The 72,089-nt window shown below is 36.4% G+C and overlaps 1 pseudogene; it reads left to right on the forward strand.

The window, feature by feature from the left end:
- The first annotated feature begins 5,059 nt into the window (after window positions 1-5,059).
- LOC112401001 (ubiquitin-conjugating enzyme E2 Q1-like) lies at window positions 5,060-49,350 on the forward strand (annotated as a pseudogene).
- The last annotated feature ends 22,739 nt before the right edge of the window (window positions 49,351-72,089 follow it).

Genomic DNA, 72,089 nt, shown 5'->3' on the forward strand with positions numbered 1-72,089 from the left:
CAGGTGCTCTGTGACCACCTAGAGGGGTGGGATAAGGAGGGTGGGAGGGAGATGCAAGAGGGAGGGGATATGGGGATATATGTATGCATGTAACTGATTCACTTTGTTATACAGCAGAAACTAACACATCACTGTAAAGCAACTATACTCCAATAAAGCTGTTAAAAAATAAAAGCTGGGCATGTTTATCTTCTTTAGACTTGTATTACATTTGAAAATGAAAATATCACAGGACTAGAAAAGGCTTCAGAAGGTACCATGTCCATTCTTACATTCTCAGATCAGACCACAAAGAAACAAGCAAGGGAGTGATTAAGATTTGAATTGCAGTTCTGTATTTTTTTTCCTCCTGCAATCTAAGAAGCCCTAGGTTTAAAGAAATCAAATCCTGGTGTTTTGTGTCACTTACTAACTGAATGTCTTAGAAAATCTGCATTTCTGACATCCTCAGCTTTATATCTAAAATCTGGTCACAAAGAAGATGGATTAAGAATATAAAATTATGAGAGAATTATTTATCCCCCCCTTTTTTTCTTTCCAAGGTAGGGATTCCACTTAATTTCTTTTCTTAGGGATATTAAATGATAGAGAGAGAGAGAGGGAGAGGGAGAGGGATAGATATATATATAGAGAGAGAGGGAGAGGGAGAGGGATACATATATATATATAGAGAGAGAGAGAGAAGAGATAGAAAGGAAGGAAGAAAAAAGCTTCTTTTTAAAATATTGCAATCAATACTTTAGGAAAAAAAAAACACTGTTCTTTCTTTAACCAACTGTAGTTCTTTGGATAGGAAATATATGTTCCAAAAAAGAAACTAACCCGAGAAAAATACATTTCCCAGCTCAAGGTTCTTAAAGATTGTGTGAATTTTTCCAAAGGTATCCATCTTGCTAAGACTTTTTCTGAATGATTTTATCTAGACAAATAAGAGACTGCAATGTTACGATTGTAGGTCCTCTAGAAAGGATGTTTAATGAACTTCTGCCTCATTTTTCAGCATTTAAAGTATCAGTTCTCAGCAGAATTAAATTAAAATTAGAATCCCATAAATTTTGCCAAGTAACAACAAAAGGATGTGTGACCATCCTGTTAATGATAGCATGCTTTGCTGAGTTACCATCGGAATTGAACTGACTCCTGTGGGATGTGCTACATTGAATTATAAAGGGATTCTAAACCATAAACTTTTCCAAAGTTGTAACACACGGGACTATGAAAGTATATCTCCCAAGTTACAATTTGGGGAATTAAATCACATAGTTGCAGAATATCATTACAAATGTAATAGAAAAATAAGATTTTACTTTCATGTCCTTGAATTTGCTGATTACACTTATTCACTTTTTTTTCTGGAATATGTCAGTTGTGTAGTTTTGTTTGTCTGAAAGTGTGTCAAGCTAGTATTTATTAACTTCTTTTCAGTTTTAGATTTCTGTTGAATTTTTAAAGAAAAATTGTGCTTCTGTTTTTGCCTGAGTGTTCAAATTTATTTATAATACTATTCATTATGTACTAGAAGCTATCTAAATCGTGCTTAAGATTTTCAAATGCCTGATTTAAAATGGAAATTGCATTCAGAGACACAAGAGAGAATTACTGTGTTTTTTTAAATAATTTACTAAGCTAAGAAAACCCAACGACCAAAACCCTTGGATACACCCTGTAAACTTGATGTGTCAAATATCAGGGTAGTTTTCTATTTCCATTTGCAAATAAAAGATGTGGATCACAGTTAATCCTTGCTGTAAAGACTGCATCCTTGACTTCATCAGTTATTAAAAAGCTAGGGAGAAAACCAAAGGCAGCAGTGAAAGGGGCTGGAATTATTTGGAAGAGATCTTCCGTGCTATAATTTTCGGATAAGGACTGAATTATAAATGAACCTGTGAAACTTGGCAAGGTACTGCCTTTAACTTCCACGCTGTGCAGTATGCCTGTGCAGAGGAAAATCCCGTTCGAAGAGATTAGCAGAAGTGGTTTGTATGTGATCACAGCAGCTGAGATGATGTGTGACTCTTCCCTAGCTTAAAGTGGATTAGCAAGACTTAAAAGATGGAAAATGGTTTTGTGTGAAGCTCACCATGCTTTTGGAAACATAAATGAAATAGTCTTAGGAACTTAAATCTGATTTCTATTAGTTGGATATGGTGAAAACCCCCCTCTAAAAGTTTAAACAAAACAGGGATTGCGGCTTGCCTATATTCACATTGGCTAATGATTGTTACACGTTTGAAAACAATTTCTTAGGATTTTTTTTTAAGGTTTTGGATTCATTTATGTGAATATCACTTTACATGTTCTGGGATATAGTTCTGTGAAATAGAACATTGGGTAAGAAATAAAATAATCAAATTTTGCTCCCAGCTAGCCATTGTCTATCTGGATGGCCTTGGGTAAAACATTTACCTTTTCTTAGTTTTTGCATTCTTACCTATAATATGGGAAAATGTATACCCCACAACCCTTAAAATTTTGCAGAGTGTATCAATTATACTGTGCATCTGAAACAGTTTTTAAAGCAATGCAATATTCTTTAAGTTTTAGGTATTACTGTTCTTCATATCTTTGCTTGTAACTATTGACAACTTCTATTATGTTCACATAATAAACCTATGAATCAAAGTATTATTTCTCTGAAAACCTCTATTTCATAACAAAGAGAGGAAGACTGAGGATGAGTTATATAGGACAAAGCAGATCACTGGGGTGGTTGAATATTGTTTTACTCCCCTTCTACCATCAAGATATATCATTCCGTCTCACCAGGTAGTTTAGGTTGCCTGTAAGCTATCAGACCTCACTTCATTTTTCACAAATATAAGAAAATAAAAGTTATAGCATATGTTTAATAGTGACCCATGGACTATATATCTTTTCCCAAAAAACAGTGTCTTAAAAAGGCAAGAGGGCCCACAAAGGGCATATGTCTTTATTTTTATTTGGCCTCCAGATGTCCAGCATTTGGTGTTCTCTTTTTTGTCAGTCTTTACCAAGAGCAAGATACTTTTCAGCAAACTATCAAAGTTGTTAAGATAAATATGAGTCAACCATCTGTTTTTATATCCTCTTTTTCTTCATTGACTTTTGACAGGTGCTTAGAGAAAGAAATATTTCAGAGCCCTGACGTTTTTGTAAAAAATAAAGAGGCCTATTGACCAAGTACTACGGCACTCTGGTAAAAGTTTAATCTCAGCTTCTAGAATTTGGAGAATCCAAAAAACAGCACCTGGTCTGTTCAGTGATCACTTTACCAGCCACCGTGTTTCAACATAGAAGGAGAATCCTCAATTAAAAACAAAATCAAATAAAAAAACAAAACAGAATACACTGAAAAGACAGATGATCACAAATCACAGCAAAAGTACACGTTACTCAACCACAACATTCTTCTAAAATTATAAACTTTTTGATCTGATTCAGATTTGTACCTTAGATATCTATACTGGTTATAAAGTGGAAACTATGAAGAATTCATATATTCGAAGTAGAGGAATGGTCCTTGGGAAGCATGGCATAAAATCTAAGCCGGAAAATAATACATACCACATTGATCCTTTTCAGTCACTATCTCAATTAGTGATTTAATCCCAGTAATTTTGTGTCCATTTTTCTGATAACAGACAGATATTTAGGGAGCTTAACAAACAGAAATTTGTTTGACTCTCAAACAAATTTGTTTGACTCTGAAATTTGACTCTCAAAAGTCTGAATCCAAAGACTATTCGGACTCCCATAGAATACATCATGATGAAACTAAGTAGTCGGCCATTTTTACCAATTAAAAAATAGCTTACAATTATCATTAATATTATAAACACATTTATGACATATTAAATGCAAAAATATAAGACCATAACAAAAAAGCAGAATACTATAATGTGCACATGTTATTCCTCAAATATTATAGTACAGTATATTATAGTATATACTATACTATGCGTATAGTATAGTATAATCAAGCCTTTGCTGATGCAGCTTCCATCTAGTTGTGGACTTAAAGAAAGGCTATCTAGAATTGGATAACTGCTGGAAAGCCTACATCTTCAATGAGAAAAGTCATAGCCATCTGAAAGATGAAGCTTTTGTAGTGGATATTTGAGTGAGGTGCAGCAATTCAGATACCTATTGCTAGGCATATCACCCACTAGACCAATGTAACCAGGCCCAATGCCTTTGTTCAAACTGGTGAGAATGAAGCAATCTTTTTTTCAACAGATTTGCACATGAGAGAATGGAAGCCTGTTTTAAATGACCACGTGACCCTGATAATGATTTAGCAGATTTGAAAAATAAGAAAGAAACCAGGTAATCTGTAGAGCACCTGGTTGTAGCCATGCCTAAAGACAGGAAATCTGTTCCTAGGTTTTTGCATTAGATAAGTCAAATAAATTAACTTTTACATTTAAGGTAGTCTGAATTGTGAGAGGATCCTGAAGTCCTTCAAAACATTAAGTTTAAGAATCTCTCATTAATAAGAACTGTTTAACAATGGAATGGATAAATGTAACAAATTGCTATTGGAAGCGAATGCCATAAAATAAATAAATGTGCTCTTGGGAGCAAATCTCAGATGATTTAATGACAAACAATGTAAGACAGCAGGAAGAGATTAGATGCAATATATTGTCATGAAAATAGAAGCAAAAGGAAGTACAAAAATATTTTTGAAAGAAAAGCAATGGGTGGGAGGAAAAAATAGATAAAAAATGATTATTTTCCCCCCACATTTAGTATTAAACACTTCATCTTTGTAGCTGAAAAGAATAGAACTGAAAGGGAAAAATACAAGGAGTAAAAACACGATAGCTGCCAGATTAGTGAAACTTCCCATCAAAACGATGACAATGTGTGCCATTCTAATATTATGTGAAAAGTATTAAAATATAATCAACCTGTAGGCTAGCTCCAGACGGAGAGAACAGAACTGAATACACTGTACGATGTTTTCTCCCTTGCCCCCAAGCCCCTTGCACAGTAGTTGTGGGTTCTCAGAGTAATACCATTGAGGACACACTGTTGACCAGCAAACGTTAGAGTGAAGCTATCCCATGCCATCATGGTCAAGATGCATTGCAGACTAAATCTAAATCTGGCTGCCAACCCCCACTACACAAGCTTTTCGCAAAGGTTAGGAAGCTACAAATTTAGAACTTCCTAAATGTACTCACCTCGAATCATATTTATCTTACATTGGCACATCCATTCACAGATCTGGAACTTCACATTTGTCTTCCAGGTCTTATCATGTCATTTGCTAGTCCATTGATGCCCCATGGTAAACCTGAGAAACCCCAAATTCTTGATAGTTGTACACCAGGAAGGGAAACAGTTATTCTTCACCCTTGCCACTCAGTTAAAACCATTATTTACCAAAGGCTAAAACTGAAACTAAAGATCTGAAGTCATGCTCACTAAATGGAAAAAAATAAGTTAATTAGTTGTGGAAAAAAGAAAAATAAGCAAAAGAAAGGTCTTATCCAGATGGACATTCGAAACCTATCCTGCCTCAAGATAAAAAATGTTTGCACTCTTGAAAATAACTTCTGATGTTATTTATCATTATTACCATATAATGATCACAATAGCTTCATATGAGCTCTGATTACTAGGCACTGCTTTGAGCATTTTACAGGTAGTAACCTGTTAAATCCTCACAACAACCCTATGGGGAAGTACTATGATTATTTCCAGTTTATAAAAGAGGAAACTGAGTTATAAACAGGTTATATGACTTGTTAATGGTCACACAGCTACACTCCCGGTTCTATAGCTGCACAGCTCTACCATTACTTGCAAGTACCAACAAACACTCTTGCAATAGGTCTCTGGGCTCTGTGGATTGAATCCATGTGTTTTATGCAACTAATTCTGTGTTGTATATACCCAGTGACCTTGATGGTACTAACTTGAATATACCCTTTGGGCTTAGAATTGTTTAAAAAAACTAAAAGTTGGAGGCTAGTGGTACCATATATTGAATCCCATCAAGTTAATTTAAATTAACAGCTGAAACATCATTTATATGCAAAGGTTTTTGTTTATGTTTGTTTTTTCCCTCATTAGCACCAGCCCCATTGAGCTTCTGAATACATCTCATTGTTTTTGCAAATTACAGCCCTTGTCTATTTATGAAATCGTTCTCCGTGTTGAAAGAAGATACATTCTCCAAAAAAGTTCATACTCAGACTGAATATGTAGATTATGGGCAACTAACAAATCACATGTCTGATAACTTATCCAGAATACAGACCTTTATGATGTTTTGAGCTGCCTTTACTTCTATTGGTTAAACCAACTTCTATTGGTTAAACCAACTTCTATTGGTTAAATTCCATTGTTTATAGAGACATATAAATATGTGTATTTAATGCAAGCAAAGAAACATTGAGTTCCAAGCAAAAGATGCAGATTTTTTAATGATATTTATCAGTAAGCTGATGAGTCATCACTTAAATTTCAGTGTTTTGTGATTGAAACAACTGTTCTTTCTCTAAAAGCAGGTAGACAAAACTCATGCCTGCAGAAGGTTATTTGTTATAATGCAGGCACTGAATTATCAACTAATCGCATGTATAACTAGTGAGTATGACAAGTTTTATTTAGGAATCAACTGGTGCCTGAAAAATGCTTTCTTGTAATCATTCAATCAGCATTTACTGAGTGCCTACTATATGTCTGGTACGCAATCTAGGAGCAGGTGATACAACTGTGAACATAGCAGACACAGCCAAGAGACAAACAAGAAACAAACAGGAGACTAATCCCCAAAAGTAGAGATTGTGTTAAACGTTAAGAAGATGTACTGGGTTGACTAGTGTCCCCCAAAATTCATGTTTGCTGAGAACCCCTGAATGGGTTCTCATTCTAATCAAGCTGCATCTAATTCAATCATACTGAATCAGGGTGGGCCCCAAATCCAATACTACTGTTGCTTTTATAAAAAGAGGGAAGTTTGGGTAGAGACATGGACACATAGAGATGAGGTCATACGAAGACAGAACAGAGATTGGAATGATGTGCCCACCTGCCAAGGAATGTCAAAGAATGCCAACAACCTCCAGAATCTAGGAAGAGTCAAGGAAGGGTCCTCCCCTGACTGTTCGAAGAGAGCCTGGCCCTGCCATCACTTGATTTGTGACTTCTACGTTCCAGAACTATGAGAATACAAACTTCTGTTGTTTTAAGCCACCAGTTAGTGGTACTTTTTTAAGACAGCTGTGGGAAACTAATAGAAAAGACCTGAAGAAAATAAACAGATGAGTATAACAGAAAACAGTGTGGCAGGAGCTATAGGACAGGGTGGTCAGGAAAAATGCATCTGCCAGAGGGTGACTTTAAGGGGAGACTTGAAGTATGAACCAGCTTGTAAAAAAGGCAGAGGGGAAAAACATGCCAGCCACAAGGAATAGCAAGAACAAAGGTCTAGAATCAGAAAAGAGCTGGAGGAACTAAAAGGAAGGCAGTGGGGGCTGGAGGAGAGACAAAGAGACCAAGAGGTTGAGATGCACTGTTACTGAGTCTAAGCTCATATTGTTCGCCACACAACAGGCCAAACCAAGAGATGGTGAGCTCGTGCCCCCAAAGAACCATCTTGCCTGAGTCAGAATTCAGGCTTCTTGTATACTAAAGGAGGAGGGAGTAAAGTCAAACATATCCTGGTTCCGGTCAGACTCCAGAGGGGATGTGTTAATTTCTTCCTCCCTGCAGTCATTCACAGGTGGGTCTGGTCAGGATGTTCCCTGAGAGCTAAACAAAGGTATTTCAGCTTAATGCTCATTACCTGGAAGGCAGGGTTCCCAGATATGGGCAATTATGGATAATTTAAGCTTATAGGCAACATCCCTTTAGTGATTAACTTGTAATAGAATACAAAAGGTTCTTCCCTATTACAGCATGAAAAAAAGAGGTAGAAGAGGTGAACGTGACACAGCTGTAACCATTTCCTAGTCTCAAGGAGCACCCACTCTAGTGAGGAGCAAACCCACATTACTGATAGCTCTGATTAGTGATAGGAAGTAATAAAAGCTCTAAGCAATGTAGAGCGTTCCCAGAGAGAAAGCAGTTTTTTCCTTCTCTGCGATTAGTGAAAGATTTCCTGACAAAATGCCATTTGTACTAGGTTTAAACATACAAATACAATTTATGTATTATCTTAGGTCAGATTCCCTAAAAAAGAAAGGCTGAGATGAGGATTCTCATTCTAGAAATTCATTAAAGTAGCACTTTCCTTTCCGGAGAAAGGAAGAAGCTAAGTAAGGATGTGGTTTCAGGTGATGTCTAGCCACAGTCTGATTCCACAAGGGAGTGCAAATTGCATAGGAAATCTCTTTTGCCTGGAAGCAAATAGCTGAGCTTTTGTATCTCCTGTGCATGTAGTCATTGGCTCTGGGTCAGCTGGGGGGCTCCATTCCCAAGCCCCTCCAAGGGAAGCAGCTTCTATGCCTAATGGCAATACCGTGAACAAGGATGTGAATGAGAGCCTTTGGGCGCCATTCTTCTAAAAGGGATCCTGGAAATATGAGCAGAGCAAAAGGGCATCAGCTAGAGATAGGCAGATATGAGCTGGTCAAAAGGAGTTAGAGTTATGTGAGCGGGAAGAATAATAAGGGCCAAGACGCTTCTATTCAAGTCGACTCCAGCTCACGGACGTCACACAATAAATAAAGAAGGAACTGGCCAGACCCAGAATGGGAGTCTCTGTAGGCAGTCTCTCCTAACTTTGCTCATCTCTGCATCACTGTAGTTATTACATTCAGCTTCTATTAAAGGATTACAAGAGAAAGAGTTTCGCTTCCTCCTGCTAGGTCTCAGAATGAGGAAGCCAGTGACAAGATTTTTAAGTTCTAATGTTAACAGCAGATGCTGAATCAAATAACAGTGATTATTTCCAGACAAAACACCTACAAGAAGAAGAGAAGGCAGAACACACTGTCTCTTTGTTACGTCTCTATCCCGAGAGACAGATGAATGATAAGTCATCCCATCCTTAGGGATTGCAATACTTGTCCCAATTTCCCTTCAGTGAATCCTTGAAGCATCTACTTTGTGCACTTAACTCATGGTCATTGAAATTTATTTACCATCCAGCAGACATCATCAATCCCAGGGAAGTGAGTTCCAGGAAAGTAAAGATAATTTCATTGAAGTGTTTTGCCACAGTAAGAATCTGAATAACAGTCCTGATATGAAACCAAGCTTATAATATAATGAAAATAATGCCATTTTGTTTGAAGTTTTTAGCTTCCTGATTTATCAGTGTAGTGAAGGAAATATTGAAATAATTTTTCAGTAGAATGTATGATATATGTGTGCATATACACATATATATATATACACACATATATACACACATATATGATATATTCTATTAGCAATGATAGGACGATAGGGCTAGTTCACTTCTTAGAGATAATGATGGAAATATGTTGATTATTAGCATGAATACTGGTTGTTCATTAAATCCAAGGGGACTTATGGATCAATAGCAAATTGAAAGAAAATCAGAATTAGGAGATTTGTTTCTTTTTTTTTTTTTGGCTGCACTGCACAGCTTGGCCTGTGGGATCTCAGTTCCCCAACAAGGGACTGAACCCTCACCTTCAGCAGTGAAAGCGAGGAGTCCTAACCGCTGGACCGCCAGGGAATTCCCAAGATTTATTTCTGAAAGTCACATTAACTGTTATTGTCTTCAGTGCCTGCAAGGCATTATCTGTAACTATTTTAGCTCATGTGATTTTTTTCCCCCTATTTAATCGGAGGAAACTTTCAGTAGAAAGTTACTATTATTTTTGCATTAATATCAACACAGATCACTGTACTATCACTGTTGGCAGTTTTCACCTTCTAATAAATATTTTATAGTTATTTTTATACAAGCAGTTATAAATAACTTCTTACAGTTGAAAACTTAACAAATTATTTTACTTCATTTTGGAATGTTCTCTGGGATAAAAAATATGATTGATTATAAAGTTAGAACTAACAAATCTTTTGCAAATGCATCCAGTTTTATTCTCTCTGTGTCTTTTTATGCTCCTAATCATTTGTAGATTACATGGAGATTTTAAATAGTTTGCTTCATTTGCAAAAATTATTGAAGAGTACTAACTATTTTATATATTTCAGATGTATCATTATAAAAGTTATTTGGTGGGAGTATACCAAAATTTATATAATGAGTACATTTACAGACATAAAATACTTGCTCTGAAAAATAGGTTATTAATTCTATAACAGGCTACTAAGATTTAGCAATTTGATAAATTATATTTACTCATTCAAATATATAATTTATTTTCTTATTCTGTTCATAAAATGTAGTAGCACGAGTCAGATAAATATTATTTCTCATTTTTAGAGAAACATTGGGATTCTTTTATAGCTTTGCCCATATTCTTTTTTAAATTCTTTAAAAAAAATTTTTTTTTATTGAAGTATTGTTGATTTACAGTGTTTCAGGTGTACAGCAAAGTGATTCAGTTACATATAATATTCTTTTACAGGTTCTTTTCCATTGTACGTTATTACAAGATATTGAATATAGTTCCCTGTGCTATACAAAAGGACCTTGTTGCTTATCTGTTTTACATATAGTAGTGTATATCTGTTAATCCCAAATTCCAAATTTATCCCTTCTCCCATCTTTCCCCTTTGGTAACCATAAGTTTATTTTCTATGTCTGTGAGTCTATTTCTGTTGGTAAATAAGTTCATTTGTATCATTTTTTGGATTCCACATATAAGTGATATCATATAATATCTGTCTCTATCTGACTTACTTCATTTAGTATGATAATTTCTAGGTCCACCAGTGTTGCTGCAAATGGCATTATTTCTTTCTGTTTTCTGGCTGAGTAATATTCCATATACATATATACATATATATACATTGCATATATATATATATGCATATATATATATATATATATATATCACATCTTCTTTATCCATTCATCTGTCATTGGACATTTAGGTTGCTTCCATGTCTTGGCTATTGTAAATAGTGCTGCTGTGAACGCCAGGGTACATGTATCTTTCAAGGTAGTGTTTTCTCTGGACTTATGCCCAGGAGTGAGATCTGTGGATCATATGGTAACTCTATTTTTAGTTTTTTAAGGAACCTCCATACCGTTCTCCATAGTGGCTTCACCAACCCATGTGAGGTGATACCTTATTGTGGTTTTGATTTGCATTTCTCTAATAATTAGTGATACTGAGCATCTTTTCATGTGTCTGTTGGCCATCTATATGTCTTCTATGGAGAAATGTCTATTTAAGTCTTCTTCCCACATTTTGATTGGAAGGTTTGTTTTTCTGATATTAAACTGTATGAGCTGTTTGTATACTTTGGAAATTAATCCCTTCTTGGTCACATCATATACAATATTTTCTCCCATCCCATAGGTTGTCTTCGCTTTGCCCATATTCTTAAAGATCTTGTCAGCTCTAGCTATTCTATTCTGGCTGAACTAAAAATTACATTAGTTTAAATCCCTAAAATTCATAAGTGGTCTAGTCATGTAAACACTTAGATTTCAAGGGCCTATCTCTTAGGCAGTGAAAGAAAGTCTTTAACAAATATAACTATGCAAAAAATTTTCAGTTTATTTCTTATATTAAACAAATATTGATGAGTTTATTCAGCATCTGTTGAGAGCCAGAGTAACAGTTAAGATACTGGAACTAGAACCCTCAATTTCAGTTAAATTCAGTGCTCCATCACTTATTCATTCTGTCACCTTCCTCAAGGTATTTAAGTTCTCAACTTCAGCATCCTCATTCATTTTTTTTTAAATTTAATAATTTTTGGCTGCGTTGGGTCTTTGTTGCTGCTCGCAGGTTTTCTCTAGTTGCAGTGAGTGGAAGCTACTCTTCGTTGCGGTGCGTGGGCTTTGCATTGTGGTGGCTTCTCTTATTGCAGAGCACGGGCTCTAGGCACGCAGGCTTCAGGAATTGCAGCACGCAAGCTCAGTAGTTCCGGCACGCGTACCTCAGAGCATGCGGGCTTCGGTAGTTGCAGTGCACAAGCTCAGTATTTGTGGTTTGCGGGGCTCTAGAGCATAGGCTCAGTTGTTGTGACACATGGGCTTAGTTGCTCCGCAGCATGTGGGATCTTCCTGGAGCAGGAATCAAGCCCATGTCCCCTGCACTGGCAGGTGGATTCTTAACCACTGCACCGCCAGGGAAGTCCCTCCTCATTCTTTAAGTTGAAGAAAATGATAGTGCCAAGTGTACATGGTTGTCATGGAGATTAAATAATATATTGTATATAATGTATTTGGCCCAATGTCTGGCATATAATAAGTGCTCACTTAATGTTGGCCATAATTACAGAGTTTAGCCAGTGTCTAAGTGCAGAACAATAAAAATATTTGTCTCAGTTAACAATCAGGAGAATGTACATAAGTTAATATCTTGAAAATATAAATTATCATTTTCTAGTTAATATAGTATAACAACATAGAAATGATTCAAAATTTAAATAGCTTACTCCATCCAGAACAATAACTTGTTTATTTTTAAGTATCTTAATCTGTACATCTCATATAGTCTTTTCTTGAGAAAATTACTTTAACACCTTCATAAATATCCTCACATACCTTAGATAAAACCTGTTTTCTCATATTCACCCATTATATTAGGACTTGGAATTATCTATAATCATGGATTTTTTTACATTAAACTTTTTAGTAAAGTATAACAAACATACAGAAAATGGACACAGTGGTGAATTTTAAACTCATTAATTTTTCTGCAGAATAAAAACCCCCACGTAACTACCATTCAGATCAAGAAACAGAATTTTACCAGCACCTCAGTAGCTCTTACCACACCACCTCCTGGTCAGTATCCCCTTAAATTTAATCATTATTCTAACTCCTATTAGTTTTGCATATTTTTCAAATTTACGTAACTGGAAGTACACAGTATGTACTGTTTTGTTTTTGGCTTCTCTTGCTTATTGTTATGCTCATGAGATGCATCCACTTTTGTTTTCTTCATTTTCATCGTGGGCAATATTTCATTGCATGAATCCATCATGATTTATTTATTCACTTTGTACTTGATGAAAATTTGGGCTGTTTTCTGAACTTAGCTAGTATGATAATGCTGCAATGAACATTTTCTTATACATATTTACTAGGGGACATAGGTATGTACTTCTTTTGGGTTTATATCTAGGAGTGGAATTCATGAGTCAGAGTGTCTTGGGAAATTCCTGAGTCAAACTGCATCTATTTAGCTTAAGCACATACTGTCAAAAGGAAAACATTTTGACAGAAATGGGACTTAGTGCTACTACCCATTTTATTGATTGGAAAACAATGACTCGTGGTTAAGGGACTTGTCAGTGGATCTAAGAAGTACCAGTCATAAATGTGGGAGTAAAAGCAGATCAGATACCCACTGTGTGCAAGACATGTTGCTCGGTGTTATGGATAAAACGGTAAGAGAAAGGAGCCATGACCTCTGCTTTCATGGCACACAAAATATAGTACAGGAGACAAATGTATCAATAAAATGTCAATAAAATGAAAAGTCACATTGACAAGTTTATAATTATAGACAAGTTGAGTGATTTGAATAAAAGAAACATGATCCTAGGACATCATATAACACGTAATATCATTTGTTCTAAACTAGGAGTTCACAGAAGTCTTCCCTCAGGAAGTATGTTGAAGCTAATTTTCAAGGAACGGATAATAGTCAAGCAGGAAAAGAGGAGGCAGAAGGGCCTTCCGAACATAAGAAACAGTATGTGCACAGAACCCATGTGGGGGAAGAGAACGGCTCTTAGGACAAGACTAGGGGAGGGGGTAGTGAGCAGGGAGTCTGCAGAGACAGGCAGTGATAATAACACACTTGGCCTTTAGCCACTGTTAAGGATTTGGATTGTTTCCTGAGAATAAGAAGTCATGGAAATATTTAAATGTGGGAATGGGGAGAGGTATGGAAAAGATCATGCTGGCTGCTATGTCGTGAACAGACCAGACAAGGGCCAGCATGAATGCAGGGTACATAATCACAGAAGACATGATCCTATTTCAGACAAAGGTGAGGCAGTGGAGACGATGAGAAGCTGACTGATTACAGTGGTATATGTAAAACCAACAGCACTTGATAAGGGAATGGATGCGGGCTGTGCAAATAAAAAACACATCCAGAATGAGTCCTGGGTTTCTGGTTTGCTCAGCTGGATACATAGGTAACTGGTTAATCCTGGGAATAAAATCATCCTAGCTGTTGATGTCGCTAAATCTAATGTAGCTTTTTTAAAAAAAAAAAAAAAAATTACATTTAAATCCTGGAATTAAATCCAAGAACAAATTGACTGAACTGTTTTTTGTCACCTTTGGAAATGCTCATTCTCCTCCCAACACGCCCCAGATGCTGCCAGCAGCTTTCCATCCCTGGCATCAAATCTTCAGTATTTTTAAAGCTATTGATTGTGGATTTCAGCAAGAAACATAATTTTGGAGGTGTTTAAAGATAATACCTGTTGTACGTGCATATGAAGTAGATCAATGGTAATCACCCACTTGCTATCTACTGTTCAATTTGAATGCTACTGAGATATTGTTATGAATTTCTTCTCATTTCATCTCCTACCATTAAACACACTCTATGAATTTGTTCTGAGTTTAGTTTATTATTATAAACCTAATGAAAACATTTCATCTACATAGAGCTGTCACAGAGATGTCTATGAGTGTTTTGTTTCAATATAACTGTAGGTAAGAAGTACTTAAATGGATACATCTTCATAAACAAAAATATCTCTAAATTATACATCTGCAATTTGGGATTTGTTTAGTACACACCTTGTCATATTTAAGCTGTGAGTGATTCGTATATTGTTCTAGTCAGAAATTATGTCTTGGATGACTAAAGAGTGTTTTTAAAAAACTAGAACGTATTGAGAAAATAGTTAAGCGTATATTTTTATTTTCCTCTCCCTAACTCCATTTTTGATTTTAAGTTCTGCGTATCACTGCCACATTAATTTTTCTAAAAATACATTTTGCATCCCATCACTGAATTACTTAGGGATAAAAGATGCTTCCCTATTATGTACTACATGAGACCGTTTCACATTTTAGGTCTTCCATAAACTTTTCTTATCCTAAAAACACCCATTCATTTCTCTCTCCTTCTCAGAATGCTGGGTCTACCATATTCAACCAACCCTCTTTGTCTGCGTTAACCTTGGAAGCTTGAACTTTTGTGCATTGCTCCCACCCACCCTTACCAGGTCCTGAAAAAGCCAAAAGGCCAGGACCTCTCCAAATACTTCCCATCCCTCAAAGTTAAGATTAAATCTAACTTCCATTAAATCTTTCATCATTATTCCAGCACACAGTGATCATTCATTTTTTCAGTTACCTTGATTATACACATAATTAGTGCTAGTTGGCTTAAGCAATTAATGAATTGGTTTGTAGGATGATATTTATCGTTAATAGATACTATATTCTCTAAAGGAAAGGACCTTTGTTTATATATTTATGTGTCTGTATCACAGTGCTGCCCATATGGGGTCTCAATAAAGAGATGCTAAATTGATTACTTGATTGATTAGAACACTCTGAGCTGTTTATTAAACATAATCCAGTAATTTTTGTACATTATTATTTTCAAAGTTATAAGTACCCAAGGGATAGAAAACATGCTATTTATGTCCAATCTTTCCTTGTAATTTTGCGGTAATTGGAGAGAAAGCCAAAAATGAAACCTAAAATGAAAGTAACTGAACCATTTGGAAATTCAGAGTTATTGAAAGAAAGAGCTGCAGAGATTAGTCACACTCTTACTGCAATTCTGAAGCAGCATATGGCTGAATATTTCCTCATGAAGTTTGTTCACTGAACTCTGTAAGTGAATATAAGCACCACAAATGCACATCAAGATATCATCCAAAAATTGCCACTAACAAGTGTAGGAACATGTACAACTCTAACTTTTCAAAATTGAGTATCAGTTTGGGAATGCATGTACATAAATATATGTGATGTGCATCTTAGAATGTGTTATACATGATCAGTTTACACACATGAGTTAGCCATCTATATAATATATTCATTTATTGTTCAATAATTATGTATTGAGGACCTGCCATGTGACAGGAAATATACTAGTTGCTAACGATACAAAAATGACCAAGAACAAAAGACATGAACTCTGGTATGATGGAGTTTACAGTACAGATGTACAGAAAGATAAATACTAAGGAAGCACATACAAAAAGGATAAATCTGGGGCTCCCCTGGTGGCACAGTGGTTGAGAATCTGCCCGCTAATGCAGGGGACACAGGTTCGAGCCCTGGTCTGGGAAGACCCCACATGCCACAGAGCAACTAGGCCCATGAATGACAACTACTGAGCCTGCGCATCTGGAGCCTGTGCTCCGCAACAAGAGAGGCCACGACAGTGAGAGGCCCGTGCACCACGATGAAGAGTAGCCCCTGCTTGCCACAACTAGAGAAAGCCCTCGCACAGAAATGAAGACCCAACACAGCCAAAAATAAATAAAATTAATTAATTAATTTTTTTAAAAAGCCAAGCATTTGAAGCCCTTTAAAAAAAAAAAGGATAAATCTGGATTATTTCATTTATAGGAAGTAAACAAATGTCATTGTAGAAAATGACAAGCAGAACCTGCAGAAGGGCCTCTCTGAGGAAATGAAATTTAACTTGGTCCCTGAAGGATGAGAAGCAGCTAGCTGTGCAAAGACACCAATTTATTATTTTCTTTACTAAATATGTTAGTAGTAGCTAGAGTGAGACATGAAGCAAAAATTTTATTTTATGAGATCTTAACTTGTTCTTATGGTCCCATATCAAAGTCTGCTCAACAAGGAGATTCTATGATATAGGCAACTGATTGTATGTTGGTTTCAAAGTAATTGTAGTTATAATTTCAAGAAGAAATATAATAGAAGATTTTAAGAACAAGAGTATAAATCATTATCCTCATAATTCTCTTTTCTACTCAAATGGAAATACTTTTCAATTTGTTCTGACATGCACCTTATTTTTCTAAAAATGACCTAATGATTAAAGAATTACACTAATGTGTAATAAGATTTATCGAAAACAACCAGGCTTGGAATGAAGGTGTTTGTATTCGGGTTCAATCTTTATCATTCAATGGCTGTTGCCTCTCAAAAAACTCAATTCTTCTTGAAAGAACTGAATCACTTCCCTGATACAATGAAGACCTTTATCCTCTGAAGTTTCCTACCCACGTTCTGAAGATCATGGAATTTCATAGAATGCCTCAGTGACTACCCAGCTAGGGAAGGAGAGAGGGAATAAACAGGATATTGGAGCAGGAAGAGCTTTATGTCTCTTTCTCCTACTTCAATACATATAAATAATGCGTAAGTTCTGATGTTATGTATTTTACATTTGGGGATGTCAAATGAGCTTTAACAGAATAATGGGTTCTGTCTCTAAAATGATGTTGTAACCATTGGACTAGTTGATTTGAAGACTTCATCTTCAAACAGCAGTTTAAGAATCCATGTTCTAGGACTTCTCTGGTGGCGCAGTGGTTAAGAATCTGCCTGCCAATGCAGGGGACACAGGTTCGAGCCCTGGTCCGGGAGATCCCACATGCCGTGGAGCAACTAAGCCCATGCGCCACTACTGAGCCTGCGCTCTAGAGCCCGCAAGGCACAACTGCTGAGCCTGAGTGCCACAACTACTGAAGCCCACATGCCTACAGCCTGTGCTCCGCAACAAGAGAAGCCACTGCAACGAGAAGCCCATACACCACAGTGAAGAGTAGCCCCTGCTCGCCACAACTAGAGAAAGCCCACGTGTAGCAACGAAGACCCAATGCAGTCAAAATTAAATAAATTAATTAATTTTTAAAAAATCTATGTTCTTCAAAACTAAGATTAAAAGTATCAAGATGAAATAAAAAACTGGTAATGATAATCTCCAGATGTTCTAGCATGACTAGTTTAAATCACTGGTTAAATTACTTTATTTAAATCATTAGTTTAAATCACTTTTAAATAAATAAATTTATCTGAAAAAAATGGGAACATAAAGGTAGAGGAAGTTCAAGGCACAAACGATTGCATACGTGAACCAAGTTATGCTTCCCCCCAAGGCATTTGTGCACCATGTACCAGCTACTTCCATGCACCTTTGCCATCCTAGGTATTCTTCAAGTCACCACTACCTTCAGCCACCTCCTCAGAACACAATATTGACCTTAAATAGAAATGAAACTTAAGAGGTTCACCTTGCCATTTCTATTCTTACATTTTAAAGGCTCACTCAGATGAACTGTATGGTTATTTTTGTGACAGTAAAGGCAGGTAGAAATTGCGATTAAAATTTTAAAACATTGTATTTCGCCATCCATACGATGAATGAAATCCAGTGACCAAGTTTTGCATAGATTCCATGAGAATTCACTTCTTCATCAGGTATATTATAGCAGAAAAGAGCAGAAATGTGGCTCTTTCTGGCTGGTGAGCTTCTGTCAGAAACAATGGCAACAATTTGAAAGGAAACCATTTTATAGCAATGAAGCTTTTTCAGCAATATTAAAAATATATACATATTTCCAATAAAATCCTTGTAAAGCAAGATCTAATAGAATTTTTTAAAGCCAGTTTCATTCATACAAGGCATCTGCTGTGAAGAGTGTCTTATTGTTACATAACATTGAAAAAGAACTAAGATACATAGGAAAGAAAATAGGAATTGTTTATCTTTAAAAACTGAATTGCTAAAAATGTTTTATGCCAACTTATTCTCTGGGAAATACAGAAAAAGTGCATTTTTCTCTTTACCTCAGGTGATAAAATGTTCGTCTGAAAAATCAGAAGTGTTTTCATATTTCACATGGGCCCTTAAGAAGCATCCTTTCTTCAAGTGAATTTTTTCCCTGTTGGCTTTAATTAAGTTTAGAATAGTGCATCTAGATACTAAAAAATGAATGCAAATCGAATTACTGTCTAGACCAACAAGTTCTAATATTTCCCCTTACAGCTGTATTCTGCTTTCAATGTGTTCATGAAAAGTTTCTCTTAAATCAAATTTCTGATAATCAATCACACTTCAAAAGCACTAGGAGAATTTGTTATTTAAAAGGACTCTCCGTTAAGAGTGAACTGCACAACTAGTAATCCTTGGAGGTAACACACAATCTGCTTTAACTATTGTAGAAATCTGTCTTTACATGCGTTAGATATGCTTTAAGTGTAGAGCACTTGGGCAGTGCAAATGGCTCAAACACCTCCCAGTGTTAGCTAGGAAGATGGTGTCAGTTAAAACTGTAAGCGGGTTATTCACTCCTACCCTTACCACAAGCACCATCGTACCAAAAGTGTCCAAGGCACCTATCTGCTGCTAGTGCTCTCCAGCCAAAGCCCCCCAGTGTTAACAGCTGTAGGTGAACGTTAGGTTTATTATCCACAACAGTGAGAGACAACACTTGCCATGGGAACCATGGGATGACTCAGTAAGAGAGTGTTAGAAAACACTATATTCTTGTTAAAGAATTTGGGATCATGTTAAGTGATCTGGGGGGGAGTTTAAGGATGTGGGGCTCTGGTCTGGACTGGATATTCTCAGGAGGTGGGGTAATTCTATGAATGGATGTATTAATAAATCTTATCTAGAAGAAGGGAAGACTAAATCCTTCAGCTCTAGAGCAACAGTCACGCATACCATATGGGAGAATGAAGTGTTTGGTGTTTCATGGTTTAGACAATGTTCATGTTTAGTCCGTGTTCAAGCGTGATTACACACTGGTCTTATTTTTGTCTTGATCCATCGTGCTCGTGGGGTTGCCGCGTCTGATGTTGAGGTTCTCTAAGTCAGTTTATGTTCAACAGGGGAACTCCGCGGCATGACTGCGAGCATCAGATCAGCCTGTAGCAACACCAGGTTCTAGCTGCACGTCAGGGGCTAGAATTCTTTCTCAGTGTGAATGTGTTCAGACTTTAGTTTGTTGTTATTTGTTGTCTCATAGTCATGCTTATTTTAAAGAAGCTTATGTTTACTCCTCCAGAGTCATCTTAAGTAGATGACTTTTCAAAATGAATTCGTCTCTAATCATTCACTTCTTCCTCATTCTTAAAGTAAACCAATAAGAGGGGCATTTGCATTATCAAGTGCTTTTTTTAAATTATAAATAACTTTGGAAACTTTATAGTCAAACTGTTATTTGTATCTTTTATATATAAATATGTAAAGATGTACTTTTTTCCTAATCAGAGAGCCAAAGAAATCAGAAATTTAGATGTCTTGATAGAAATGGAAAACTTCTATACTCCTTTTAATAACGTTTTTAGTTTCTATTATCTACACTTGTAACATTGTAAAGCCATTCAGAGTTGGTGTTTCTCCACTGTGGAACCCTGATAAAGGTTTTTCTTAAGATTTTCCATTTCTGGTTCCAGCCAGACTTAATCACCTAGTGGACTTCATAATCAGTCACCTGTATTAACTGAATCCAGCAACGTAGTGTATCTAAAAGCAAGGACTCTTTTCTCTCACAGTCAAGCATTGAAACACTAGAGGATCACACCAGAGAACTCAAAAGAGAGTGAGCAGAATGAAATTCTGGTGCTTTAGTCAGAGAGAAAACAATAGGAGACAGCAGAAGCAATGATAGTTGTCTCAAGCAGTTACAGTAGTGTCTTCGTTTCTGTTGCTCCAAAGAGCAAAATCCATATGACAATATTTTAATTACACAACGTGTAGAATTCTTCATTGGGAATTGGACTGGTGAGCTTTAAATGCCTGTCCAACCTAAGACTTTGGGTTATGGTCTGCAAACACGGATAGTGCCTGGTTTATGGCACCATTATCCTAAGCCATTTGTGCACTCAACTGTAACAAACATTTGCCGGGTGCCAGGTACTGTGCTAAATGCCAGTGGTATAGTAGAGTCCACAACAGACAAAGTATCTGTCCTTATGAATCCTATTTTATAACAGACAGGCAACCACCTCTACAGAGGTCAACATATAAATTAACACAATTTAAGTATAGATTGTGATAAGAAGGTGGTTTTAGAAGAGGGGAAAATTAATCCCATTTTAATAATATTTAAACCTTAACTTTGGATGGTTAGATAATCAGTTAATGAGGTAACAGGCAAATTTCCCTACTCCTGTTTTCTTTTCTTGGCTTATGTTTTGACTTTTAACTTTGATTCCCAAATATAGATCATTACCATTGGGATGACTGAATAGAAGAATATAGAGAAATCAATGTAAACAAATCTTTATGATTAAAAAAATTAGATTTCAAATCTGTTGAAAAATTGTTTGATTTAGACCATCAGCAACATCTAATTCAGCACAAATATGGATCACAGACCATGATATCACCCGCTCAGAGTATTTTTTTCTTATTCAAGAATCTTTTTTCTGTTTCTTGGCAGAGAACTTAAACTGATAACAATTGTGTTTATCTCTGGTTTCTTAAAGATTTCATTCCATGGAACACCAAGCAAATGGCCTACCACATCTTTATATGATCTTAAATATGATACTTGCACCCAAAGTATAAAAGCAACTAAGCAACTTCCATATCATAAAGTAGCACAGGTAGTTGAATAAAGCAGAAGTGAATGGATAAATCCTATTTTAATAAGGTTCACAAATCCTTCACTTAAATAGAAGAGAAAAATAAAAACAGAGAGGAAAATTTATATATGATTTCTCAGCAGTACAAAGAAGCTACTGTGAAACTGATTTAATGGGAGATCTAGACCTATGAAAACAAGATTCAACAACAACAAAAAGCAGCAAGATTCAACCAAAAAATCTCTGTGTTGCTTTAAATAAAACCCATTAGGATGAGGTGGGATTGTCCCATGAGTCAACCTAAGCCAAAAGCTTATGTTTAAATAACAACCATAAAAAACATTGTGCAATTTGAAGAATTCTGCTTCTCACGATGAAGCACATTACTGACATCTTCAAAAGGTCCAGAGATTTCCCTCACGTAAGCAACGTATAAATTTTTTTTGTTTGGTTTGTTTAGAAATTTCATGACCCGATTGGGCTTTTGGAGAATAAGTAGTATCAAAAGAAACTGTTGACTTGAATTCTCATTACTCAAGCATTTGAATAGTTATCACTTATTTATCTCCCACAACAAGTCTAGATGAAAGGAATTGAATTTGAGGCTAATCCATGTATCTTAACTACATACGTTGAATATTTTCATCTCAATATATTATATATCCAAATAGTCAAACCTGCAAGATGAGTATACATGAGGATCTAACATAATTTTATCTACTAAAATGTGTCCTTCTGATTGAAATATCTGCAGCCAAACTAGTTCACTTTTTAATTATGTGAGTTTCTTTCTCTTCATTTTAAGAACATATTATAATTTTCATATAAAGCTATTTTTTTAAAGTTTTCATTACTTTATTCCAGTTTATCAATCTCTGTAAATTTCTGTTGACTTTCTTTGCATTCATGTATATTAATTCACATCAGAGGATATTTTTTCTCATTTATGTGACATTAAAAATATACAGTGATATTTGTTTGAAAAACATTACGTTAAGATATATTAATGTGAGCATGTCCCTAGTCTATCTCATGTGATCCTGAGAGCAGTGAGCTTACTTATTGTTAAATCCTTAGAAATCAAGTTTCAAAACTGTCTTTCTGCAAATGAAATGAGAGTTGATTTAGAGAGGTTCATGTGTGAGTTACTAACATCTTTTTTAACATCTTTATTGGAGTATAATTGTTTTACAATGTCATGTTAGTTTCTGCTGTATAACAGAGTGAATCAGCTATACGTATACATTTATCCCCATATCCCCTCCCTCTTGTGTCTCCCTCCCACCTTCCCTATCCCACCCCTCTAACTGGTGACAAAGCACCGAGCTGATCTCCCTGTGCTATGCAGCTACTTCCCACTACCTATCTATTTTACATTAGGTAGTGTATATATCTCAATGCTACTCTCTCACTTCATACAGCTTACCCTTCTCCCTCCCTGTGTCCTCAAATCTGTTCTCTATGTCTGCATCTTTATTCAAGTCCTGCCCCTGGGTTCTTCAGAACCATTTTCTTCTTGTACATTCCATATATATGTGTTAGCATACAGTATTTGTTTTTCTCTTTCTGACTTACTTCACTCTGTATGACAGACTCTAGGTCCATCCACTTCACTACAAATAACTCAATTTTGTTTCTTTTTATGGCCAAGTAATATTCCACTGTATATATGTGCCACATCTTCTTTATCCATTCATCTGTCAGTGGACACTTAGGTTGCTTCCATGTCCTGGCTATTGTAAATAGTGCTGCAATGAACATTGTGGTACATGACTCTTTTTGAATTATGGTTTTCTCAGGGTGTATGCCCAGCAGTGGGATTGCTGGGTCGTATGGTAGTTCTATTCTTAGTTCTTTTTTTGTTTTGTTTTTTGGGGTTTTTTTGTGGTATGCGGGCCTCTCACTGTTATGGCCTCTCCCATTGCAGAGCACAGGCTCCGGATGCGCAGGCTCAGTGGCCATGGCTTACGGGCTGAGCCGCTCAGCGGCATGTGGGATCTTCCCAGACCAGGATATGAACCCGTGTCCCCTGCATCAGCAGGCGGACTCTCAACCACTGTGCCACCAGGGAAGCCCTAATTTTAGTTTTATAAGGAACCTCCATACTGTTCTCCATAGTAGCTGTATCAATTTACATTCCCACTAACAGTGTAAGAGGGTTCCCTTTTATCTTACTTATGGTTTCCTTTGCTGTGCAAAAGCTTTTAAGTTTCATTAGGTCACATTTGTTTATTATTGTTTTCACTTCCATTTCTCTAGGAGGTGGGTCAAAAAGGATCATGCTGGGCTTCCCTGGTGGCGCAGTGGTTGAGAGTCCGCCTGCCGATGCAGGGGACACAGGTTCGTGCCCAGGTCTGGGAAGATCCCACATGCCGCGGAGTGGCTGGGCCCGTGAGCCGTGGCCGCTGGGCCTGCGCATCCGGAGCCTGTGCTCCGCAACGGGAGAGGCCACAGCAGTGAGAGGCCCGCGTACTGCAAAAAAAAAAAAAAGGATCATTCTGTGATTTATGCCAAAGAGTATTCTACATGTTCTTAATGTTTTCCTCTAAGAGTTTGATAGTGTCTGGCCATACGTTTAGGTCTTTAATCCATTTTGAGTTTATTTTTGTGTATGGTGTTAGGGAATGTTCTAATTTCATTCTTTTACATGTAGCTGTTCAGTTTTCCCAGCACCACTTTGAAGAGGGTGTCTTTTCTCCATTGCATATTTTTGCCTCCTTTTTCAAAGATAAGGTGACCATATGTGCATGGGTTTATCTCTGCGCTTTCTATCCTGTTCCATTGATCTATACTTCTGTTTTTGTGCCAGTACCATACTTTCTTGATTGCTGTAACTTTGTAGTATAGTCTGAAGTCAGGGAGCCTGATTCCTCCAGCTCTGTTTTTCTTTCTCAAGATTGCTTTGGCTGTTCGGGGTCTTTTGTGTTTCCATACAAATTGTGAAATATTTTGTTTTACTTCTGTAGAAAATGCCATTGGTAGTTTGATAGGGATTGTAGGTTGTTTGGGTAATAGAGTCATTTTCACAATGTTGATTCTTCCAATCCAAGAACATAGTATAACTTTCCATCTGTTTGCATCATCTTTAATTTCTTTTATCAGTATCTTATAGTTTTCTGCATATAGGTCTTTTGTCCCCTTGGGTAGGTTTATTCCTAGGTATTTTATTTTTTTTGTTACAATGGTAAATGGGAGTGTTTCCTTAATTTCTCTTTCAGATTTTTCAGCATTATAGGAATGCAAGAGATTTCTGTGCATTAATTTTGTATCCTGCTACTTTACCAAATTCATTGATTAGCTCTAGTAGTTTTCTGGTAGTGTCTTTAGGATTCTCTATGTATAGTATCATGTCATCTGCAAACAGTGGCAGCTTTACTTCTTCTTTTCCTATTTGGACTCCTTTTATTTATTTTTCTTCTCTAATTGCTGTGGCTAAAACTTCCAAAACTATGTTGAATAAGAGTGATGAGAGTGGGCAACCTTGTCTCGTTTCTGATGTTAGTGGAAATGGTTTCTCTTTCTCACCATTGAGAATGATGTAGGCTGTGGTTTTATCATATATAGCCTTTATTATGTTGAAGTAAGTTCCCTCTATGCCCACTTTCTGGAGGGTTTTTATCATAAATGGGTGTTGAATTTTGTCGAAAGCTTTGCTGCATCTATTGAGATGATCATATGGTTTTTTTCCTTCAGTTTGTTAATATGATTTATCACATTGATTAATTTGTGTATGTTGAAGCATCCTTGCATTCCTGGGATAAACCCCACTTGATCATGGTATATGATCTTTTTAATGTGCTGTTCAATTCTGTTTGCCAGTATTTTGTTGAGGATTTTTGCATCTATGTTCATCAGTGATATTGGCCTGTAGTTTTCTATCTTTGTGACATCTTTGTCTGGTTTTTGTATCAGGGTGATGGTGGCCTCATAGAATGAGTTTGGGAGTGTTCCTCTCTCTACTGTATTTTTGAAGAATTTGAGATGGATAGGTGTTAGCTCTTCTCTAAGTGTTGGATAGAATTTGCCTGTGAAACCATCTGGTCCTGGGCTTTTGTTTGTTGGAAGATTTTTAATCAGAGTTTCAATTTCAGTACTTGTGATTGGTCTGTTTATATTTTCTATTTCTTCCTGGCTCAGTCTTGGAAGGTTGTGCTTTTCTAATAATTTGTCCATTTCTTCCACGTTGTCCATTTTATTGGCATATAGTTGCTTGTAGTAATAGCTCATGATCCTTTGTATTTCTGCAGTGTCAGTTGTTACTTCTCCTTTTCCATTTCTAATTCTGTTGATTTGAGTCTCCTCCCTTTTTTTCTTGATGAGTCTGGCTAATGGTTTATCAATTTTGTTTATCTTCTCAAAGAACCAGATTTTAGTTTTATCAATCTTTGCTATAGAAGTTCCTTTAGCATTTGTTATAAAGCTGGTTTGGTGGTGCTGAATTTTCTTAGCTTTTGCCTGTCTGTAAAGGTTTTAATTGCTCCGTTGATTTGAATGAGATCTTTGCTGGGTAATCTTGATTGCAGTTTTTTCCCTTTCATCACTTTAAATATGTCCTGCCACTGCCTTCTGGCTTGCAGAGTTTCTGCTGAAAGATCAGCTGTCTACCTTATGGGGATTCCCTTTGTTCTTATTTGTTGCATTTCTGTTGCTGCTTTTAATGTTTTTTCTTTGTATTTAATTTTTGATAGTTTGATTAATATGTGTCTTGGCATGTTTCTCCTTGGAATGCGCTTCCTGGCATTGATTGACTATTTCCTTTCCCACATTAGGGAAGTTTTCAACTATAATCTCTTCAAATATTTTCTCAGTCCCTCTCTTATTTTCTTCTTCTTCTGGGACCTCTATAATTCGAATGTTGGTGCATTTATTGTTGTCCCAGAGGTCTCTGAGTCTGTCCTCAATTCTTTTCATTCTTTTTTCTTTATTCTGCTCTGTGGTAGTTATTTCCACTATTTCATCATCCAGGTCACTTATCCATTCTTCTCCCTCAGTTGTTCTGCTATTGATTCCTTGTAGAGAATTTTTAATTTCATTTATTGTGTTTTTCATCATTGTTTGCTCTTAGGTCTTCTAGGTCCTTGTTAAACATTTGTTGTATTTTCTCCGTTCTATTTCCAAGATTTTGGATCATCTTTACTATCATTTCTATGAATTCTTTTTCAGTTATACGGCATATTTCCTCTTCATTTGTTTGGTCTGGTGGGTTTTTACTTTGCTCCTTCATCAGCTCCGTATTTCTCTGTCTTCTCATTTTGCTTAACTTACTGTGTTTGGGGTCTTCTTTTCACAGACTGCAGGTTCGTATTTCCCATTTTTCTTGGTGTCTGGCCCCAGTGGGTAAGGTTGGGTCAGTGGGTTGTGTAGGTTTCATAGCCAAGGGGACTGGTGCCTGTGCTCTGATGGATGAGGCTGGATCTTGTCTTTCTTGTGAGCAGGACTGCATCCAGTGGTGTGTCTTGGGGTGTCTGTAAGCTTAGTATGATTTTAGGCAGCCTCTCTGCTAATGGGTAGGGTTGTGCTCCTGCCTTGCTAGTTGTTTGGCATGGGGTGTCCAGCAGTGGAGCTTGCTGTTCGTTGAGTGGAGCTCAGTCTTAGCATTAAGATGGAGATCTCTGGGAGCGCTCTCGCCACATGATATTACATGGGTCCGGGAGGTCTCTGGTGGTGCAGTGTCCTGAACTCGGCTCTCCCAACTCGGAAGCTCTGGCCTGACACCCTGATGGAACACCAAGACCCTTCAGCCACACAGCCAGGTACATTGGGAGTTTCTTGCCTTTTGGGAAGTCTGATGTCTTCTGCCAGTGTTCAGTAGGTGTTCTGGGAGTTGTTCCACATGTAGATGTATTGTTGATGTGTTTGTGGGGAGGAAGGTGATCTCCACATCTTATTCCTCCTCCATCTTGAAGTGTAATAAATCTGAGTTACTGACATTTTTAAACCTCACCTTCAGCCCTCTCTGGAATCACACAATCTGTTTGAATGTTGTCTAGGGTCTTCATAAAACAAGACTATGACATGCTGGAGGCTGCCAAGCATTGATGGGCATAAACCTAAAATTGGCCAGACAATGTGAAGTGACTAAAAGCTTGATTAAAGAAAAAGAAATAAGGAACCATCTCACACATGAAAATGGCTATAATCTATACCGTATTTTCTTATTTTAAAATGTAGGATTTGATTCTTAAAAATGTTGGAAAATGTTATATTAAGATTTATTTAATTTCCTTGATATAGCCATAACTGTTTCCTAGAAAATAATTACAACCATGTCTACCTTATTATATTTATTAAAAATAGGATGAACTTCTATTATTAAAACAGCTATCCTTCCAACTGAGGTATTCCTATATCAATTTAAATAACATGGATAAAAATTATCTCACTTTTCTTCTTAATTTTTAATAAAAAACTATGTTTACTTAGTCCTAAAGAATGCATGCTTCAACAAGTATAGGGTACCTGAATATTTCTATGGTAGCTAAGAGAAACAATAACCTACGTATTTGTAGTCATGAAATGAGAGCTCTCTTCAAGTTGAAAGATTCAAACTCATATTTTTTAGCTTCATGGTAAATAAGATTAATTTGTTTTGTCAAAAGAAAGGAAGGGAGGGAGGGAGGGAGGGAGACGAAGAATGAAAAAGAGGCTTTAACATAGTCAGCAGAGAAAGTAGAAAGGTTTTAGGACACACAAAATCTTTATAGGAATATATTTAATGCAGTATTTCTCAATATGTGTTACACATATTACTTAGGCTAAACATGAATATTTTTATTTTAATATTTATTTATTATAATGCCTATTAGAAAAATATAACTAAGGAATCAAACTAGTGATTTAATGTCTATTACTGCCTGGGGGGAGGTAGAATTATTTAAGTGAAACGAGGAGTCACATTAATAAGTTATTGAATAAATGATAGTTTAGTTGATATGGAAAAAAACACGAAGGTAGCCCACAAATGACTAAGGTTTATAAAACTTTACTATAAAACTGCTCTTCAGAACTGGGGATGAGTAAACTGAAAAAGTGTCAGGGAGGAAATAATAGCTATCTTTATACATTTCCAATACTAATTCACACCAATGGGAAGAAACTACAGAATACATATTTCTAGTCCACAGAAGGAGAGAGTTGTCATAAGTCCAGTACTGCTAGAAGATAAAGTGTACTGATTCCAGTTCCTCATTACCAGTGGAACTTAGGAACAGACCTGGCAAACATTTATCAGTAATGTGTAAAGGGAATTGAACAACTGGAAAGGTATTGTGCTCAGAAGATCTTTTTCCAATCCAGAAACTTTGTGAGAAAAGCATAAATACACTATTACCTCATATTACACATTTACTAGGGATAATGATAGCAGAGGTAATTTTCATAAACAGAACTTCATTATCCAGTAAGTTCAACCTTCATAAAAATAGAACGTGGGAAAAGTTTTGAGTTTACTTTCACGTACTATTCATTTTCTTTGAGATAGGAAAACTTTAAGAATCAGCACAACTCATGGTCATTACAGGCAAACATTCCATGATAGTTTTTCTGACTCAAAAGTACACATTTATCAAATTTGTCTTTCCATTTTACAATAATCCATCATGACTTTTGGTAACAATCACATGCTTTCTTGCGTTGGTATTAAATTATTTCATGGAGGTAATCTTTATTCATCAAGAGTTTTGGGGCAGCAAATAACAAAAATCCAACTAACTGTTGCTAAAATCACAGCTATAATTATTTCACTTAATAGGAAGTCCAGAGATAGGAAGTTAAAGACTAGTTCAAATTTTAATGTAATCATCAGTGACTTAGACTCTTTCCATTTGCCCATTCTTTTTGACACATTGGCTCTTTTGGTTTTGTACGTTTCATTGCCTTAGTTTGTTTGTTTTAGGTTTATTGCCTCATAGCTGCAAGCTCCAGATGTCACAGTTATATTTAAAATTAGAAAGAGAGGGGAGGGTTTTCTCCTCCTGAGTCTATGTCTTCTTATCAGGAAATAAAAGCTTTAATTGAAGACCCCCCCCCAAAAAAAGATATCTCCTTACATCTTATGGGCCAGAAAATGTTCACATGGCTATAAGTGACACTGGAAAATTTGTACATGGCAAATAGGAAAGATGGAGACAGGGGTTCACTTAGAACAGACATGATTTACTCCCTGATACTGGACATATTACTGTTCTTCAAAAAAACAAAACAAAACAAAATGAAAAAACAACTGTGCTTCTGATAGCCAGCAAGAAAGGGGGAGTTGTGGATAAGTAATAAGTAAGGTCTCTCACATAAACCTTGAAGGAGCTCTGTGTTCCCTGAGCAGAAGAAAAGGATCTTCCTTTTTATTAATTTACTCAATGCCATGGGAAAACTGTTCATTTTTTAAGTACTGAATAATCCCATTCATTCACCTATCAATTTATATTCATATTTTGACAAGGGGCATATTTATTTTTAGGGAGGAAGGTAATTTCAGCAGAAAAAAAAAAAAAAGAAACTGAAAGAGTGAACAGAAATTTTTTGCCATGAGACTGACTTAATGATTCACTAGATGAATTTGTCAAGAGAGCCATGTCTAGTAGAGTTTAAGCCTTTGTGACTGAAGCAGTCATGAACACATCAAAAGAAATGGAGAAATAGTGGAAATTCCTTCGAATTTAAAAACTTAAGTTTTATGTATATTTAACATTTTAAACTCTCAAACTTTAATTTTTGTATGTGTATATTTGCTTTGGATTTTAAATTAAACATGAGTTAGAGTTTCAGAGTTGCAAATTAGAAATACAAAGATTAAAGAACCCACAAATTTTCCATTAACCCTTCTTCAAGTTCAATGCTTTTATTAAACTATGTCCAATCTGCTTATAATCCCACCTAATGATGTTTTCTACAGGTGTTGTATTTTTTAGTTCTGGGATTTCTGATTGCTTCATTTTTACACTTTTTATTCCTTTCCTGAGAAAATGCCTTCACCCATTATGTCCATGTTTTCTTGTAAATTATTTAACATACTAATAAGTTATAAAACCTGTGTATATCTGAGTCACCTTTGGATCTGCTTCCATTGACTCTTTATTCTCTTGAATGTGATGGCACTTCCTGATATTTTCATGTGTATAGTAATTTTTTATAGTATTGTTATATTGAAAATTGAATATAATGCTTTGTAGAAATGCTAGATATTGTTAGGTATCTCAGAATTTTCCTAGCACACATTTATATTGTTTACAGATAACTTTAATTCTGTGAAAGTTTTTACTAGGTTTTGTTAGGGCAGGACTCTTTTGCTTTTGCCCTTGGTCCTTGGGCATGGCCCTTACTGGAGACTTCATTCCTAAAGTATGCCCCTTCTCAGTTTTACACAGAAAGCAAGGTTTTTATCTAACCACCCCAACTTGACAGGACTCCAACACAAAACTCTTATTCTCCAGTGTTGAAGCTGATGAAATCTTTGCTCACATTTTAAGGATTCTATTTGTTGCTGTCTGCTGGGTCCCTTGAAGTCTTGCTCTATACATTTACACTTTAGGAACAAACTGAAAAATTTACAGGAGTCTGTATGCATATTTAGGTCTTCCTGTTCTGTGTCTAACTACTTTCTATCATTTTCCTCTCAATTTTTAATCTCTTTGTCAGTTTCACATTGTTATGTCTAACTCTACAGTCAAGTAAGACTGCATCTTTCACCTTGAACTCTGGGGTGCTCACACAGACTGGAGAATTCCCTCAGGGAAAAGTCAGTTAAGTGTGGATCTCACCTAGTTTATTTCATTTCAAGAGTTCTACTTCTCTCTCTCTATTCTCTCTGCTTCTGGTGCCCCTTTAATGCCTTCAAACTTTTTTTAAATTTGCATTGGCAATTTTTAATGTTTCACTTGTGCACAACTGAAATTCGTCTTTAAAGTCACAGAAGGAAGGAAAGGCAGTTGTCACAGCATGAATTCAAAGGTACAGGACGCTGGATAAAATCATAGGACTGTTCCTCTTTAGCCTTAGGAAAATAAATAATGTGGCACTAAATTAGATATTTATTTTTAATTACATTTCCATGTAAAGACATCACCCAAATATCTGCTGAGCCACAGACTTTCTGAGCAGATACCAAGGATGCATCATTGATCTTACTTTGGAATAAATCCCCAGAAGGCAGATATCACCAATGGGTGGGAGCTCTAGGGACAAAGTCAGTTCTCATTCAGAAAGTGGACAGAAATTTAAAGCAGTCAAATATGGAGCCTTGAAAACTGGAAAAGAAAAATTTTATGACATTTGATTTGAAAATAAAAATTATCTGCATATCAAAAACTATAATTATCAAGAACATAATCAGGCCTGCTTAAACAGTACTTACAACTTACTGATAAGATTATAAATAAAAAGTGAAACTCTTCTGTCCTTGAAAGAGATAGAAGACTATATTTTTTCCTGCAATATTATAGGAGAGCCACCAGTGTTTTGCCCTGTGTCTCTTAAAATGTCATTTCTTCTTCTATCCACATTCTGCCACTTTAAAAACAGTAAAAGCTGTTCAATATGGCAACTTCTGCTAAGTGAAAAGATGCACTGTTTATTGACTAAAAGATTATGAATGAGGAGAAAGCTGAATATTTTTTAAAAAATACTAATTTACCCATAATGGGATCATTCCCAGTACGTAGAAGGAAAAATAAAGACTGGGATTTTCTTAGAAACAAAAATAAAGCCCAATGATGTAAAACATTCTACACATAATTTCTAATTTCAAAGCATCATTAGAAACTCCTGATCAGTTTGTAGCAAGAGAGCAAACAGAAATTTGGTGTAACAGTAGAGCATATTTCTAGCTACTTTCATTTAAATAACATCAGCCTTACCAATTGTTACTTTTCTTTTTCATTTAAAACACTGATTGCAGGTTAAATCATAAAAGCATGAAAGTAATAACAAGTCTCAACTCAGGTATGAGCACAATGATTTGGGACTACTATTTCTGTCTTACAGAGAGGACTTAGAGGTGATGCTCCCTCTTTTAAACATATGATCCCAAACTGACCTGATTCCATATAAGTGTGTAAGTAAAACAAGTTCTGTATTTTCTCAAATAATTTTACAAGTTGATGATAAATTTGATTTTAAAGATAAAACTATTCCTTTAAAACTTAAACATAAGACCTGACACCATAAAACTCCTAAAAGAGATCACAGGCAAAACATTCTCTGATATAAATCGTACCAATGTTTTCTTAGGTCAGTCCTCCAAGGCAATAGAAAAAAAATGGGACCTAATCAAACTTACAAGCCTTTGCACAGCAAAGGAAACCATAAACAAAATGAAAAGACAATCTACAGAATGGGAGAAAATATTTGCAAACAATATGACCAATAAGGGCTTAATTTTCTAAAATATACAAACAGTTCATACAAGTCAACAACAAAAAAATCAAACCACCCAGTCGAAAAATGGACAGACTTAAATAGACATTTCTCCAAAGAAGAAATACAGATGACCAAGAGGCACATGAAAAGATGCTCAACATTGCTAATTACTGGAGAAATGCAAATCAAAACTACAATGAGGTGCCACCTCACGATGGTCAGAATGGCCATCATTAAAAAGTCTACAAATAACAAGTGCTGAAGAGGGTGTGGAGAAAAGGGAACCCTCCTACACTGTTGGTGGGAATGTGAGTTGGTGCAGCCACTATGGAAAACAGCATGGAGATTCCTCAAAAAACTAAAAATAGAATTGCCATATGATCCAGTAATCCCACTCCTGGGAATATATCCAGACAAAACTGTAATTCAAAAAGATATATGCTCCCCTATGTTCACTGCAGCACTACTCACAGTAGCCAAGACATGGAAGCAACCTAAATGTCCATCGACAGATAAATGGATAAAGAAGATGTGGTACATATATACAATGGAATACTACTCAGCCATAAAAAGAACAAAATAATGCCAGTTGCAGCAACATGGATGGATTTAGAGATTATCATACTAAGTGAAGTAAGTCAGAAAGAGAAAGACAAATACCATGTGATATCACTTATATGTGGAATCTAAAATTTGACACAAAGGAACCTATCTACGAAACAGAAGCAGACTCACAGACATAGAGAACAAACTTGTGGTTGCTAAGGGGGAAGGGAGATAGCAGAGGGATGGGGTGGAAGTTTGGGATTAACAGATGTAAGCTATTATATATAGAATGGATAAAAAGGTCCTACTGTATAGCACAGGAAACTATATTCAGTAACCTGTGATAAACCATAATAGAAAAGAACTTTTTTAAAAAAGTATGTATATGTATAACTGAATTACTTTGCTGTACAGTAGAAAGTAACACTACATTGTAAAACAACTATACTTCAAGAAAAACTATGCCTTTTAAAACATTAAGCCTAAAAATTTCATCCATTTTCTTTAAGAAATGGATTATTAAAATCATTTTTGAAATGAGATATTAAATTTATTTAAATCTTGGATTTTCTGTACTTATTAATTTTTCTTAAAGAAAAAATTAAAAACAGGAAGAGCTAGAATATGCCACCAGGACAAAACTGATCGGAAGTGTCTTCAGTCACAGACTGTGGACAACTAGTCTTATTTTGAATTTTCCAAAGCTTGAAGTCTCGCTGGTACTAGAGGATGAGAATAATGTGACATTGAAAACAGCCAGTCAAAAACAGGGAATCCCAAGTTACCTTTGTTTAGTTTGGTTAAAGCAGCATGCGTCTTTAGCATCTCCAAGTTTTTTAGCAAATGCATCAGCTTGAAAGTCAAATCTGTGGCTTAGGGCTGTTAGGTGAAAAGAAAGACCATCATGATAAGGTGGAAAAATAAACTGGAAGATGATCAGTAGTCCAATTAGAGCATAATGGCTGCCATAATAACCAAATACAGCAAAAAGCTCTCTTTCAATCAATTAGTACAGCAAACAAGAAAAAACACAGGAAATAATTCATCTGGCTAATAACGATATTTTTGTGTGTCCCAAATTCCAGTGCCTCAGTTCATGGCTTAGTACAGCAAGCACCTCCTCATTATTACATGTTTGTTTCTTATTCTGTAGTGCCCAAGTTGTAATCCCAACCAGCAGCTTCACTCACCTGCAGAACCAAATTCTGGGCATCCCCTGACCAGAGAACTTGACAGGGTGCAGATCCTACGTATTCTAATCCTCAAATGAGGTGTTTTGCTGACCCTAGAGCCTGGCCTTCCCATATCCAGGCAAGCTGCTGAGTCACGGTCTCTCTCACTATGGAGCATACCCTCTAGATTCATCTGACTAGAAACAATTGTTCTTTTTCTTTTTCTAATGTGTTTTGTCCAAAGCTTATAATTATTTCATCAAGAGGGCAGGTCTGATATCAGCTATTCCACCATTACCAGAAATGAAACTCCATTTTGTTTTTAGATGTGATAATGCTGTTCCAGTTATATCTAAAGAAGAGAAACATTTATTAATTTTGACAAATGTATACTGAAATATTTACAAAGGAAATATATATGTCTGAGATTTGCTTCAAAATATTACAAAAGTGGAGTCTGGATCAAGATGGTAGAGTAGGAGGATTCTGAGCTCACCTCCCTCTGCTCATGGACACACGATAACTACAACTACATACACAACAACTATTTCTGAGAACAACCTGAAGACTAGCAGAATAGAGTTTCTGAAACTAAGGATATAAAGCAAAGTCCATGTCAAGACAGGGAGGATGAGCTCGGGCATGGTCTAACCAGAACCCACACCCCTGGTGAAGTGACCCATAAACAGGAGGGGTATCACAACCGTGGAGATCCCCCCTCCCCAAGAGGCAAGGACTCCAAGCCCCATGTCTGGCTCTTCAGCCCAGGGGACCTGCACCAGGAAGATGAGCCACCATAAGTCTGGCTTGGAAAACCAGTTGGGCTTGCATCTGGGAGACCTGGAAGATTGTGGGAAACTGAGACACCACTCTTGACTCTTGCACAAACTCACTAGCTAATACTCACAGTGCAGAGGCAGCATCTTGAAAAGCACCTGGTTTATATGAGAAGGAAATTCCTTGACTAATTTTAGGGTGTGTGCTAGAGAGGCAGGGATCTGATGGAGCTTTCTCTTGAGATGGAAGTGCTTGCAGGTGCCATTATGATTTTTGTGCATATCTGTCACTCTCCATCAACTTAGCTAATATCCTGTGCCCCACCCCAGAGTTCCCCCAAGGACCCAACCTGCCTAAGTTGCCCATCCAGGCCTGCCCCTTCAACATGGCTCCTGCCCTGTCTCACCCAGTGGGCCGTCTCTACCAGCACTGGCACCCCTCCACAGCAGCTCCCATCCTGTGGGGACAGTCCTGCATGCCAGTGTGCCCCTAAGAATTTCAGCCAAGTCTCACAGCCAGCTGGGCCAAGGGCCAGTCCCACACATCAGCGTGCCTGCAGTAGTCATAGCTGGCCCTCTCAGCCAGCTGGGCCGGGTGCCAGACTTGCCCAACAAGGAATCCACAGCAGTTGAGGCCAAGCCACACAGCTAGCTAAGCCGGGGGCCAGCCCTGCCCACCAGCACAAATGTAGCAATGGCAGCCAAACCATAACAGGAGGGCACACACAGTCCACACAGGAGATACCCCTGGAGCACCTGGCTCTAAAGACCAGAGGGTATTGCGCCACTGGGCCTCACAGAGCAGGTTCTACATGAGCCCCACTGTTTCCAGACCGACAGAGGTAGTGGATAACACCTAGTACATAGAAACAAATGCAGAAAGTTAGGCAAAATGAGACAAACCACCTTCCAAAAGAAAAAAGCAAAACAAAAGACAATCAAAAAAGAACAAGACAAAACCTCAGAACAAGAACTAAACAAAATGAAGATAAACAATTTAATAGATAAAGACTTCAAAGTAATACTCATAAAGATGCTAACCAAACTCAGGAGTAGAATGTCCATAATCAGACAACTTCACAGATGAGCTCTGCCAAATATTTAAGGGAGAGTTGGTACGTATCCTTCTCAAACTGCTGCAAAAAAGGTGAAGAGGAACGAATGCTTTCAAACTCATTTTACCAGACCAGCATTACTCTGATGCTAAAACCAGATAGAGGGAAGAGATATGGGAACATGTGTATATGTATAACTGATTGACTTTGTTATAAAGCAGAAACTAACACACCACTGTAAAGCAATTATACTCCAATAAAGATGTTAAAAAGTAATAATAAATGGAAAAAAACAGATAAAGACACTACAAAAAAGAACATTACAGGCCAATATGCCTGATGAACCTAGATACAAAAATCTTCAACAAAATACTAGAAAACTGAATTCAACGATACATTCAATGGATCATACACCATGATCAAGTGGGATTTATTCCAGAAGTGCAAGAATAGTTCCATATCTGCAAATCAAGCAGTATACCACATAACAAAATTAAGGATATAAATCATACAGTCGTCTCAATAGATGCAGAAAAAGCATCTGCAAACTTCAACATCCATTTATGATACAAAAAATCTCAACAAAGTGGATATAGAGGGAACATCCTTCAACATAATAGAGACCATATGTGACAAACACACAGCTAACATCATACTCAATAGTGAAAAACTGAAAGCTTTTCCTCTAAGATCAGGAACAAGACAAGGACGTCCACTCTCGCCACTTTTATTCAACATAGTATTGGAAGTCCCAGTCACAGCAATCAGAAAAAAGAAAAAAAGAAGAGGCATCCAAATTGGAAGAGAAAAAGTAAAACTGTCACTATGTGCAGATGATATGGTACTGTATATAGGAAACCCCAAAAATCCCATAAAACCTATTAGAACTAATAAATGCATTCAGAAAAGTTTTAGGATACAATATATAGAAATCTGTTGTCTTTCTATATACTACTAATGAACTATTAGAAAAAGAAATTAAGAAAAGAGTTCCACTTAAAATTGCATCAAAAAGAATAAAATACCTAGGAATAAATTTAACCAAGGAGGTGACAGACCTGTACTCTGAAAACTATAAGACATGGATGAAAGAAATTGAAGATGACACAAATAAATGGAAAGTAGCAAATTTTGAAGGAAAGCTAGCACAACCTGGGCTCAGAAAGTCCAGTAACTACATCAGGATCTAGAGAAGGAGAGGAGCTGATAGACTTTCTCAGATCAAGCTAGAGTACCTGGATTATCAGTCTCACCAAGGCTGCAAGAAATGAGAAACAGTTCCCTAAAGGAACATAGAGTTGCAGCAACTGGAAGAAAGTGAAACGGATGTAGGTAGGAAAAGCTATTAGGTATCACCATCCAAGACAGCAGGAAATCATTACTAAGACTACATTAAGAATAAAAAAATTATAATAATACTGTTTTGCTTTTAAAAAAATTCCAGCAGTAGTTAAAGCAAAATGTTCACCAGCATACCCATATTAAGGACAGGTAGGAAATGTTCAAACATCAGCCAACAGAAATAGATTTTCTCTTTTGCTGTACCTGCAGTAACTGGTTGAATTACTCAATATGGTAATATAAAGCAGACAATATGGAGACTCAGAAGAAGAACACAGAAAGATTCTACTCACCGCTGGAACCGTTGTCACACCTTTGAATTACAAATGGAGATTATCCTTCCTTAAATTCTTAGAGCCATTGTTCTTGTATAGAATCCAAAATAAAGGCCAAAATTTCCATTTCATTTTCAGCGAGGTAATTTGGCCATGAAAGAAATAAACCCCACAGATGTGTTCATCATAACCCTTTAAATATTCTAGAAATCAACTTGAGCTAGCTTATAGAGATATAATGGGAATTCATTATGAAGAATCAAAGTGTTTTGTATTTTCCAAGGGTGAGGATGTAGCAAGGCCTCAGAGAAGGATGGTAACAAGGAAGAGAAAAGTATCTGGAAAACAGGAATTATTTGATCTCTATTTTTTTTCTCTGAGAAACTACCCGTTCTTCCTTTTGCTTCTGATTGATAAATAAGGGCACCTTTGGAAAAAGAATATGATTGGCCCAGTTTAAGTCATTCATCTTCTTTCCTGGACATAGTCACATGTGTCCAGGAGAGTAGTCTTTTATTTCAAAGTTAACTGTAGCATCCTATTCCTATAGGTAAAAGTATTGATGAATAGATCATACAGAGCCTGAAAGGCATTGCAAAAGTTACCTTGTTCAATGGATATAAGCTGTGTAAACTTCAGCTAACTTTTGTCTGTGTGTATGTCTTTTTCATTTCCCTTTTTTTTTTTAACAAAAACTGGGTTTGAGTTTAGAAACAATGTAAAGATAAACAAAATGTTAGAAATATGTGATATGGATCACAAATTAATAATAGTGAGATAAGGAATTAAAAATCTTGCTGGGGGAACTACCAAAAGAGAATCACTGTTAAGAACAGTGTGGCCAGAGTGGCCTTGTAGCTGAGAACAAGAAGGTTGGTCATTAAGGATGAAGCTCGGAGGCAGTCACAGCCATCTTCAGGGTGGATCTGTAACACCAGCAGTTACTGAGGTGGGGCTAAATCATCAAGCCTGAGCTAAGAAACCAGACCCCAAGGTCACCAGCCATAGACTGTAGTAGCAGAAAGAGCTAGCTGTCCTGGAATAAAGCTCAACTAACTGTACCTCAGCAGACACCACCAGTGAAAACACGAATACCAGATCTGTCGCCCTGGAGAGTAGACCACTAGTAGGTAAAACCTCAGACAGCTCTTACTCCATGAAACATAGTGAAGACCTGTCACTTATGTCCAGATGCCACCTGGGGGAAGACTGAAGGGGAAAGGTGAAGCAGCCCTGACAGAGCCTTGACTTCTAACCTGACTAAATATTTAACATAGAGGGTCTACTGAAAACTGAAAGGTGCTGTTAAAACTGGAAGATGCTGAAATATTGCTGATAAACAACATGTGTCTCCTCACTGCCTAGAAGGATAAGAGTCTGTGACAATGTTTAGGTCAGTTGCATAAAATAATTAAGCTATAATTTTCATGCACATCTGACTATATGTACACTTTGACAATCCAGTTACGTTGGAAAAAGCCTAGTAACTTGGATCTAAATGGTAATGGTAATCCCCTAGTAATGGTAATGGATTATCAGCACATCATAACTTTCCAAATCTAATATTTTGACTAGCCATTTGCTAAAAAATGCCATTAGGATATATGATTAGTCATAAATATGCCAGTTAATTCAATGAGATTTCTGTCCTTTGTTGTTCAACAGAGTCCTTTCTGTTGAAGAACTCCCAAAGAAAAAGTGTTTAATAACTTAGTGCTTTCTCTTTATATTCAGAGAACTTTGTATTCTCTATAAACATTTTTGCAAGTGGATAAAACATATTTTGTTCCAGTGCTTCATGATGTAAATTGTGATCCCTTAAAAGCATGGTGGAGCATATATTTTTTTAGAAAACACAGCCCCAGTGATACCCCAAAAGGTGTGCATTTAACTTTTAAGGAACTTAAATCACAATTTGTTCTCTTTAACTGTCATTTGATTTAGCTACTGTAGACATCTGCTACAAAGCTCTTTCAACTTTCCATTAAGGCAAATTACTGGAAACCTGGGTTACTGTGGCAATGAGGGATAGCCCTTATTTTTCCATGTCAGTCATCTCAGCAGTGTTAGTCTGGTGGTAAGTGCTAACCAGTAGGGGAGTGAAGACCAGCATACCTTTACAAAGCTTTAGATTGTGAATCCCGGGATGGAACCTCTCCGATGGAAAGGCCTGTTTCCATGGCAACAGGAGCAGCTCCTACTGTTTCAGTTTGTCACTCATCACAGCAATGTTTGCCTTGGGAGACTGCGCTAAGCATTTCTAGCCGCATTTTGTTGTGGATTCAAGAGATTGGATGGCAATGCTGCTATGGTTACCAGGGTTTCTGTCTTAGGGGAAATCCTAGAATAAAGTAATCTCTCTGGTTCCAACAGAAATTTTAAATAACTAGATGTGGAATAGAAAGAAAAGAAATTGTGATAAGTAATTCCCTTCTGGGACAATGATAACAAAGTCTGACAAGTCTGACTTCCTTTTTTTTCTTTTTTGGTGCTTGTGGTGATGGGGTGGTTGGAAATGAGAAAATGAGAATTGGGAAAGGTTAAGGAAAATTAGAACAAGAAGGAGAACATAAAATGATTGTTTACCATTTCTTGAAAAAATAAGAATAGAAAAGAGAAGGGCTCAAAGAAAAATGTATAGTAAATATTCATATATTCAAGGAATTTCTTTTATCATTCTCTATATAACTTAATTTAAATGATTTTCTCCCCACACTTATAAAAATAATTCATTTTCCTAGTCAGATGATGACCTCTTCCCCAGCACTGATCACTTAGGGTGTTGAAGGAATAATACAGAAAAAGGAGAACCTTCAAGCTGACAACATTTTTAAAGATTTTATTTGTTCCTTATTCCCACTCTTCATGGGTCCCAAGATTGATGCAAAGAAAGAAATAGCCATTGAGAATTACAGAAAAGGCTACAACCACTATTGTTGTCTTTTCTCTAATTATATGGTTACTATTACATCCCTGGAGTATCAGAACACTGCAAACCTGACAATGATTAGCACAAATTTATTTTATAGAAAATTATTAAAAGCACAGGAAACTGTAGTACAAACATTTACAGATGAACACTATTTTTATTATTCTACTTTGATTTCATGGTCTCATCTTAGTATTTCTCTTATATAAGATTCTATGATGTGATAAGTATTGAATCAAACGCAGTACCTGCATTGTTTCACTTAAATTTCACTAAAAACTTTTGAGGAAATTATTATTATTCCTATATTCAGAGGCATTACAGCTAGCTGGCAGAATTACTTGAAATTAGACACCGAGTTCTACTACTGCATCTATCCTAGGATAGAACATCCTTATTTTTTAATCACCCCAAATCAAATCATACTGTGTGTACTCCCTTATTATTTCCTGAGCATGAGTGATCTGTGAATTATCAAGAAGTTGTCAACAGTCAGATGTTATTGTATATGTCTGTAAAGAGTGATAACTTCCTGCTTCATTTGTGGACTTTGACAAATCTTTTACGTTGATAGAGTTATAATGCATTCTTTTGATCTCAGCAAATATTTAATGAGCAACTAATTAGTCTGTGATGAACTCTTTAATAGGTTATGAATATATATGATACGCATTGTTTTATCAGAACATTCTTTTGGAAAATACAGCATAAGATACTTGAACTATATTTAATATTTTGAGCCTAGAAATGGAGTGGATGTAGCCACAGTTGATAGGGCACAAAATACCTAGGAGACATCTGAGAAGAAACCCGTGTTCTGCCCATATGGCAGCGACTGACTGTTCACCCATTGAAACAAGAATTTGGCTCTAACTCCCTAGGCACCTGTTCAATGGTGTATGTTCTCCATAAGTTATATCTCTTAATTCCAATTCTGAGAATAAGTAGAAGGGGGTCTGTAAGAAAATCCAGCTTCCCTCTTTTTGTCTTTTCCTGGATTTTGGTCACATTGCAATAAGAATTATTTTTTTAATGCTATTTTCTCTCATAAACTTTATTCCCAGCATAAATAACTTCATGAAGAGCTTTTAGAAGAACTTAGCGTGAAATATAAGGCCATTTTGCCAGAAGTAGTCAAGGAATGTACAGTACAGGAGACATGGTAATTGCACGTGTTGAGAAACAATTTCATCCTGAATAGCCAGCTTTTTAGTTAAACTGAATGCATGTATATGTACACATATGTGTGTCCATAATTGTGTATGTGTGTGTAAATATATTCATAGCTAATACCAAGATTTCAGAATTTAATAAGAAGGGTAATGAGAGCCTGTAGTAGTGCCTTTGCATAAGTAGTATTCTGTAGATATTTTTGGAATGCATGAATGAATGAACGTCAAGAGAAAATGATGAATATCACTGGACTGCCTTAGTTAAAATGGAAGTTTATTATAAATCTCAACTCAGAGTTTAGAATTTTCATAAGCATTTTTCTTTATTGTATTTCTCCTTTGCTTCATATTCTAGTTGCTTTTACATTTTATGATTAAAAGGTAATTACTTTGTTATAAACAAGTAGTACCAAGATCTATTTTATGCCTTGCATATGTGCATTCTTGAGTTTGGCAAATTGTTTACTCTTTGTCGTCTATCTGGTGCCACCTCCTTGCAACATTCCGCATTTTTCTTTCATTCAACAAATATTTATGAAGACCTTCTCTGTGCACTATGCTGGGTTTTGATGGAGGGGAGATGAATGGGTGGAGGGGAGATGAATTAGTCATACATACATCTGTGAAAGCTCACCTAGAGTATTGTGATTAAAGGTCAGTGCATTTTAAATTATCTTAATTGATGAATATATTAAGATCAATCAAAAGTAAATGCCTACCTTAAAAAAAATTAGCCTAACTTGTAACTTCTAACAATAAATCTGTCATCTGACCATGCACATACTGAGCATCAGTTATCTAAGTGAAGCTTTACTGCAGAGAACAAACATGAATCATAGAATGTCGTCCAGAATATGAACTGTCCCATGAACTGCCCAGTGTCCCACAGTCTTAAATTCTGACATTCCATCAGCTTGTCAGAACCTTCCTCCCCTGGTCCTCTGTGTCGAGACCCAACTCAAAAATCACTTTCCACTTATACCTTCCCTGGCAGTTTTGTCTCCAAGAATAGGGTTAGTACCCTTTCTGTGCAGTCCCGTAGCAATCCAACCATAACTCTATTATGGAACAGACTACGTTGATATTTTCATTAAAGTTTTATTTCTAGATAATTTTAAATATACTCAAAGAAATCATGTAGAAAAAGCTCTAATCCAATCTTGGGTGGGGATTTAAAGAAATCTGAGAGCAGAAGCTAATTAGGGTAGAGTATAAAGAATGAACTTTCTCCATCCAGGAAAAAAAAAAGATAAAAAATCTTTCGAGAGGAAAAAGTCATATGTGCTGAGCTCAGGGATAAGAGGGAGCACCAGGCAAACTGAGAAAATGTAAATAGCTTGGGAGGGTAACAGCTTTGAGGAATTTAAGGAGAAGAAGATGCAAAGTTGAGCAGAAATTAAATAATAAAGAGTTGTATGCCTCTGAGATTTGGCCTTCACACAGAGGATAAAGGCTTGAGAGAGAAAATGATGGTCTCATTTTGATTCACATCTGCTTCCTCTTCCCAACCGGCACTACCTTAATTTAAACAATTAATATGTGAGCAAGAAAAGAAAACCCAGTGAAGGAGATAGAGGAGGAGTTATCAATGACAAGAGACAAATCTTTTGTAGCAGAAAACCAGAGGATATAAAGTGAAATAGAAGCCAATGAGGAGCTTAGAGTAGGGATCATCAAACTACACCCGTGAGACAAGTCCAGCCCAAAGCCTACTACTATAAATAAAGTATTATTGGAGCACAGCCAAGTCGACTCATTAATACACTGTCTATGGCCACTTTTACATATGATGGCCAAGTTGAGTAACTGAGACAGACATTATCTCATAAAGTCAAAAATATTTACTATCTGGCTCTTTACAGAAAATGTTTGCCAGTCCTTTTTTTAAATCAAAAGAGCAGTTGATTAAAAATAGGACTACCAGGAGTCCTTTGGATTTATCAGCAAGTAGGTTTTGGGAGACTCTGTGAGAGGAGTTTTCAGTAAAACGGTTGATGCTAAATATAAAGAATAGGATAAAAGAAAATGGAGAGAATAAATGCAGTCACCTTCCCACCACCAACTCATTCCTGCCCCAGTCTCAGCAATAAAATGTATTATCTCCATTCACTGAGGAGGAAACAGTTTCAGAGATTTTGAGTAACTTAGCCAAAGTTGCACAGCAAGTACTTAGGGGTTGGAACTGGAATCCAGTTCTGTTTAATCAAAACCCATGTTCTTTCTGCTAGATTGGATTTTCCCTAGAATTTAAGTTCTAGAGCCCAGAATTCAAGCCTCATGAAATTGTTTTAGATTCCAAAAATCGTGAACTTAGAAGGCAAAATATTCTTGCAGAGAAATGAGATGAAACCTCATCTGTTATCCCTGTGAACATGCACACTGAAGGAGTGAGACTGTTTAATAACTATGTTCAATTAACCCCAAATCATTCTCTCTGCAAATGTAAAAAAATCTTACTCCCCAGACGCTCCTAATTTACAGAAACCACCTACTCAGAGTAAGTTTTCATAGACATAATGGAATTCGCTTACAACATCTATTCTAAAATATTTTGCACAGCAAAGAAAATGAATAAGTGCAACCTTTTAAATTAATAGCCATTAAGGGAACAATAACAACAAATAACAATGGAGAGAGACATTTCTAATGAAAGGAGAGAGAAAACTGGTAGACCAGAACCTTCCTATCCTATAAAGGTCTACATGAAAAACCTGAATAAAAGAATGGAAACAATTTTTTCTAACATGTAATCCACTATTGTCCAAATTCAGAGATTTATGATAAATCAGACATATTAGCCTCTTTCTTCCTCATTCCTTTATCAATTTTCAGGTCAGCAATTTTAAGTATGATAGGCAGATAGGAGGGAGAGGTTGCTATAATATATGTCACCATTAATTAGAAATTACTTTAAAGCAGTAGCACTCAGTGGGGGCAATTTTGCCCCTCCGGGGACATTTGGAAATGTCTGGAGGCATTCTGGATTGACACAACCTGGGATAGGGCAGAGTACGGCAGACATCTTGTGGGTAGAGGCCAGGGTGCTGTTAAACATGCCACAAAGCACGGGACAGCCTCCCGCAACAAATTATCTGCTGGCCCAAAATTTCAGTTATACCCAGGTTGACATATGCCACTTCAAAGGAGCACCACTGTAGCACACTGGCATTCCAGCCAATGGCATAGTCTCCAGCATTTCAGACATACTAATTATGCATAGGCAAATGTTATCTGCAAAGTCATGAAATATAACCCTTAAACTCTCACAGTTGGAAAGGACAGCCTAAAAGAAAGAATTATGTAGGGATGATTGAAAGATTAAAAATATTGTATTATATAAAAAATAATAATATATCAATATTACCATGTATGATTTTTAAGAAAAAGTTGTCCTCTTCTTCAAAGATGGTATTACATATATATCAAACTGTATACATACCCTTTGGATCAGCAGCCTATAGCTGCATAAAAACAGTACATTAAAGACCCGTATGAAGCATGTTGCCAATTCATCCACAGAGAGAGATAAATGTGTGACTGAAAAAGTACTTGTCGAACACAAGCTGCAGCTGTGTCTAATACCTAATTACTCAACTAGAACATATTATCCATCAGGCAGAAAAAAGGTGGGTAATTTGCTATCATCTACTGAGATGATTTACCAAATTACTGCATAAAAATACACTTAGCTCATATTAAAGTTATGACACTAACCAAACACAAGCATATTCAGAATTAATGGTGATTTGACCTAACTTTCCTTTGTGGGGATTTAGAAAATATACTCCACAGGAATAAACCAAAGATAGTATAAAAATCTTAATTGGAAACCTGAAATTGACATCAGAATTCTTCCGGAACTAGTATAAAAGATTTCAATAGGGCTTCCCTGGTGGCGATTGGTATTCAAAAACTGTAATATGGGAAAATGTCAATAATAATTTAAAGATAAATTACATTTGTTACTGTTTTGGTTACTTATCTGTTATAAAACAAATTTATATACAGATATTCGTGTATAATTTAATCTGAACAGAAATGTAATGGTGATGAACACTATCTTCTTGGATCTTAATAATAAACTCTACAGAGACGTGAATTGGAGAAAATTCTTCTGACAGCTGACTTTGTCATCAAGTGAGCACTAGAAACGTCCTCTGGTAAATAGGTTCATTGCTCTTAATTCTTCACTTCTGTCCTGTATTCGAATTACTCCATACCATTTGTCACAGGACTTTGCATTACCTCGCACTAATGAATATGTTTCCTCATTCAAATGATGTTGAGTTTAGCCACATGACTTGTTTGTCCAATAGCATGTGGATTAAAGTGATGGGCCCTAGACACAAGCTGAAGCCTTTAAAGGCATTTCATAACTCTGCTCACCTTTTTTGTTTTCATGCCATTTGCTATTAGAGAAACATGCCTCACGTGACTATTAACTAATTAGAGAAATGCAGAGCTGACCCACGACTTGAAAGCAAAGAAGATATTTGTTGTTGTAAGACAGTGAGATTTTTGAACTTGTTTGTTAACAGCAGAAATTACTATTTCCCTTAATAAAGGCTTTTCCAGAAATGTTTATAGTATGGATGTTTCATGTTTACCGCCCCAGCATTTGTCTCCCTGATTTTTAATCGAAGATCCACCTTCATTCCATATCTTTAGGAGGGAGTTTCTGGGGTAAACCAAGTCTTGGGATTTTTCTGGTCACTGTAATTTGATTCAGTTATGGACATAAGATTTTAGTTCGGCCAATCACAATAAATTTCAGGAGTTCTGGAAAAGCTACCAGAAAAGAATTTCACTGTTTCCTTATAGTCTCTTACTAGAAGAATGGGAAGTTTAAGCTGCTTTCCAACATCTTCCTGACACAAGGAGAAATCTAGTGCTACCTAGACTTAAGCCAACAAAGTTGAAAATAGAGTCAAGAAACAGAAAGAAACAAATCCTGAGGAGGTGGCCCAGTCTCTGAACCCAACTATACCTGAAAATTAATCTAGCTCTGGATATTTATATGTGTTGATAATTTCCATTTATTCCTTAATCTAATTTTAATTGAGTTAATGGTCTCTGACCACAGAGAGCTTCGTAAAGGATACAGTATCTATGGTGTCAATTTAGAGGATAGGAAATAGAGAAAATATTTTTTTTGTCTTTTTAAAAATTAATTTGTTTATTGAGGTAACACTGATTTATAACATTATATGAGTTTCATGTGCACAGCATTATACTTCTACTTCTGTATACCCTACAATGTGCTCACAAGACAAGAGATAACAAGTGTTGGTGAGGATGAGGTTGGTGGGAATGTAAATTGGTGCAGCCACTATGAAAGTCAGTATGGAGGTTCCCCCCCAAAAAATTAGAATAGAACTACCATATGATCCCGTTATCCCACTTCTGGGCATTTATCCAGAGAAAATATTTTTCTTAAACACAATTTTCCTTTATTTGAACTGAAACACTCAGTTATTCTGTAATGTGTATAAAAAGAAGAATTTATCACAGGAACAGAATAATTATAAAAGCATATGCAAAATACATGTCTAAGTCTTCTATTCATATAATTTTCTTGTAAAAGTGAGTATCATTTTGACATAATTATAGTTTATCCAAATCCCAATGTAAAATTAACATTTCAAAGATATAATAGAATTATAATATTTTTCCTGCAGGCCAAAATATTTTATCAGTTCAACCTAAATTTATAATCTTCCAAACTTCACAAGAAGTATAAGAGGCTATCTAAGGGAGGCGGGGCTACCGAGGAGGAGGGGCGCCTGGCTTCCGGCGGCTGGGGGGGGCCCTGTCCTGGAGGAGGCGGTGGCGCCATCTTGTCGAAGGGGGGATCAGAAAGTGTGGACGGCAGGGGCGACAGTGGAGCCTGGAGCGGAGGCTGGAGGCTCCCGCCCGCCGGCCCTGGGGCAGCAGCAGCAGCCGGGGCCGGGGCAGCAGCTGGGGGGGCCGGGGGGAGGGAGACAGTCCTGGGATGGGGGCGGGGCCCAGAGCCGGGGCCCTGCCTGAGTGGGGAGCTGAAACTGCTCCAGTTCCTTCTCCCCCGCGGCCACGAGCGCTTCCGCATTGCCAGCGCCTTCCTGGACCAGCTGAGATGCGAGTTCCCGCTGGCTGAGGCCCGAGGGGCCGGGACGAGGGCCGCGCCCGGGCTGCATTTCTCCCCACAGGGGTCAGTGCCTGGGAATCCCGTCTGCGTCCACTGCAACATCACGGAGTCATACCCAGCTGTGCCCCCCATCTGGTCAGCGGAGTCCGATGACCCTAACTTGGCTGCTCTCTTGGAGAGGCTGGTAGACATAAAGAAAGGGAATACTCTGCTGTTGCAGCATCTGAAGAGTATCATCTCCGACCTGTGTAAACTCTGTAACCTCCTTCAGCATCCAGATGTGGAGATGCTGGATCAGCCCTTGCCAGAAGAGCAGTGTACACAGGAAGATGTATCTTCGGAAGGTGAAGATGAAGAGATGCCTGAGGACACAGAAGACCTAGATCAGTATGAAATAAATGAAAGAAGAAGCGCCAGCTGAAGGCAAGAAATCTGAAGATGACGGCATTGGAAAAGAAAACTTGGCCATACCAGAGAAAATTAAAAAGAATCAGAGGCAAGATTACTTAAATGGCGCAGCGTCTGGCTCAGCGCAGGCTACTGACCAGGTGATGAAGGAGCTCAGGGATATATACTGATCACTGAGTTTCAAAGGCAGAAACTATACCATTGAACTCGTGAATGACAGCCTGTATGATTGGAATGTCAAACTCCTCAAAGTTGACCAGGACAGTGCTTTGCACAACCATCTCCAGATCCTCAGAGAAAGGAGTCGACTTCATCCTACTTAACTCTTCTTTTACAGATAACTTTCCCTTTGACGTGCCGTTTGTCAGGGTTGTGTCTCCAGTCTTCTCCGAGGGTATGTTCTGGGCAGAGGTGCCATCTGCATGGAACTTCTCACCAAGCAGGACTGGAGCAGTGCCTACTCAATAGAGTCAGTGATCATGCAGATCAGTGCCACACGGGTGAAGGAAAAAGCACGAGTGCAGTTTGGAGCCAACAAATCTCAATACAGCCCGACAAGAGCACAGCAGGCCTACAAGTCCTTGGTGCAGATCCATGAAAAAAACGCCTGGTACACACCCCCGAAGGAAGATGGCTAACCCGGGAGTGCACCCCTGGACCAGTTACCTTTGAATGCTGTATTTGGATCTCCCTCTGCCTCTGTGGTTCCCTCCCTCACTTTTTCTGGACATGATAGCTCTGCCTATTGCAGGACAATGATGGCTATTCTAAACGCTAAGGAAAAAAAACAAAAACAAAAACACAGAACTGTTTCAAGTACTCAAGACGGACTTACAGACCAACCAGCCACCTGGCTGGAACCTTTGCTAGCAGGCATTCTTATAAAAGAAACTTTCGAGCCTCATTATACGGCTGGAAACTCAGCTGTGCTCCAGACTAGAGCCTCCTTACCTATGCTATGGATTTTTAATTTATTTTCCCTTATTTCATGTACACTGCTTTTTTTGGTTACAGTGTATGATGGATGTTTATGAAAAAAAATATATCTTTGGGAACACAATTACAGTTTGTTAACTTGAAAAGAAAAAGACTATCTAAAACTCTACTAAATTTAAAATGAACAAATTTAATACCAGGTTTATAAACACGACACAAAAACACCTCAGATGAAGGAGAGAATAAATTATATCTGTCCTAGAGTCAAGTCTACATAAACCTATTTTTCTAGATAATATAGGTGAAGTGTTTTTTCTGTAATTGAGTAAAGAAAACTTAATCAGCTTGCCTCGACACAGTAAAAAGTTTTCTTTGGCGACCATCAGTAAAGTGGCCAAGTATCTGATAATTATATTATTAGATGTTAATATTTCACTTCTGGTTGCTTAGCAGCCACCTGTATTTTAGAAAATAATATTCTATTTCTCTGACTATATGATGCATATCATTTTATATTATTTGGAAAATACTGAAAGGTATTAAGGAAATAAAAGCCTGCCATGTTCCAAACACAAGATAGTTATTACTGTTAACAGTGTTTTGTATTTCTCTCCAGAATTTATTTTCTAGAATTGTATATATAATCGTCTGCATCTTGTTTTTTAATATACACTCCTTATATTTGATATTTTCCTATGACAGTCATTTGCTTAAAAAAAAAACTTTCAATAAACATACATCTCACTTTAAGTAAGAGCCTAATTCTTACAGTGGTCTACATGAATTACATCCTCTCATTATCTATCTGACCCAACTACCTCCCACTCCTTAACTTTACTCTGGTCGCAACAAATCCACTGCAGTTCCTCCAACGTGCCATGATGGACCCAAGTTAATGCCTTTATAGTAGCTGTCCCCTTGGCCTGCAGTCCTTCCTCTCCTGATGTGCATGGTTCATTCCACCTCCTCCTCCAAATGGCAAAGTTCTGTGGGATGTACCATGACCGATCAGGTGACTGTGGTCATGGTCTCTGGAGTCAGAATTCACATACTAGCTGTGTGACCTTGGGAAAACTGCTGAACTTCTCTGTCCTTTGGGGAATAACAATAACTATTCTCAGGGCCCAAACTCCACGCTTTTTTTTTTTAAGTCTTTATTGAATTTGTTACAGTATTGCTTCTATTTATTTTATGTTTTGGTTTTTTGGCCATGAGGCATGTGTGATCTTAGCTTCCCAACCAGGGATCGAACCCGCACCCCTGCATTGGAAGGTGAAGTCTTAACCACTGGACCACCAGGGAAGTCCCCAGCTCTTCTTTTAATGCTATTTTTTCCACAGTCCATTTGTATTTCATAGCATACTCTATTACTTACTGGTTATTACTGTTATTATTATAATTTACTGATACATTATGTTTATTGTGGACTGTCTCATCTCCTCTCACTAGATTGTAAATTCTACAAAGGTAGGTTTTCACCCTGAAGTGTTCCTCAAACAAAACTGCACTAAAAAATACACCCATATACACAAAAAATTAATACTAATATAGAACCTAGAATGCCATCACTGTCCTAAGCTTTTAAAATATATTAATCATTTGCTCCTGCCACAACCCATGGAATAGGAATTATTATTATGATCTCCATTTTATAGATAAGAAAGTTGGGGCGTTCAAATACATAAGCAACCTTCCCAACTGGTAATGCTAGTAAGTGGTGAAAGAATTTGAACCCAGGCAGTCTGGCTCCAGACAAAATATTTTTGATCACTATGCTATGCTTCTACTGAATATGTATCGATTGAATGAACTGAACCAACCAAAGAAGGAAGCGCTGTCATATCAACAGGATCACGTTTCTGTGGTAGTCCCTACCTCCTTCTGAAAAAAAGTGAATTCTAGTTCTTCTAAGATTATCTTTTTCTCACCAGAGGAATGCAGGCAAGAAGGTAGAATAGTGAGGTTTTCATTTCTCATCTCACCTTCAACATGAGATGGGCCACCTTCCTGTTGGCTGAGTGTCCAAATATGTTGGATTTTCCTTTATTATTTTCGTCACCTTCACTCAGTTTCCAGCTCCACACTAATGATTTGCATCTGTAAAGCAAATAACCTTTGCTAGCCAGTGTGTTTTCCCTTTAACTTGGGCATGTTACCTTTTTATTTTAAATAAATATAGCACAACTTGCTAGTATACTATTAATAGCAGCAGTTTTGGAACAACAGGGATAGCAACAGGGAAGGGGAAGCAGACTGTGAGAAGAAGCCATTGAGGTGACAGCTGAGTCTTGTAGACTAGCTCCTCCTTCATTCTACAAATACAAAGGGAACCTCTTGGAGGCTTTAATGGGGGAGAGGACACTGGCAGTGTTATAGTTGACATTAGTCTTATCCTAGAGCTGCACTGTCCAATCAGGTAGCCACTAGCCACATGTCTATTTATGTTTAAATGTAATAAAATTAGAAGTTCAATTTCTCGGTCACAGTGTTTACATTTTAAGTGCTTAAAAGGCACATGTGGCTGGTAGCTACCTATCTGACAGCACAGATACAGAATATTCATTGTCCCAGAGAGTTCTATTGGCACAGCTGCTCAAAGTGTGGTCTGCAAACCCCAGCATGGCAGACATCCCCTGAGAGCTAGTTAGAAATGCACAATGTCAAGTCCCACACTGCATTTGAAGGTGATTATTAGATGACCTATGCATATTAAAGGTTGAGAACCATATTCTAAAAGGTAACTGACCTTTTAATGGAGTCCTATTAATCATTTGCTACTTTTCTTTTTAATAAATTTATTTATTTACTTTCGGCTGCTTTGGGTCTTCATTGCTGCACGCGGGCTTTCTCTAGTTACAGCGAGCCGGGGCTACTCTTCGTTGTGGTGTGTGGGCTTCTCATTGCAATGGCTTCTCTTGTTGCAGAGCATGGGCTCTAGGTGTGTGGATTTCAGTAGTTGTGGCATGCAGGCTCAGTAGTTGTGGCTGTCGGGCTCTAGAGCACAGGCTCAGTAATTGTGGTGCACGGGCTTAGTTGCGCTCGGGCTTAGTTGCTCCGCGGCACATGAGATCTTCCCGGACCAGGGCTCGAACCCGTATCCCTTGCATTGGCAGGCAGATTCTTAACCACTGTGCCACCAGGAAGCCCCTCATTTGCTACTTTGAATGGGGTGAAAAGCATAGAGAAAATTCCAATATAGAGAATGAGTGAAGAGATGAGGATATTGCCTGGTACCAATTTGGGCCTCAATTTTATGAGATCTCCTCAAGTCCCCTTGGGAACTCAGTGAAATATACACACCACTTGGTTCCAATCAAATGCTTTACATCTGGGGGGGAAAAAGATTGTCTTACAGTTCTTTCCAAACATGATTTCCAGGTATTGCCCTGCTGTCTTCCCTTCCCATCCTTTCCCCTGTACTATCCCTCTCTAATGTCTTGCTGTTGTGAGTAGGATTGCTACATATCATACCAACAGAATACAGGCTGTGACGCAAAAAGCTTAATTATCTTTTTTAGCGTTCCCGGTGAAATGTTACTTGTTAGATCATTAAAAGCAACTAATGAACTCACTGGCTTCCTGAAATTGTAGTTCTGTTTTTCAGAAGTATGGTTGCGTATTTATTTTTAACTGTACTGTTATTATACAAATAGATCAACTTGTGGTTGGTACCCATTTCAGACGCGTGCTCCACTCCACTTTTATTACACAGTCTATTACATGACAAAATACCTGAGGAAGCTCACCAAAATCCCAGACTTCTAAACAAAGCATTATAACATATGGGAGGATAGAAAAAACTTCCAAATAGCTAACCTAGGCTCAGGTTTAATATTTGAGCTAAAGAAAGATGAGGATAACAAAATGATAATAATCTTAAAATGAGCACTTACTAATCATTAAGGACTGAATGTATCCTCTCAAAATTCATATGTGGAAGCCCTAACCCTCAATGTGATGGTAGTGGGAGAGAGAGCCTTTGTGGGGTATGAGGGTCAGATGAGGTCATGAGATTTGAAGTGTCTCTCCTTGACCAAATTTTAGTCAGGTTCCTTTGATCTTCTTACCAACTGGGCCTCAACTTTTGTCCTACTCTTTCTACCTCTTGCATTGTACAATTTTAGCAAGAGTCCTGCTAAGTCAATTTAGCCAGAATTTCCCCCCTCAATATCTGATCACCCTCAATAGCTAATTGGGTTCCTCTTCCCCGCCTTACCCCAGGTGACATCTGATCTCCCTGGCCCCTTAAGCAAGAATTCTGTTAGGTTCATTTAGCTAGAATCCTCTCTTACCGCTGATGTTTCTTCTTAGCAATATTCCATCTACTGACCCCCACCCTGATCCTTGGCTACAAATTCCCACCATTTCTTGCTGTATTTAGAGTTGAGCCACCTCTCTTACTTCAAAAGCCTCATTGCAGTAGCCCTCATTCCTAGCCTGATAATCCTGAACACAGCTTGCCTTACCACTTGAACAAGGCTCACAACAATTTTTTCTTTAATAGGGTGGGATTCTCATGATGGGATTACTGGTATGATAATAGAAAGATATCTCTCTTTCTCGCTCTCTGTCTCTCTGTCTCTCTGTCTCTCTCTCTCTCTCTCTCTCTCTCTCTCTCTCACACACACACACACACACACACACACACACACATTCTTTCTCTCTGTCTGCAGAAGCATGGAAGAAAGGCCATGTGAGGACAGAGTGAGAAAGCAGCCATCTACAAGTCAGGAAGACAGCTCTCACTAGAAATCAATTTGGCATTTTGATCTTGATCTTGGACTTTCCAGCCTGTAGAACTGAGAGAAATACATTTTTGTTGTACAAGCCACACAGTGTGTGGTATTTTTTTATGGCAGCATGAGCAGACTAAGACACTGTGTGCCATGCCCAGTGCTACATACTTCACAGATATTGTCTCATTTGATCTTTACCTACATTATCACTAAGCTAAAGTTACTAATATTATAAATGCTTTACAAATGAGGAAACTGAGGCTCACTGAGGTTAAGTGACTTCCCAAAGTCCCTCTGTTATTATTCCAAAGCCATCTCCTATTTACTTTGAATCTGAGTCCAAAGATACCCCATGCAAACTTTAAGCAATATGTATGTTAAATGCTAGCAGCTATAGAGCCATCCAAAGCACCCCAAGTACTTGAAATGTTAACACATTTTGACATCTATATTAAACTATTACCTGCATTTAAACAGATGCTATTATTTTTACAGGTATAATTAGGCTTTATGTACAAAAGAAATATATCTGTGTCTATTCCTTGTTTGTTTGTATTTTATTTCTTTTATTCCTTGTTTTTATCCAAGAAATCTTACTAATTCGGGTTCATGTAGCACAGACAAGATGGCTTGCTAAACATATAAATGCACATCAAAATCCAAGTCCTGTATGGATAGGAAACCTGAATTCTAATCCTATTTTGTAACTAATTATGGGACATTGGGCAGGTCACTTTGGGACAAATCTCATAGGACAAGGTGTTCTCTTATGGGAAAAAGGGGCTGTTGGTCTTTAGCATTACCCCTCCCCCAGAGTTAATACTCTTTGAAAATATTTGATCTTTATAACAGGTTTAGGTCCTGCCACTTGATTACTTTGAATTTTGGTCCCCAAGGTAAAAAAATGAAAGAATGAAAGAGAGGAGGAGGAGGAGGAGGGGAGGGGAAGGGGGAGGGGAGGAGAGAGAAGGAAGGAAGGAAGAAAGAAAGAAAAAGAAAGGGGGGAGGGAGGGAGGAAGGAAGGAAGGAAGAAAAGAAAAAAAGAAAAGGAAAGAAAGTTGGTCAATCATATGTGCTATTCTACAAAAGAAAAATAAAATAAAAAAATAAAAATAAGAAAGTTCAGACGTTGATTAGCTGATTGAATCTGTCTTGCTAGCAAATGTAAAATAATTAGCTGTACTGGTTAGGACTTATTCAGTTACAAGTGACAGAAACCCCTTTCAAAATGGATAAAGCAAAAAAACCAACAACAAAATATTTAGTGATACGCACAAATGAAAAGTTCATGGGTGGTATGGCTTCAGGCAAATATCTTTGCTTGCTGGCAAAGCTCTAGGCTTATACGCTCATCTTCACTTTCCCAGAGAGATGTCCCAGAATTAAATCTCATGGGCCAGAAAGGGCCATGTGCCACATTTGAAGCAGTCCTATGGCCAAGATAGGCCATATGCTTATACTTTGAACCAGAGATGAAGGCAGCCTCACTTTTAAACACCTAGAAACCACAAGGAAAATCCAGTAAAATTACTGTAAGATTCGAGAATGAATATTTGGCAAGCAAAAAACAGTAGTCATCCACCTTATCAAGACGAATATTAACAGTAAAGACATAATGGTAAGTGACAAAGTGGTTTCCCCATCTTACTAAAGATAATAATAGCTGTAAATTATTGAGCACTTGCTATACACCTGGGATTGTGCTAAATGCTGTACACATGTTATCTGCTTTATCTTACGCACAGATGAAGAAGCAGAGGCTCAAAAAAGTGATGTCACTTGCACAGAATCCCTAAAGCTAATAAAAGGCAGAGCTAAAATACAATATGGATTTATCTGATTTCCCAGTTCAGGTTCTTGAGACTCTTAACCACTATACTGCTTCCATAAGAACTAACTTGATATCTTATTTTCAGAGAATACAAGAAAACAGAAGCTGCAAAGTAAAATAACTTCATTACGTGGCTTCAAAAAATGATGTTTGTTTGTAACAACAGAAGAGTAGAGTAGAATATGGTTGACTAATAATGTCCATAACCGATCTGTGACAAAATCAGTATCATAGTGTCTTAAATAATTCAGTTACCTTATTTCCAAAATACAGCAGTGTTCCAAAAAATGATTTTCACAATAGATATGTACATGTATGGATGTGTATGTGTGTGTACACAGAAAATTAGAAATCAGTGTTTCCAAAAGAGTTATTAACAATCAGAACATGAGAACCATCCACAGCTCCTACTAGTTATATCAGAATTATGAGTTATATCAGTTACTAGTGATATCAGAATTATTCAAAGTCATACTGGGACATCACTAACCAGTCATTTGAAACTTGGCTGTTCATATGCCGGCAACCCACCAACCTCTACAGCCAGTCATTAAGTTACCACTTACGTAAACAATTTTCTACAGTAAGGTTTGGCAAATGATGGTCTATCGTTCAAACCCAGCCTGATGCCTGTTTTTGTCAGTAAAGTTTTATCAGAACATAGCCATGCACATTAATTTACATATTGCTTATTGCTGCCTTTGTACTACAATGGCAGAGTTAAACAGTTTCTACAGGGACCATCTATCCCCAGAGGTTGAAAATATTTGCTATCAGTCCTCTACAGAAAAAGGTTGCCATGTTCTAGAATATGGCATTCATGCTTCAAGGAGGATTTGAATGTTTAAAGATAAAGTCCAAAAACCCAGAAATTTTTCTCCTAGCTTGTAAATCACTGGGAAGGAAGCTAATATTTTATTAATACATATTGAATTTCTCATGCTATAAAAGGAATGTGATATCATACCTCAAACTGACCTTTGAAAATGCAGTAATGACGTGTTTATCAGGCAAGCTGCCTCAGAACAGTTGAGATGCCAGGAGTGTCCTCTCCTGCTTTAGGGCATCTTACTTTATATTGTTTCTATTTAGACCTTTATAAAAGGAGTTAATGAGCTAAAACCTTTTCATTTACTCTCTGTGGGGCAACTGTCAATTGGAGGCTATGACATGTACTTTTTCTTGAAAAGTTTCCTTAAAATCTTTTAAACCTTAAAACTTTCCTTAACAGTTTCCCTTGCATTGGTTTCTACAAATTATATATACCTTGTTCCCCTCCCACTAAATCATGTTGACGCTGGAGTCATATATAAATTAGACATGTTCAACTCTTAACAGGCATTCATGGCTACTGAGGGACTTGTCCTTTGAAAGATCAACTGGGCACTTGGCCTTTATTGGTCTGTTCTTGGAATTACTGTGCTTCATCTGTTTTCCTTAAGCAGCTTGGGCTCTGGATGACCCACTTTCAATAAAGAAGGCTATTTGCTTAACGGAAGAACATACTGTATTTTCCCTGATTCTGGATTAAACTCTAGGGATAATGTTTCCGTTTTTTACACGCAAACTGATTACTCCAATCTTACTCCTGATTGGGTGGAAGGAGGATATTTTAGATGTGAAATTCAAGTTCTGATACTTTATCCTAAACTCTAGACTGCACAGGGAATCCCTGATCAAATTTCCAGCAGTTACATGAGACATATTAGGCAGCAGGGTATACCACTGAGAAATATCTCTATGGTGTGCAAGTTGCTGCAGACATTTCACTTGTGCTATTTAAATAAACTAGTCATGTTTCATCATGCACCATGTTTCACTGTTAGGCACACAAACCTTAAGAATTTTCATATTTTCAACAAACTCAAGAGTAAAGCCATGAATTTGAAAATGTATAAGTGTTCACCCCAAGCCAGAGCAGAATATAATCCCCCTCAAAGGAGGAACACATTTTTGGCTACCAGAAAAGCAAAACAAACTACAATCCTTAGAATATTTTAAAATCAGCACAAGAAAGCTGTTGACAAGGAAAACAGGATTGCAATGTGGATGAGAGAATCATATCTCCCAGTTAAGATCTTACTAAGAACAATTCATTCATTTCTGCATGTTGCTCCACTTATAGAAAGAAGTTGTGGCCCCCATTCCAATTCCAAATAGTCCAAAGGAGCATTTGCATCAGCCCTCATATCTGTAAATTACACTCCTGGAATGTCAATTTCCTGGTACTGAAACTGCTAAAATGCAAATAGGAATGCTTTCACTAATCCTACAGTTACATATGTCTTGATAAGACTGCCTTAAGGCTTGTTTGAAAATATACTGAGTGAGTTCGATATATTTTTTCTCGACCAAGCATCCATCCAAGGAGAAAACTGTGTCACCATGAGGTGGCAATCTGTTCCAGCAGTCAGCATATGACAAACAAACCAGCTGGAGACAGGTCTTTCTTTACCACTCTTAGAAGAAATGCATTCTCTTTCCACTGAGGATGCCCACCTGCTCGTGGGTAACCTTGGAGCTTTATGTATATTTGCTCCAAAAAGGCAGAGTCTGTCTGAAGGTGCAGTCAGCACAAAGAGCAGAGTTAGGGGACTCAGAAAGACAAATCCCAAAGGGCATCATTTAAGTCCAAGAGTGAAGTGCTACCTAATGGAAGAACCACCGTAACTTTTCAGTTAGTTGAAGTTAATAAGTTCACTTTTTGCTTAAGCTGTTTAGAGATGGGTTATTGTCACTTGCAAGAGGATAGTCACAAGGACAAGGTATTTTTACAAATGCTCAAAACGTAATGAAAGCTCTATTATGATATGCTTATCAGACATCAAAATTTTGAAGATATGTGATACCTGACAGGAACATTTTGTGAGGGAGGAGGAAGAAGAATTTAGAAGAGTAAGCACAATCCATAAGCTCTGAATGGAATGCAGAATAATCAGGTACCCAGAACAGAGAGGTGGGGGGGCTGGTGACGGGAGGGGCATTAAAAAGGGAAGCGAGCAGAGGTAGAAGACATGTTTTCATGTACTTGAGTGCAGTGTTTGGGGTTAGGAATGATTTAGCAAAATGTGAGATCTACAGTTTTATGCAGAACTCAAACTAAACTACTCCAACAAAACTATTTCTCCACTGATTTTACCTCTGCCATGAGCCAGGGTGTCCATTATGTTAATATTCATTTCATATTTTTTACCTTATTAAGAAATACCTCTACCACTTATTGGTTGAGAGCTTTCCAACCACGACCCTGAGCTACTTGATGACCTTTCTCTGTATGGATGAACAGGTGGGGCCTGGAATAGCCAAACCCTTGAGCACATCATTGTGAACCATGAAAAGCCATGAACAGTAACAATGGAAATCAGTACAGTCATATATGTTTTGTTCAAGTCATTTTACCTCCCTAAGACTAAGTTTACTCATCTGCAAAAAGGAATAGAATATAGAGATGATATATTATAGAGATTTGCAGTGAAAATTACACTCAGTATAAAATAATATATGAAAATGGTCTATGTGGCGCCATAATACAGTAGGTACTAATTAAATTATAGCTGCTGTATTTTCTATAAACACATTTTACATTTGTTTGCCAATTACATTTGCCTTTGTCTGTAAATGCACATATTTAAGACAGAATTTACTTTTCCCAGACAAAATGTATACATGAAAGGATCTATAAAAGGAAAAATCTTGATTTTTCAGAATCCTATATTGTTGTCATAGTTAAAATACTGGAGTTTCAGAAGAAAAATGCTTAGAATCATGTAAATATCTAATTAACCCGTCCTCCTAATCAGGTTATTTATTTTTTATAAAGCAGTTATTCACACTGAAATTATCGAATGGCACAATAGAACAAAATTGGGTTTGTGCAATAATTTGAGGCAATCATGTTTTTATAAGTAAATAATATGCATAAATGAAACACATTAATAATCTAATTAAATTATGACTTCTTTTAGAGCCCGTTAATGTCCTAATTTCAAAAATGTGTATGTTAATCACGCTGTTTAACAGTGTAATCACAAAGGTCAGTGTACTTCACAAAAGCTGATAAGGGTCTAACAGACTTGCAAAAGGTATTAGTCTCAGCAGAAAGCTAGCATTTGGAAGTCAATGAAAAACCTGCAAAGCTGTGAAAGCAAATACGGAAAGAAGTGTCTATGCATAAAATATTCAGCAAGATAATAAGGTAATATGGCATTGGTGAACTTTATTTTTTTATTGAAGTACAGTTGATTTACAATGTTGTGTTAATTTCTGCTATACAGCAAAGTGATTCAGTTACACACACACACACATTCTTTTTTTATATTCTTTTCCACACACACACACACACACACACACACACACATTCTTTTTTTATATTCTTTTCCATTATGGTTTGTCATAGGATATTGAATATAGCTCTCCGTGTTATACAGTAGGACCTTGTTGTTTATCCATTCTTATATATAAAAGCTTACATCTGCTAACCCCAACTTCCCTCTCCAACCCTCCCTCAACCCTCTCCCCCTTGGCAACCACAAGTCTGTTCTCTATGTCCATGATTCTGCTTCTGTTTCATAGATAGGTTCATTGTGTCATATTTTAGATTCCATATGTAAGTGATAACATATGGTATTTGTCTTTCTCTTTCTGACTTACTTCACTTAGTATGATAATCTCTAGTTGTATCCATGTTGCTGCAAATGGCATTATTTTGTTCTTTTTTATGGATGAGTAGTATTCCATTGTATGTACCACATCTTCTTTATCCATTCATCTGTTGATGGACACTTAGGTTGTTTCCATGTCTTGGCTATTGTGAATAGTGCTGCTATGAACTTTGGGGTACATTCATCTTTTTGAATTATAGTTTTGTCTGGATATACGCCCAGGAGTAGGATTGCTAGATCATATGGTAGTTCTATTTTTAGTTTTCTGAGGAACCTCCATAGTGTTTTCCACAGTGGCTGTACCAACTTACATTCCCATAGCATTGGTGAACTTTAAAAATTGTAATGCAGAGTGCATATGGAAGAAAACAAAAAAAAATTTCAATGGCTAAAGATTTGTGACTTTTTTCTGGGATGAATATAGTAAAAATCAATGAAGAAAAAATTGAACATAAGTATAAGAGAGATACTATGTTTTTCTGATAATAAAAATGGCAATTAAATATAAAATACTTGCTTCTCATCCAAGTCTCCTCTTCCTCTTTACCCCAAACCCATCCTTTAGCACAGCCTCTACTTTCTTTTATAATACACTTTCTGAAACTGAAATAAAACATACAAACACAAAAATGCATACAGAAATTTATAATCATTTTTGAAGCTTTTATAAATGGACTCACACAATATGTATACTTTCTTTTGGGGTTTCCTTCACAAATTATTATGGTTGTGAAATTTTCTTTCATGTTGTTACATGTAGTAGTAATTTTCATTGCTCTAATGTATATACCACAAGTTTTGCCATTAAAATAGTGTATTGTTATAAATAGCCTAGACCACCTTTTCTACTTATGTATTTTTGGAATATAACTAGGAGTGGAATTGCTGGGTCAAAGCACTGTGGAGCTCATCCTTTAGGTTTCCAAACTGATAGTGCTAACTTACGCTATTGCAAGCACTGCTTGGATGTTTCCATGGGTCCATAAACCCCTCATTAGTATTACCATGTTTACTTTGTTTTGAATTTTAGCCATTTTTTATATGTAATGACATCTCACTGGGTTCCTGTTTTATTGAGGTATAGTATACATGCAACAAAAGGCACATAAGTATCGATGGGTTTCGACAAATTTATTTACCCATGTAACTACTATCCAAAGCAAAATATATAGAATATTTCCATTATCCCAGAAAGTTCTCTTGCCTTTTTCCATTCAATTTCATACTCTCACCTTAAGAATTACTGTCCTGATTTCTGTCACTATAGTTTCTGTTGTTGGACTTCAAATAAGTAAAATCCTACAGCATAAAATCACTTATGTGTGGCTTCTTTTGCTCAACATTGTGTGCTCGATGTTGTGTTTATAACATTTGTCATGGCATGTGTCAGCATTATTAATTTCCTTTTCGTTGTCAAGCAATATTCCATTGTATGAATATACCGCAGATTGTTTATTCCGTTCTCCTTGTGGATGAGCGTTTGAGTTGTTTCAAATTAGGTTATGATGAACATTTTTATAAATCTTTTGCAGACAGAGCTTTTTATTTATTTTGGGTAAATACCTAGAATGGAATTCTCAGGGTGTGAGATAGAATGTATATTTAATTTGATAAGAAACTGCCAAACAGTTATGCAAAGTATTTGAACAATTTAACGTTCCTACCAGCATTTATGAAAGTTACAGTAGCTCCACATCTTTGCCAACAATTGGCATTGTTACTCTTAACGGCTATATCCATTGCAGTGGGTGTAAAATGATATATGATTGTTGTTTTAATTTTCTGATAATTAATGATGTTAAGCGTTTTTTTACATGCTTGTGCTTATTGATCATTCTTATATCTCCTTTTGGGAAGTGTCTGTTCAAAAGTTTTACCCTTTTTATTGAGTAATCTGTCTTTGTAACATTGATAAGTAGAAGTTCTTTATATATTACAGAAAAAAGTCCTTTCTCAGATTTATGCATTGTAAATATTTTGTTTCAGTCTGTGACTTGCCTATTCATTTTCCTAATTTTTTTTCAAAAATAGAAGGGTGTTTTTGTTTTATTTGTTTTTTAAAATTTTATTTATTTATTTATTAATGGCTGTGTTGGGTCTTCGTTTCTGTGCAAGGGCTTTCTCCAGTTGCAGCGAGCGGGGGCCACTCTTCATCACGGTGCACGGGCCTCTCACTCTCGCGGCCTCTCTTGTGGAGCACAACAAGCTCCAGACGCGCAGGCTCAGTAGTTGTGGCTCACGGTCCTAGTTGCTTCGTGGCATGTGGGATCCTCCCAGACCAGGGCTCGAACCCGTGCCCCCTGCATTGGCAGGCAGATTCTCAACCACTGCGCCACCAGGGAAGCCCAGAAGTTTTATCTTTAATGTTGATAAAGTTCATATCAGTTTTTGTAATGACTAGTGTTTTTTTGTGTTTGTCCAGTAAATCTTTGCCTACTCAAGATGACGAAGACATTTTCCTACAGATTTATAGTTGTAGATTTTAGATGTAGGCCTTTGATCTATCTTGAATTAATTTAATTTTGGAGTGATATATGGAATTGATTCAGCATTATTTGTTTAAAAAAAACTTTCCTATCCCATGGATTTAATTTTGCACCTTGGTTTAAAATAGCTGGCTGTATATATAGGTCTATATCTCAACTCCGTTTGGGTCATCTGATCTATTTGTTATTGCTTATACTGATACTACAGTCTTAATTAACGTAGCTTTATAGTGGTTCTCAATAGCAGGTAATATGTCTTTCAACTTTGTTCATTAAGAAAAAAATATACATGCTTTTATATAAACATATATTTTATTATATTTTATGTAAATATACATATCCTTTGCAATTGCATATTAATTTTAGAATAAGTTCATGAATTTCTTCAAAAACTACTGCTGGAATTTTGATTGGGACTGAGTTGAATCTACAGATTTCTGACTGCTTTTGTGATTTATTATTTATCTTTTGTTTTCAGCAGTATGACATAGCTCATATTTTTCTTTGTATCTGTGTTTCTTCGGTTTTATACCACTTCTTGAATCTCTGCCTTGAACACTCTATTCAGTTTTTTTAACATTCTTAATCTCAATATTCTCAACTATTGTTTCTGCCCAATTCACTCTTTTGTCTGCTTCTAAGACCCCAATTACATATTTGTTAGACATTTTTGTACTATATTCTAAATATCCATTATGTTCTTCTCTAAATTTTCTATCCTTTTGGAGCTTCACCTTCAGTTTGAATATTTTCTTTTGACTTATTTTCCAGCTTCTTCTTTCTTCAGCTGTATCTAGTCTGTTGATAAACCCAACCACTTAGTTTAATAAAATCTCCACTGTTGAGATCTTAACCACTCATTTTATTACTTAAGTACTAGAATTCCCATCTTTTAAAATTTCCAGTTCTCTGCTAAAATTTTCCATCTTGTCACAATTTCTGAACATATTAATTAAGCTATAGTTTATAACTCTAATATGTGGTTGTTCTCTTGGCTTTTTTTTCTTGTTTTTGGCCGGTTCTTGATGTTTTGCACCTGATTGTTTTTTATGGAAGTATAGTTGATTTAAAGTGTTATGTTAGTTTCAGGTGTACAACATAGCGATTTGATATTTTATAGATTATACTCCATTTATACTTATTATAAAATATTGGTTATATTCACTGTACAATACATCCTTGTATCTTATTTATTTTATAAGTGCCTGATTACTTTTAATTGCTCACCCACATTGCCTACCATTGTATAGAAAATTAGTATCAATCATTTGAAGCTTTAACTAATGTCATCTTTCTCCAGAGAGGAATTATTTTTGTTATCATGAAGCAGGGGGGTACATCGCCATAATCCACAGAGGAGATTAGATGATTTTAAGCTGGGCATTAGTTATTATGAGAGCTTATTTAGTTCTCATTCAACATCACATGTAGAATGCACTACCTTTAGATACCAACTGACAGATCGGGGTATTTACCCAGAGCCCTTAATACCATAGTTTCCCCAGCAACATAAGACAGCCCATATTCTGCTCAGTTGATTATCCTCTCAACCACTGCTTTAGCATTAGGCATTTGATATCCTCTCAACCACTGCTTTAGCATTTGGCATTAATTTTACTGGTAAAAGTGGCTCCAGGTACTGAAATAACCTCCCTTGGTATTCCTCATTTTCTGTCTCCTGGTTCTTTAAGTTTTCAATGTATTGGTACCTTTTTTATGTCTTAAAACTGATAATTTTCTAAATATTTTTCTAGCTTATTTCATTGTTCTCAGCAAAAAGGCTGTTCCGAAAACTCCTAGTTAGTCATTACTAGAAGCAGAATTTCTTTATCATTGCTTAAAAAATAAATATTTGTAGAAGTTAATGGACCAGCTTTCAAAAATATTAAAATATTATCTTGTCTGATAAATCTAATAGAGACAAGATTTCCCTAATGTAAATGTAAATATAATGACATGCAGAAAATTTAGCTGAGATATGTCAGTCTGTAATTGGTAATTTATGATATTGCTTGATGATAAGGAAAAATGCAACTCATGAGTATAACTTACTGAGAATAGAGCAAGATGAAAAAAAAAAAAAAAAGAACCAAAAAAAACAGCATAGTAAAAGCTGAAAGAACTGAGCTGAAATTTAAACCACCACCCACAAAAGACAAGACAGATCTTACAGTTCAGATGTATCCAGACTGGTTGCCTCCCAAAACAAAAATATCCACACTCCCAAGAGGATTATAATAGAAACCAGAATGTATAAAATATAACATTAACAATGACCAACATACAACCCAAAATTGACATGGAAAGACGTAGGAAAAAGAGACTCATTTTTAAGTGAAAAGACAACAGATGCCAAGGTCAAGATGACCCAGATTTTGTAATTATCCAACAAGGACTTTCCAGCAGCTATTTTAAATATCACTATTTGTTACAACTTTCATAACAAATATACTGAAATGAATGTAAAGATGAGAAATATCAGTAGAAAATGAAACTATAAAAAATAACTAAATGAAGCAATTATACTCCAATAAAGATGTTAAAAAAAATAAGTAAATGAAAATTTTAAAAGTACACTATCTTACTTACATAAATAGTTCACTGAATGGGCTCAAAACCAGAATATGTATATATATAAACAGATATATATGTATATATATATATATACATATATATATAGAAGGTCTAAAGTAAGTTACATTGTTGTCCTAGAAGAAGAGAATAAAGAGTTTAGGGCAGAAGTGTATTTGTAGAAATAGCATTTCAAAATATGCTAAATTTGGTGAGAATCATAAGTTTATAGAATCTAGAAGCTCAGTAAATTCCAAATAGGATAAATTCTAAGGAAAACATGCATAGATACATAATAATCAAACTGCAAAAAAATCAAAGACATTACAAACAAAACTTAAATATGTTAAAGAGAGGAGGAAAGCCATTTAAATAAGTCACTGGATTTCTTATCAAAATCCATCAAGAATAGTAGTTAGTGAAATAAAATGCTGACAGGAAAAATAAAAACATAAAAGCTCCGATTATATATCTAGCAAAAATATCCTTCAGGAATGAAAGGGAAATAAAGATGTTGTCAAATCAAGGAACAACAAAGACAGTTTGTTGCCAGCCAATCTAAACTATAAGAAAAAATTTAAGGAAGTTCAAGTTGAAGGAAAATAACAGTAGAGGAAAAATTTAATCTTCAGGAATAAATGAAGAGATTGAGAAAATTCTAACAAAATGCATGCTGATAAAAAGAATGAAATTGATTTGGATAGCTAGATACAAATATCAAAACCTTAAATTAGATTTTTGGCCCTAACTATGGAGATTGTTTGAATGTTATTTTAATTTCAATTATAAATGAAACCATCAATTCACTAGATATATGTAGTAGAAGCTGTGTCGTGCTGCCCAAATACTTCCTAAAAATTGAACAAGACTTAGGGATCTGTGGAACAATAGGAAAAGGTCTAAAGTAAGTTACATTGTTGTCCCAGAAGAAGAGAATAAAGAGTTTAGGGCAGAGTTGTAATTGTAGAAATAACATTTCAAAATATGCTAAATTTGGTGGGTGGGAATCATAAATGTATAGAATCTAGAAACTCAATAAATTCCAAATAGGATAAATTCTAAGGAAAACATGCATAGATACATAATAATGAAAATGCAAAAAATCAAAGACATTACAAATGAAGCTTAAATATGTTAAAGAGAGGAGGAAAACCATTATGTCACTTTTGTCCTAAAGGACAAAAGTTCTTATTTCCTCAGCTGCCAAGACTTGTTGGCTACTGAACACTCACAGAAGAGACCTCTGCTCAAGAACTGCCCTCATTCACAGGGGCTCCCTCACCCCCATTGCACCTCTGTCCCAGGGACCCCCACATTCAGTGACTGGTCTGTGCTGGGTACAAAAGTCCAGCCGCCTCGCCGGAATTCAGGACAAGTCTGAAGGGTCACTGCAGCTCCACAGCTCCCCACAGAATCAGCCTCTGTTCTCACAACGTCACAGTACAACTTTTTTCTCTGCGTGATCTTATTTCATCCCTCCCTGGTAGGTGTTGCTCGAAAGGCACTCCCCAAAAAACCTTGTGCACGCAAATCTCTGTCTCCTAGTCTATTTCCTGGGTAACCTGACCTAAGAGAGTTTATCATACACAGAACCGTTCTAAAGCTGAGTCCTTTGAAAATACTGTGCAAGATGAGGGGGTGAGAAAAAACAAGCATAACAGCAACTTTCAGTTGAAAATAATCACTTAGATTGTTTCTCTCAGTATGATGGGCTAAATAAAACACATTCATGGAAAACCAAATGACTGTGTTGAGACCCACTTTCCATCTAGACTCTACCAACTCTAAGAGCCATACGTGGGTTCCATCTACCACCAGTCTGCAGTGCCAAAGATAAAATAATAGAACACGACTGGAAATATATGAAAAAATGAGAAAATGCTCCCTTAAGCCATAAAGCGTGTAGAGAAATAGGTGCTGAGTTATCATAAGAAGCCACAGTTATTCACTGGCATTCACAGCAAATAGACCAAATCTTCCTTAAGAGGCAATGACAGCTTTATGCTGGAAAAACCATCTCAAATTCTTTTCTTAGGTCAAGGACATTAAAAAAAATTACAAAAACATTCTCAATAAGTCTAAAATGGGGATTAAAGGTGTTTTGGTTGAGGTTTTTGCTTACCCTGTTTCTTCTATTTGAAAAAAAATCCAGTCTTCTTAATAATCCCTTTCATTATATAGCTCCCTAGAGTTTAGAGCACACTATTGTATACAGTATCTCATTTATACTTTTGTTACTGCCCACACAGTACACGATTATTGTAGAATTATTGAAAAACACAGAGAAGCAAAAAGTAGATAACAGATTATAGGTAATCCTAGTAACAAGATAAATATTGGAGGCATATTTTCTTTTGCCTTCTTAGTATTTCATCCTCCCAAAGAGCCCACTGTTTTTGCTGTAGAAAACTCAATTCAGTCCTCCACAATTCAATCCAAGTGTGGGTATGACGTACCCTACCCTTTACTCAACAAAAGCATGTTTGTCTCAGGCCTAACTAATCAAATCTCAAAATGATTGGTTCAGGGGACAGTATGAGGCAAGACAGGCCAGTGAATATTGGGACGTTTGAGGCAGCAATTAAGGAAGATTTTTTTTTTTTTTTCCAGCTGGGGATGCTAACCTGGTAGGCAATGGATTTGCGTGTGGCCATCTTAGTCAACATATGTGGTGGTCCTACCTGAAACTAAAGCTAATACAATGGGAGCAGAGTACAGGTGAAGCTTAAGAGTTCATTTAAGCCTTTGAATCCAGTTGTGCTCAAATCTCTTTTGAACATTTCAGTTTGAATGAGTTAATACAGTCCCTTTTTTCTTAAGCCTATTTGAATTTCATTTGTATTACTTACAATTGAAAGAGCTCTAATAACACATAACTGTTCATGATTTGCTTATTGTTTTTCCTGGTTATATTTAGATAAATATACACAGTTTAATAAACAACAGAAAAACAATAAAATTTGGAAGTATTTCATCTTTATTCATAAAGCCATCCAGCATAGCAGGTAAGGCAAATATTATTAATTCTATTTTACAGATAAACAAGGAAGAAAGGACAAGGCTAATACATTATATCTTGGACTGGAACCTATGTCTTTCTGATATCTGATATTTTTTATATTGTATGACATTGCCCTTCCCACTGTCTCATTATTCTAACAATTTATTTCCTGAATATTAATAAGGATTACCTAGCATCTGAGAGTAAAAGTGAAGGAAGAAATTGTGAGTTTATAAAGAACTTTATCAATCCTCAGAATGGGAATTCTAGAAAATAATGATATTGCAAAGAGAGCTAGGACCTCCAAAATTATGGATAGAGGTTTAAAAATATCCATCCCTTCATTCAACATCTATGTGTTTTGTGCCTTCTTTGTACCAGTGTCTGTCTCAGGACACTGGGAATGCAACTAAGATCAAACCCAATTCGTCCCTACCCCCATGGAGTTAGAGAACAGAAGGAGACAGAACACATCCAAGTATGTACACAAATGACATGAAGATTCCAACTCTGACATGTACTTTGTAGAGTAGATATTTTGCTGCTAAAAGAGTTCGTATTAGGGCAGTTTGATGTAATGAGGAGAGTTAAGGATGTCCAAGGGAGGAATGATGCTTAAACTGAGATCTTCAGGATGAGCAGACTTAAAAGGTGATGGAAAAATATTCTAAATGGAGGCAACAGCATGTGCAAAGATCCTGTGAAGGTGGGGGGGTTGATGAAGAATACTTAGGACCAGGAGAAGGTCTGTGAGTCTGGACTATTTAAAGCAAATGACTGAAGCTGTGGCTGGCTTTCGTTTCTTTAGAACTTAGATTTCTAAGATTAGGTATCAATTTTTAAAGTGGACTCAGTCCACTCTGTCCCAACATATAAGTAGACATTTTCCCCACACAAATTAGCTGCCTGATGTTACAAAAATCTGTAAAGAGATTCTTTTAAAAGAATATAACTAAGTTAACAGTTTTTTGTTTTTTTTTTTGCTTTGCAATATGTAACCTATCCTTTTCTTGCTTCAATTTAAAATATTTTAAGACAATACCTTTTCTGTGCTAATGCTTCCTAGAATTACACAATTTTATATATGGAAGAGAGCTTAAAGATTTTCTAAAATAATCCTTTAATTTTAAGGATGGAGAAATTAACCCCCTCAATGTGACTTACACAGTCACCCTGTTAAAATGGCACAAATGACTAGTTATTTCTCCAAAAATCATTTTTGCCAAACCAAACCCCAATTTCTATATCCAAATCTTAAATCTTGTCAATTCTTTAATCCTTTTAATTGACTCTCTCATTTTCCCACATCTTTTGTTAAGCTGTAGAGCTCAAAGCACATCACGTAGTACGTAATGACAGCCAGCGTACTGAAATGAAACACCAAAATGAAAACTGCAGTTTTTCACCTTGTATCCCTAAAATATTTGTGCCTAAATGTTATGAATGTGTTTAATATTGCCATCTAAATAAGACTGTAAGTCTTATTACAGACATGTAAAAAGCTCTGTGATAATACAACTACAATTGACTTTGTAAACTCATATATTAGGAGGCATATGTTACTCAATCTATTTTTAATAAGAGATTGTCTTAACAGTACATTTGAAAAAAGATCATAAATACGGGAGCCAGAAAGAGATAAGATTTGTAACTAGAGAGTTAAAACCATCTGCTATAAAAGTAATTGCTTAAATTTTCCTTTTCTTTTATATAAGTTAAATATTTCACAATGAATTGCCTAGTAATTAACAGATTTATTGGCAGTCTGAAAATTCACATTCATTGTAAATTTATTCAGCCACTTCCCCTTGCCCTTAAATCCTTTTCAGAATCAGTTTTAGAGTTTAAGTCTGCCTTGGTTTTTTTATATCACCCTTGGTTTATTTTATTTTTTGATAATAAAATGGATTAAAAATTTTGAGCAATTATAAATGGAGCCATTCTCCAGCTATCATGAAATAATTACACCGAGAAAAATGTTGCTTTTGCATAGTGTCACATAAGAGATAAAGTAACATAAAAAGCAAACAAATTGATTCTCCATATTGCACATAAATTAATAATTTATCATAGTAATACCGGGAAATAATAAAAATTAAAGAGTACATAAAAATTATAATGAAAAGCAACCATCCTCACAATTGCACTCTTTATGTCATTTTTTTGTAATTTTGAATAAAATTTTTACAGCTCTATTTCTTATGTCATTAACCTCAGTCAGTATAATAGTTTTGTTAAGGTAAGATGGACATATCATCACCCATGCCCTTCCATCCCATCTTCTCCCACTACATTTAACCTTCTATCTTTTCTCAAATATTTCTTTGTTTGCATATTTTTAAGATTAAAATTAACATTATATTCTGGGTGTACTCTGATGCTTTCGCAAAAATGTTCCTATAAAAGGGTTTCATCTTCAAGGAATTCATGGAAAAGACTCTGACAAGTACAGGTTTCTGGTAACTGACTATACTGCTGAACTGAATGAATAAGCATTTTCAGAACTTTAATGGAAAACTGATGAATTCATAAAAGTGCTAACAAAAGATCAAGATGAAAAAAAATTAATTCGATGGGACAGAGTGAACTGATGAGGACGATTATAATTTTTGTGACTTTCTGTTTGAATAAAAAAAAAATCCCACAAGGACTCAGAGGCAAAAAATATACAAAAAAAAACAACAAAAAAAACCAACATTATATTCTATATTCATAATTTTGTCTGACCTTTTGTACAGATGTATTTGTAAAGTTGAAAACTAATAGTCTATATCAATATTATTATGAATGTCCTAACTTCACATGTCTTTGCCATATTGAGAACTTTCTACTTTATTGTAGCTTATTTCGATTCCAGAGTAGCTGTGAGGAATAAGTCAAATAAAATTACTTTTCTTACACTCCTTTACTTCAAAACATTCCACATATTAGTCCGCTTCATATTTTCCTATACAAAATTTGATTTTTCCCGAACAGTCTATTCGCCTTTCCTTTTTCTTCTTGACCAAAAACCAAAACAAGAAGAAGCTTCACCATAGCTTCAATTTATCATATACCTATTGACAAAAATATCACATATAAGATCTTTTCCCCCAAATATAAAAATACCAAAGTGCTATAATCTTCTCCAACCTTAGAGTCCTGTGGTCAAAAGC

This window comes from Neophocaena asiaeorientalis, unplaced genomic scaffold (genome assembly GCF_003031525.2).
Source record: "Neophocaena asiaeorientalis asiaeorientalis breed wild unplaced genomic scaffold, Neophocaena_asiaeorientalis_V1.1 scaffold130, whole genome shotgun sequence".
NCBI classification, from domain to species: domain Eukaryota; kingdom Metazoa; phylum Chordata; class Mammalia; order Artiodactyla; family Phocoenidae; genus Neophocaena; species Neophocaena asiaeorientalis.